Below are 71634 nucleotides of genomic sequence, written 5' to 3' on the forward strand. Positions count from 1 at the left end.
TGTTACTGAGACCGAATGTAGCCGGCACATACATGATTCCAGGCATACTGTAAGATGTGAGATAAAAAGACAAGAGTGATGACATCTCATGCCAGAACCAGATGGCGGTGAGTTTGAGGGTTGCAATCCAGCTCTCGTGACCTTGTTGCTGATATCTGAAAAGAGCATAATCAGTTCTGTTAATCCATATACATAGTTAAACCAGAATGTATGCTAGCATTTTATGCATTGCATTAGGTCCAAAATTGAATTCTGTGCAGACAATGTTGATTAAAGTTGCATGTAATCATAGCCAACATTGATTTATAGCCAATTAATTTGTTATTATTCTAAAAATAATAATAATTATTATTATTTTAAAGGAGTACTGTAGTACATATCTGGAGAAATTTAGCATTAGTTCACTCACCAGTGGATCCTCTGCAGTGAATGGGTGCCGTCAGAATGAGTAAAAATCAAGAATCATCTGAATCAAGAGAAAAACATGAACAGATCGAATAGTTTACAAGCAGAAACAGTCCAAAAACGTTCTAAACAAATACGACAGTGGATTATAGCATAAGAGGTTGTCAATATTGGAAGGAGGGCAGGAATAACTGTATATCCGCAGGAACTGCATCTATTTTGCCTGATGTCCCCAAATCTTCAATGACCCAATATCCAGGTCAGATTGAATCACCAATAAATCAACCAAACAAAGCTAAATGTGAGCAAAGCAGGACCATATATGACTGGCCTCGGGGGCCGTAGCTGGTCTTGGGAAAAATCTTCAAGACCACTCAAGAAAAATACACAAAATAATAACCGTGACAAATGCAACGTGCAATATTCCAGGCTCAGTTGGTTATCCTGAAAAGATCTATCTATTTTCACAAGCAGTCTGGGACATGTTTGTTTGTTTGGCAGTGTGGTAGACACAGGCACAGACACAGTGAGGGCTAAACACTTACTTCTGATGATTTTCCCCCTCCACACAGTGAGACTGCAGCACAGATTCCTTTAATGGTAAAGAGATGCAGACCTCAGATGACAGTGAAGATATGAAACAATCTGTAATGAAGTGCAAACACATATTTTGTGGCTGTGGTGACGAAGGAAGAGTTTAACCAGTGAAGCTAATTACAGCATGTAGTAAAAGAAAGTCAGTGCAAACATCAAACTGCATGAATCAAATATCAAATGTGCTGCCTTGTTCGTGTGCTAGATCCCACTGCTTTTTTTATTTGATTTTATTTTTACTGATAGCTATTCTTATATCTACTTCCATCATTATCATTGTCAGGAAGGGTGTTTCCGTGATGAATGAATAAATCAGAATCAGAAAGAGCTTTATTGCCAAGTATGCTTAAGGATTGTTTTAGTAACATAAGCTTCCAGTGCACAGAAACAACAACACACAGACAAAAAAATATCTATATAATAAAATAAATAAATCATCTATATAGCAGATCTGAAAAATTTAAATATGGCACTAAAAGGGGACTGTAAAAGAAACTATGCTGTGATTAAGACACTTTTTATGTGTTATATTTACATTTGTCAGATATGGCCTATAGCTAAAACTCTTTATTTATGTCCCATATAGATTTATCTTGGAAATGTCCTTCTTTTAGCATATCATTTAAGTTGAACGTACAACAGACTAACAAAGCATACTTTCTTTCACATTAATGCTTTAACAGAACAGTTGATTAACCATTTGAATGTGTTTCAGTCCATTGAGAATGTAGTTAGTGCCACCTAGTGGTCGGATGTGAAACCTGCACTGCATCTCCCCCTAGCAAGCCTCAGGCAAACTGCCATTCAAACTCAAGAGACAAAAGATGATAAAACTATGGTAAAAAACAATCATTTCTCCTGAAGCAATCAATGATAAATGTCTTATTTTCGCCCACTCATTTGTGTACCTTTGGAGTGTGCTGAAATAAAGACATACAACAATGCACCGACAATAATCAACGAGTTAGGCCTAGAGAATGTGCATAATTTTTTTGTTGTTGTTGGCTTATGTTAGGCGTTATGTTGTAATGGCAACAAAGGTGTGCAAGCGATTTGTCCACATTAAAATGTGGTTTACATTATGTGGCAATACAGTATTTTAACATTAACAGCTTGACTTCATTGAATTCCATTGTAAATGCCTGACTGTTCCCTAATCAAACAGAAGTCCATATCTATTTTTGTGGTAGCCTAATCAACATTATGCCCCATGTTGTAGATTGATCCGGACTTGAACTGAACCCGGAATATTCATTTAATGTTCCATGTATTTGGCATATCTACAGCAGGTCTCAAAGTAATGTGACATATTTGAATGTAAGCAAATTGGCATTGTGAGAATAATCCAAGTATGACTAGACTGTAGAAACAAGGTTTTGTGTGCATATCCACATGGCATGTGTGTGTTTAACAGAAGGCCTTAAATCCCATCTGGCAGTATCCTGCTAATGCCTCTTGACTGTAGCTGTTGCCGATAGTCTAGGTCATGCCAAAGCTTGCAGGGCAGTAATTAAAACGAGGCAGATAATTGGAGTTTTTTGTTACAGATAATAACAGAACCCATCTGCTGTTCTAGAAATCCTCAGCGACTCTTTTCTTTCTGTACGCCCACATGCATGCACTCTTGTACTGGTTTGTTTTCCATGGGAAGATTCAAATCAACAGTTTTGAGACCGTTTTGGCATTAGCTGATGAATCTGAGGAGTCAGATGAAAAGACAAATGCAGCTACATGATGAATAAACAAAACACAGCCAACGGCAACAGAGTTTTATCCGTCACGCTCACAGAATATTTCTTTCTGTGCGCTGAATTATAAAAGCCTCATCATTGATTGTTGGGACTTCATGTCTGTGCCACAAGAGTTGAGGATCACAATTTAAAATGCAGGTCAGCCGCTACCATCGTTTTACGATTCCTGAGGATGTTTATAGCCCAAGGATTCTGGGAAACTCAGCCCAGCTCAGCCTGGAAAATATATCACCATATAAATGAGTGCAGTTATAAGAAAAGAGATTTACAATAGCTAATCATTTCAAGTTTGTATTAAATATGGATATCACATTTAAAAATACAAGAGAGACGTATTAAATGAGAAAGTAAATAAATAATAAATTAAATTATTCTAAATGTATTACGTCTTCAGCATACAAATCCAGCATGTAACATGAAAATAGGTTTACCATAATTGTCCCATTCATATAGTAAAGTTTAAGGTTAAATATTATAGAAGATATTTAAATGTAAATGTATTAAATTTATTTAAATATAATGAACATAATTGATATAAAATAAATACACCTGCGTGTAAAAGTGGTGAATCTATTAAAAGATTTACAACAATTACCAATCTGTCACATTCAAAATTAAACACATCAAATATTAATTTAAAAATATGTGATATAATACATCAAATATAGTGAAGTGCAAATGTAATGTAACAATACATAAAATATTAATTGTAATATTTTGCTGTATAAATGACACTCCTGTGCGATGTTAGGTTTACCATAATTTGACAATGAAATAATGATAATTTACAATAATGATCAATTAATGTCAACATATTAACATATTCATACTAATGTAAAACAAGAAATAATATTTTGCTATAGAAATTTGATGTTCCTGTGTGCGGTTACAAAAAAAAAAAAGAAAGAATTACAATAATAATCAATTCATAATTTTATTTTCTATGATCTCTTTTTTTAATAATTCTGGAAAAGGAAAAAGACATAATTAAAACTAAAAATAACATAGGACAGAAGGACAGAACAGTAACACCCCAATGACTCCTTGCTCCCGATCCATTAAGATAAAAAAAAAAAAAAAACTGATTCTCAAACAATGTTATACAGTACATACATCGGATAGTTTTAAAAAGACATTTCTATAACTTTATTTAAAGTTATGCTTAATAAAAAGTTGAATCTGAACGTTACCAACGTCCTCCCCTCTTGTATGCGCACACAGAGCATCCTCACATCCAGCCTGCTGGTTCCAAGTCGATATTGCTTCTGCCCTCCAAACACTTGTGTCTTACAGGAGGTAAACACGCACCAACAGTCCACACAAAAACTTCCCCTCGGCAGCATCAACAGCAGCCTGTATTGTGTGTCTAAAAAGCCTAAGTCTGCCACCTCCTCCTTCACTCAACATCTGAGCGCTGACAAATGGCAGTGGGCGGCCATTGCAACTCCAACACCGGTCATCTTTGGTTAGAATGGAGAAAGAACAAGCCCCTTGTGTAAAACCTCTACATATTTAAATGCATGATGCAACATGTAACCAGTGTTTTCGGAATACAGAATGACTGTGCTTTGTGCATTAATGGGAGTCAGTTTAACCAGAGCACATACTAACAGACCATGTGAAGTGGATGGAAAAAAGACAATGAACAGGATATCTAGAGATGAAATGAGATGTCTAATCAACTCGGGTGCCATAAAATCAGAATACTCATCTAGCAAAAACCTTCCCTGACAAAGATACTGAAATTAATGAATCTAATTAAACAAATGTTGTATAGTATCCAGAATGGCTGGGCAGCCCACGGTGTTAAAAGGGCAAAATGGATTCACTCCAGAAAGAGGAAGCGATGTCTTATCTCACTGAAAAGACTTGGTAGTCTTTGATGCAATGGAAAACAACAAAAGACTGTAGGTTCGGCCCTTTTAATTTCACTGAGAGCGTTCAATTGAGATCTATAGCAGCAAGTTCCCTTGATAATTCACAGTTGAAAAACTTAGACTGAGAGAAAGACACCTCTGAATGATTTTGAGTCCACCGCTAGTGTTTTTCAAAGCTAACTTTAAGAGTCATAGTTTCATCCAGATCATATCAGACAAACTCCGTTTCAAGGCAAGCAGGTTAAAAATAGGGGTTACATGACCTCATTGTTGTGCCTTTATTGCTAGTTATAATCTTTAAACCCAGCACAGCTCAGAACATTACTTAGATGGATTAAACAATGTGCCACTAACTAGCAATCTGACATTGAATGAAAAAGGGGAAATCCTTTATTATCATTAAGAAAAGGCTTTAAAATTATGTGCTCTGCTTTGAAATGATTTGCTAAAACAATAAACAAAAAGGCAAGAGTAAATATGCACAATTATACTTGAGCTCTGATTTGAATGCCAACAAGAGGAGTAACATTTCCATGATTCCATGAAACATCCTTGACGTCAGACTAAAAACAAGATAAACTGGTTGCGAGGTGTGTGTCATCGCCTTTGTTCAGAAGTAACTTCTGTTTTTTTTACCTCTGACTGCTACCCGTGTTGTGTGCATTAATCATTCTTACACAATTAAAACATTTATTAACCCAAAACCCGTTTAAAATATTTAACTACTTGAGAATGCGGGTGGAAATGCTACGCCGAAGATCTGGCTTTAGAAAAGTCCCGAAATGATAATGAAACCTTGATCTTTCTACTGGCCCAACAGTCAAGAACATGACGTATGGATCTGGAAATGAATATATTCTGTATCATGTCATCCCAAGTGTGATGTTTTCATTGAAATATGATGATGAGGAAGCAGCCCTCCCAATTTCTTTCACCTCAGGGTGCTATGGACACCCTCACATTCTGAGAAGAAAGGAAAGAGACAGTAAAGAAAAAAAAAAAAGACTGATAAAGATGGAAACAAAAGCCAGTGTCCCAAGATTGAAGCTTTCCCTGCCTGGAGCTGTGTAGATGATCAAGTGTCATCTCATTCCAAGCTCAGCTTTCACATAAAGGCAAAAACTCATTGGAAGGGAACGTCAGTGCATAGAGGTCAGCATCCTGCAGGGTATATGAGAGAAGAGACCCACGCACCTGGAAACAACAGCCTACCAGAGGAAGCCAGAGGGTTAGAAGCTGCAGAGCTGGGCATCATTGCACCAGTGTAGGATGCTTTAAAACTCAATCCTGAAATTCTTCACCAAACCCAACCGGTTTATTCCATCCTACAGGGTCAGCAAGGCAAGCAAATTTGCCAGGCTCTGACGTCGAACTATTTTAGGTTGTCTGACAACAAGTGGGAAGCCAAGATCTTTCAGGCTGAGGCATAACGTGAGCAGGTCGGAGAAGTGAACCACTCAACTGACAAATGAATGCTCAGATGTTGAGAAACACCATCAGGTTGGAGGTACAGAACATCGTCTGACTCTGGCTTATTTCCATTGGACTGAAACTGGCAGAGGGATTCATCCATCCATCCATTCTTGCTCCATAGTAATTCCACTTCCATCTCCCAGAGTTCCCATGCACACACATACATACACGCTCACATGTACAAGGAGATGACAAACGGGGGGAAAAAAAAGAAAACACTTAAGAAAACAAATCTGAGCAGAGGAGCATGTGTCAAGCTGCCCCAACAGTAACATTGTCTATACAAAATGGCAGGCTTCAATAAGTTACACATAAGAGACGCATCCGTCTCACTGTCGCTCGGACTGGGAGATGGTGGGATGACAAGAGGGAGACGGAGGAGAGCTTAGGCGTGTTGTGCGGCCAATTCCTGTCCGATGAAACGACGCAGCCGTTCCAGGTATTGGCTGTACAGTTCGATGTCGTTGTGTCCAGCCCCCTCCACCCACAGCGGCTCTACAGCTTTGGGGCAGCGCTCGTACAGGGCCAGCCCGTGGGAAAAATCGATCACCTCGTCCTCCGTCCCATGGATGATCAACACTGGAGACGTGATTTTAGAAACTTTCTCAATGCTGAAATAAGGACACACAAATGGGCACAGGGTGTTAGAAGAAAAACAACTTCCCCAATACACAGAGAAAAACTATTTCTTCATTAATAGACTCGAAAGCTCATTTCACTTTTGACATATGATCAATGAAACACAATGGATTTATTTCAGCGGCAACTTAATTTTCGGTATCGTGATAGCTCAAACTAGATTTTAATCTAATCTAATCTATTAAGTCTAATCTAATTTAATAGTTTATTTTTTTATTTTTATGATGTCACTCAAATTGTGATGTTGACTTTTTCATGCAAGATATTTTTTATTTACTCTATAATTTAATAGTACACTACCTTTAAAGGGGGGGGTGAAATGCTATTTCAGGCATACTGAGTTTTTTACACTGTTAAAGAGTTGGATTCCCATGCTAAACATGGACAAAGTTTAAAAAATTAAGTTGTACGTTTGAAGGAGTATTTTTGTTCCCAAAATACTCCTTCCGGTTTGTCACAAGTTTCGGAAAGTTTTTTTCGAGTATGGGTCTGTGTGACGTTAGATGGAGCGGAATTTCCTTACATGGGTGCTAAGGGCACTTCTGCCGGAAGAGCGCGCGCTCCCGTATAGCGAGGCTGAGCAGCACAGACATTTCACTGATCAGAGCGATTCACTGAGCAGAGCGAGAGCGTCGCGAAATGTCACAGAAGTGTGTTTTTGGTTGCCAGGGCAAGACAACCCTGCACAGATTACCAAAAAAAAAACAGCATTAAGGGACCAGTGGATGGAGTTTATTTTTACAGAGCATCAACGGAGTTGTGCAAGTGTTTTTGTTTGTTCCCTGCATTTCGAAGATGCTTGTTTTACAAACAAGGCCCAGTTTGACGACGGATTTGCGTATCGTTTATTTCTTAAGGATGATGCAATCCCAAGGAAAAAGGGTCACGATCGTGTGTTGGAACTGCAGGCGGTGAGTAAAACTGCTTCAAATATCTCTGCCTCCTTGTTAGTGCGTCCCCTCCCATGCCAGAGACCCGGGTTCGAGCCCCGCTCGGAGCGAGTCGTTGCTGCTGCTGCTCTCGTTCAGTTTCAGCCTCTGGATCTGATTCTGGATCATAAATAAACGGCTGAATCTGACTGTAAGCCATGGTTTGTTTTGGATGATGGGTTTTCCCTCACGGTAATGTCACAGCTTCCACATGCTCTTAACGCAAAAGCCTATTCGCGCTCGTGATTCTTTAGCTCCGCCCACACGTCACGCCTCCAGCCGGTCGTGTTTTTCAGGGAAAAATCGGTACAGACTATCTTTCTCTTATGAATATAATAAAACTAAAGACTTTTTGGATTTATGAAGGATGCAGTACTACTCTATATGTACTCAAGATTAACAGGATATTGAGTGAAAACTAGCATTTCACCCCCCCTTTAAAATCTTTGGGTCAGCATTTTTTTTCCCTGTAAGAAATTGCTGTTATTTAGCAATGACCCAAATGACATTTATAATGATTAAAGGTTTTTTACATAAATGCTGTTATATTCAAATAAGGGTGAAAAATCTATCAGTGTCCACAAAAATAAGTAGCACAGCGGTTTTCAGCATTGATAATTCTTGAGCATTTTAAAAATACATGGAAAATGTAATATTTCCCAATATTACAGTTTTTACTTACATTTTAGTCAGCAGCAAAAAAAAATATTACATACTACAAACTTCTGATACAAATACTTATGAATAATAACAACAATTTCAAATTGTTATGTAGCTAACTACATTTTGTAAATCCAAGTGGTGCATGTGTTTATGCATGGGTGTATCTGTGGGTGCCAGCAAACTAAACAGCTGCCAGCCAACTACGCAGCAGATGTGCGAGAACAGTGGTGGTTTTGACTGAAGCTGTATGGCGACCATGTGTCCCGCTACACTGGCACGGAGTGACACCGCCTACCGAGTGTAGAGCCAACCTCCCTGACAGCCGACATGGAACAATGAAAATGATTGTAATGAAACTTAAAGAAAAAAAATAGCCTTATATCCTTTAATCAAGGGCTGAAGGTCTAATTCGAAGACTAAATTATTACTATTTTTGCATCTATATATTTCAGTGTGTGATAGTCAGGCGCATTTTGTGTCTAAACAAGAAGCGCAGAAAAATATCCGCCAGCAAACCACATCACAACACACTCTGTTTGCTCTTGCCAAAACCCAGTGGATTGCTCATAAATAGCAGCAATCTGTGCTGGCCATGACAAGGCAAATCATCAGCTCATAAACAAACTGCAATGATGATGCCATGTCAAACCTCCAACAGAATGGTAATGGCACACAAATAATTGAGGACAAATCAGAACCCAATGTTGTTTGGTACTCACTTGGGAAATGCGTCAAAGCAGTAAGTCTTCTTAGTGTCAGGGAAGGCCACCCTCATGCCGGAGGTGAGAGGGGAGTGGAGAATCACAGCCGCACACTCGTATCGTGATGCCAGGTCCACCGTGGGCACCGTGCCAATGCTCTGTCCATAAAGGATAATATTCTCTGGGCTGATGCCATATCTGTTTCAAATAGAGGAATCAAAAGCTAATTATTAATACTGAACAAATAAATGCCCCGTGCCATTGTGATTAACAGACTATTCAGACCAAGAGCAGTATAAATTGCAGATTGCTGGCACAACATTGTGAATACAGTGTGAATTTTCATCAGCTTTTTTTTTGCATTCCTGAATTAAAGCAAACTGTGCTCTTTTCATTAAGTTTAAAGATTCTGGTTCATATTCTACTGTTTTACATTTAAGAAACATTCTAAATAACTTTACTGTCACTTTTGATAAATTCAATGCGTTCATGCGGAATAAAACTCTCTTTAAAAAATATTTTACTGACTTTTTAACAGTGGTCTAGATTAGATATTAAGATGCAGCATTGTAATATAACTCGACAACAGTCATGCAGTTGTTTTGGTTGAGCCCTGGTATTGATTTTGTGTCTCACCGTGAGCGTAGAGCCTGCCACGCTGCGTCTATGTCTGCATACAAATTCTTTTCTGAGGGCTTCCCCGTACTGACCCCATAGCCGGAGTAATCATAGGAGAATATGTTACAATTGATGCGAGTGCCCAGGCCAATATAGAAGCTGCTCATCTGGCCTAGATCCACTGCATTACCATGAGAGAACAAGACGGTGAACCTGCGGAGAGAGACAGACAAAAGGGGTGATGGGATTTGTGGTACAAAGTCACTCTCTAGTATGCTCATTACACTATTTCAAGGTCTGACTCAACATCCAAGTCAAGATGGATCCACAAAGAGACTTAATAACCTATCATTTTACTCACTGAATCACTGGGCATGTGGGTGCGATTGCAGTGAGCCTGAGCCTGATATGCTGCAGGGAATGATTTCATAACTAACACGAGAGAGAGAATGTGTGTGTGTGTGTGTGTGTTTGTGTAGAATCATAATACCAGAGTATCCAAAAATCCAAAAAAAACTTGCAGTGTTATTTTAGAATTACTTGTATAGTATTTATTTTAAAATTGTATTTATTTTAATGTTCATATTTTAATTTTATTTTTTGTTTTAGTATTTTACTAGGTGATTTTGTCTTTTTTATTAGATTTTGTCTTGACGTTATTTTTTTCAGCTTTATTGCAATTCAAGAACAAAATGTTTTAATAGTTTTAGTGTACAACTATAAAATATTACATCAAAGCCAGACTTTCAAAAAACTATTTAACAGGTGCTTTGAGTAGTAAAGTGAAGACATCCACAATATTGACCACAAAAAAGAAAACACAACAACTGTACTCTTCCTAAGAAAATCACCTTTAGAAAGGAAATAAAGCGACAAAGGAACAAGTAACAACAGTGGGAATTAAGTGGTGCGTGATAAAGAAAGAATGTGTCCAGGAAGGAGTGGCTTCTGGGTAAAGATAGCAGACAAACTCAGAGAGGGAAGCAGGAAATAGGACAAAGGAAAATGGAAAAAGAATTAAGGAATGTAAATAACCCATGTGAGGAAAAGGGGGTCCATCAGAGGAAACGTGACATTTTGAACATATAATATTGTAAAAAAAAAAAAATTATATATATGGCTCCTCCAATTGTAACTAAAATGCACCCATCCTACCTGGCAGAGGGGGCACAGCGAATATACATGCAGCCCACTCTGTTCCCCCTACTAGATCGAGTCAGGAACACTTCCGTAACATCCAGCTCCCGTTGGGAATACTGGAATTCTGCCCGCTCTGTGAGGTGGAGCTTCCAGCGCCCCTCGCCTGTGGCATTCCCTCCCCCAACCGAACTGCCACCACCACCACCTCCTCCCCGGGACCGGAGGCTTGACGTCCCCGTGGGTCCGGCAGGTACCGGCCCGGCCTCCGGATCAGGCAGGAGGGCATAGGTAGGTTCAGGAGGCAGGAAGGCAAGCTTGGCAGCAATACGGCTGGGGCAGGGGGGGCAACAGAACAGGCAGCACAGCTCACTCACAGAAAGCCCATTCATTGTTAGCTGCAAAAGAGATGACAGGAGATTGTAGTCAATACACATCAACAAAAATATTAATTAAGTTTCAACTGGGCTCTGTAGTATGTACATTATATTTGGAGAAACAATAGTAAATTGTATAATATATTATTACTGTGTATAGACACTGCTGGGTCATGTGATCTCATCATGGCATCCCCCATGAGAGGAAACCATCTCAACATGCAAAAAAAATAATTTTCTAGTCTTGAAGACTTATATGATCTTATATGATGTAAATCTACAACTGTTGATTTTTTGTTTGTTTAAAACGTTTTTGAAATAAAATACTTAACTACTTTAACATCTAATTTCTTTAGGAATTATTTCAAAAACAATACTGCATTCAAGCTCCTTTTGAAAAACAAAAATAATACTTTTTCTTTTCTTTAGATTATTCCTATGCAGCATTTTCTACCATTTCTTAAAAAGGTCCAAAGCTCCAACAGTAAACAAATGGTTAATAAGTAATACCTAGGTAGAATTAACTCAGACATGCAGTAAACCTATCCCACAGCTATACTGCCCTCCCAGCTTAAAACTGATAGTCTAGCTGTTATTTGACACCTATAGACTACAAATATAAATAATATATATTGTATGATATCGCCGGTTTAATATCCACCAGTGTTCACATCAGTCTCAACAGACCCGCTCATCCATAACTCAACATTTACACATCTTTTCAGCTGCAAACGAACATTATATTGTTAACAAACACATTAATGTATATAATTGTCCACATACGTGTCGTTTTCTTCACCACAGCCTGCCAAAGCCGAAAATCTTTATATTTTCACACCTCTTTCGCTAAGTAGCTAGCTCGTAGTGAAGGGGTAGGGGGGAGTTAGCCAGCTAGCCAGTCAGCTACGACTCCTCTCAGATAACAAATAAAGGCCTGAACGCCGCCGAGGACATTTCTCATCCGAAAATTAAAAGCTGAACCCTCCAGGAATAAAACTTGATTTCCGGTTTGTCGTTCCGAGTTGATTCCCGACTACCGTCCTGCCATGTAATAATCTGCTGGTATAGGCTAATAGAGCTGTGTGTTTTCCACTCCAGTCAAAGATGTTTGTTAGCCTTCCCACTCTTCATTGCGTGCTTGAAGTAGGAGGAGCTATACAGAGAGAGTAGTGAGTAAACTTGAATTAAAAACCTGTTGGATTGAAGGCTTAAATTATTAATAAATGACATTTTCTAACATGATATTGTATAATAACGCAGTAGGCTTAAATTACAAACAATAAAATATAAACGGTTTAAAAACGTACAATATTTTTTGATTTGAGATCATGAGAATTATATCATAAAATGTAATATATATATATATATATTTGTGATTATAGAAATAATTAAAATGTTGCCGTTTAACATTCTGTCAGTACTCTTTAGACAATGTGTGTACACATTTACGATCATAAAACCTGTTCTGTTCTGTATTTTTTTTTTTTTTTTTAAGAATCTTTGAACTAAGTAAGCAAAATGTTTATGGGGAGATATTGCGTAAAAAACGTTCAAACTTCCTGCTTTATTTGAAATGCTAAATTTGTATTGGCATTATCCAGACTTCGTATGTATATAACATATATAATAATAACTTTGACATGTTTGTCTGTTGACATGACAGTATCAAATTGTCTGATATGTTTATTATTAATACTCTTGTGGGAAAACATATCTTTGCTAAAAAAAAAAAAAAAATTATGCCTTTGTTTTTATTTTAATATTATAAAAGGAATCGCTCTGTCGGGTTGCATGTAACCAATCAGAGGGTCCGCTGAGTCGCACGTGACTCGAAGAGTCCACAGTGCGGAAAACATGCAGAGTGGATGATATTCCTGCTTTTATCTGCTCTTCACTGTACCGCATCCGGAAATTACGCTTACGGGACATCGAGGGAGGAGCATCCCATTAACTTCTGTCAGACCTGCTGAAAGCTGATGGACACAGTCATGCAAGAGACATCGACTAAATGCTTAAATTAAAAAATAAATAAATAAATAAAGGTTTTATAAGTGCATTGTACACCTAACTATTTAATTCCAAATCATTATTAGCCTACTGATTCAAGAGTTTTCTCAGCATAGCCTACTTATGAAAACAATCTTTTAATTAATTAAAAGGTTGCCACAAGCCATCAATAAATAGCCTTGAATGTCCTTATATTAAAAAATATATAACATTTATTATTTTTATTTTTTTTGTCTGCTTGTGTGTTCTGTTTTGTCCCAGGTCTTAAAAAAGGGTTAAAGATAATCAATTCAGTTTACATGTATGGCTTTTGAATACCAATGAAAATTTAGTTCACTAGTGAAAAATGGTGGAAATGCTGACACGCCTTTATGATGAAGAGATTATCTTTCCGGCAATTCCAAGCAGAGAGAACATGAACTGTTTTATATGGAACTGAAGAGAAAAACAACAACTTCCCTTTACTTCCTTTAACTCATTTAACAAGCCTACAAAGTGTAAATGAATACAATGGAATCACGTTGTAACAATAAATCTAACAGATAAATGTCAACCCATTTAAATCCATGGACAGTAGCCAGCTTTCTGTGGTGAAACAGGCTGAGGTGGGCAGCTGCTGATGATGGCAAGAATACATGGTGATTCACATACAGACAGGACATTTTCACTGCTTACAGATCTTGTTTTCTCATTGAATATATTACAATCTGACGATCTGCTAGAACAAATGTCAGAGGAGGGATAGGAGATATACAACTAAAGTTAAGTAGGTGATCAGTAATTATTACGCCACTTCCTGAAGTCGACTTGTCTTGTTTCCAACATTAGTATGAGTCATGTGGGCCATTTGTGCATAAGGTTAGACTCAAAACACTTTCAGCAAAAGACGACACACTACACTCTTAAAAACAAAAGTTCCTTATTGGCAACAAAGCATTATTATGGATTATGGACTCTGTAATAACATTATTAAATATAAGCAATTATTTATTTTTTTGGTGAACCATTCCTTTAACATCCATGGAACATTTATTTTATTCTTTATTAATTTGGAACATTTCCATTGTTTTTATGGTGTTTTTTAGTGGGAAAAGGTTCTTCAGATTATTAAATATTATTCAAGCTAAGAAAGAAATTGTTCAAGAACAGTTAACAGAAAGGCTCTTTGGGAACCCAAAATGGTTCCTTTATGGCACTCCCACCAAAACTTTGGAACTTTTACTTTTAGGTGTATATCAGTGGTTATTAACCTTTTTGATGACAAGACCCATTTTTATCCAAGACTATTCACAGTTGTCCTATCCAAGTTGAGATGTACAGCTGGTACTTCTGTTTTATATTTTAAAAAAAAGCTCAGAAGTGTTAGTTTCATGTTGTACATAATTATTTTTAGTGTTCTTCTAACATTTTGTTTATATAACTAAATTGAGATAGTTTTAGGACTTTTGTGCTCCTCTGGTTGAGAACTGCTTTAGATGGTCTGAGCAAATATGTGCACTAATTCAAGAAACGTAAGACATTGTGTAAATTTAAAATAAACTTTGTGATTTTATTGGTTTTATACTTACTCATACACATCATACAGTCCTAAATTTAAAAAGAAAACAAAAAGGTATCTGGTGGTGTCTCTGGGGGACTGGGCACGGTGGTAAATGAATTCATGAATGCTGGTTAACGTACTGCTGAACGGGGCTGAGCTGAAACTCACAACACCCATCCAAATGTTCTTAGTAACTACTGGGAGAAATACAAATCTCAAGACCATCACTAAAATCAAGGCCAATCTTCATCAGTTACATTTAAGGAAGAAATCACTTCTCTATTTTGCTCAATAACATGCAATTTCGACGATTAATCATTGCTAGCATAGAAAAGATACTGAACTGGCATACAGTGCCAGACACTGACTGATAAGACACTGAAGGCAACATTTGAGGTGACCAGCTGGCTTTCAACCCACTAGAGCTTCAGAGTCAAGCAGTTGACTACATTCACAGTTTTGTGCCAACCACACAACAAGAATCTCACCAGGAAGAGGAGTCTAGCACTCCCATACACTGACATGGCCTTCACCCATCTGTATCCCTAACACTCAAACCCTAGAAAAGTAGGATTATCTTCCAGCAAACAGAGCAGACAGAAAGCGTGAGATCCAAACCCTCTTTAAAAAGCTGTCAGGATGCCAGCTCACTGAGCCACTTATACCTGCTTTCACAAAAGCCATCTTGAGCTGGCAGCCCCACTGAGGAGAAGTCATTTCCTTAATAAAGCAGCAAGGTCATTACCAGAACTTCTAATCGGATACATCCACCATGTTGCTTTCGACAAGTCTTGTAAATCAAGGGACTGCATATAAATCATGAAAAAATGTGCACACCAAGAGACATTATGAGGGAAGATGCTGGACAACATTAAGAATAAATACAAAATGGACATTTAAGCCCTTTCAAAAAAAAACAAACAACCAGCACAAAGACACAGGATGCACTCAAAGGATGACAGAGAACACCACATCACACCTTTCTCCTTACATATGGGTACTTAATAAACACTACATAAGCACAAAACAGACGTTTTTTTATTTTCCTGCTGAACCTTTCCTGCTCTAAGTTCTTAATCATTCTATTTTAGAATGGCAGCCATGTAATATTTACATAAGAGAACAGAAGAATCCTGCTGATTTGAAAAGCAGGCTCCATTCGCCCATGCACTGGGACATTGTGTTTCACATTCGTGTTGCAATGTAATATGTGGCTGTAGCAAACTCTGCATTTGGCCTAATGTTTCTGTGAGCATGCAATGCTTCAGTTGGGGAAGCGTGCATCTTCCACTATGACATCCTAAGCACATCGGTATTAATTGTAGGTCCATGTTTTTTGGACCGGAGAGGCATTGCCTAATAAACAAATTAGTAGCCGGTTCCATTAGCATCATTCATTGGTCTGCTGGTGGTTAACGAATACTTTGCTCTCAAAGCTTGGCGACTCTGAGAGCAAAGGTCACAATGGTTCATCGCTGGCGTGCATTAGCAATAATTGGATACATCCAAAAAGTTGCTGGTAGCTTCAATGCAGAACCGAGGATCCTATAGGAACTGCATTTTTTTGTGTGTTTGTGCGAATAAACTAAAGATTGATCTTGTGCTTTGATTTTGAAAAGTCCAATCACGTCTGACTTTCCTCCACGAGGACCTATAATTCTTAAAAATGCATACGCAAATAAGAAAGAAATATTATTAAGGGATTACCTACTGGATTTTTAACAAGATTTTTTTTTGGACACATGCTTCCAATCCTCCAGTACCAACCAACCAAATGATAATACAAAATAAATAGAATGCAATCACACAATTCAAGCTACATACAATATATTAATATAGATCTTCTGATGCCATACACTCATTAAAACAGAAAAAGAAGGGAAAAAAACTCAGTCACTCGCTTATCTCAAGGCTCCTGCTACGCCCCACCCCGCCCCCCTTCAAACCCCATCCGATAACTATTCATGCACCCAACATTAGCATGATAAGTCAATATATAAAAGAGAAAATATTTCTTAAATGCACAGCCTGGGATTTGACATGTCGGGATAATTAATCAGAACAAAGAAAAAAAAAGAATAACAGTAAAATAATTTTACATGGGTAAATGTGAGAGTAGTCATTAAAATCTATATTCTTCAACCTTTTGCAATATCAGAGAAATTCTCTCTCGATGTCCCAGCACTTCCAATTAGACTGCTCAACCCACATTTTAGGGATCCTATAAAACATTATGTTATAATAATATCCTAACAAAAGTCAATGCCAGGGTAAAAACAAAAGAGTCCACTCTCCCCCCGGTGCACATGGATCCCCACCTGACAACCAATCCCTTTTCTCCCTGGCTCTCTAGAAAAAGAAAAGAAAAAAACAAAAACATCTCTCAACATGTCACACATTCATTCTCACACACACACACACACACCTCTACACCGCCCCTTCTGGGAGAGACAGGGAGATGATCATTTAGGGACTGGCCAAGCAGGGGCTCTACCCTACAACCCCACCCACCTTATCCTACAATGAAGAAATGAACCCAGTTTAGAATGGTGTTATTCAGCGCCATGGTTCCAAAACTTGCAGGTCAAACTATTTTTGCTCATTTAAGCTGACAGTCCTCATAACTTCTGAATCTTCTCAGCTACCACGATGGGGTTTTCCTTGCGGATGCGGGCGGCAGCGGCTCCTCTGTAGTCGTAGGGACAGTCATGTTTGTCAGAATAACGGTGGACAGCACAAAACAGGTTACCGCAGCGACAGTCAAAGCCTACAAACACAAAGGAAAGTTTATTCAGTATTTCAATCAGCCATTTATTTCGGATGGGTATACATTTTAAGATTAAGGTCTCTAAAGAATTGGCAGGATACCAGAAGGATCATGTCAAATGCAGCACTAACCTGCAGTATGACAAATTAACTAAGATCTACTGATATATATATATTTTTTTTAATAAAATAAAAATCTATATTTATCCACTGAGTAATAGTGGGAATTTGGTATTTGGTAACATACAAGCATACATTTGCAATCACAGTGTAATAGTATTGGAAGAAGATGGGCTCCTTGGAATTTAAAAGGGAATTCTTGACTTTTGCCTAACAGACATGCTTTTGGTCCTAGCTGTAGAGAGCAGGAGAGCATCTGCAAGTGAGCGCAGAGAGCAGCAGAACTTTCAGTAAAAAATAAAAGAAACATATTCTGTTGCTTCTAATTCTATTTTACAAGCAAGTATAGCCGACATCAGTCACAGCACAACCACTGACTTTATCGTATGTGTATTTGATTTCATTAGTGCAGATTAATGTGTGAGAGCTGGTTATGTAGTCTTAATCGACCGCGTTTCAGTCATTATAATATTCCGTTTTCTGACAACAGAAACATTAAAATATAGTAATAAAAAGTTTTATTGAAAATAAAATTAAATGGCTAAATTAAATTGCAGTATGTGAGCATAGGGAGGCAATAGAATACTACGCACTTGCGTCATAAATATTCTAATTAGCACATGACGTCACCTAGTTCATGTTCTCAATATGTATTTTTATGAAATAAAATGTTTTTTTGTTTTTTTACAAATCGCACCCTGTGTATATATGTATGTGTATATATATATATATATATATTTTTTTTTTTTTTTTTTTTTTTTTAATGTACCATTTCTTTGACTGCTACGCTGAATTTCAGCAACCATTACGCCATTCTTCAATGTGCTGATTTGGTGCTCGAGAAACATTTATTCTTCGTATCAATATGTTCGCATGGATGCAAATTTTTATATGTGTGAACACAGGGAATGGTAATAAGACTGCACAAAAGTGAATATTTGAGCTGGAATACAAAACCTAGAAGGAGACCATCTGCTGACTCTCTCAACTAAAAAGGAAAGCTGTATACTGTAAGATTTGAAGTCTGCTCAAAGTGTGGCCCAGCCCTCATTCAAGAACAATAAGCTCTTTCCTGGTTCTTACCCGTGAGGCCAACTTTTTTCCTACAAATAAAGCATCGATTCTTCTTTTTGTTCTTGTCAGGAGTCTGCTCTCCGTCTGAAGAAGCCTGTGCAGCTTCACCTTCTGGCCCTGTGATTACAGACATGGTCAGCCTTTAACAACTCATTTCTAAAACACAACAAACTTACATGATACTCCGACACTCAGATCAATGATTTAATGAATCACCAGTATTCATGTCTTCCCATAAAGAGAACTGAATGGAGGGCTTTATTTTGGTATTAAGTTTTTTCAAGGTTTGTTACTTCTAATGTTAGTGTGATTTTACATATAAATAAACAAATTTTTTTTAGAATAGGCTATTTTTTTTATCTTGTTTTTGAGCCTCTCTGCAGAAGGCGGGGCATATCAAGACTCGCTAGTGAGTGCCCACCGCTATGAATGAATCACACTTCTTTTTATAGTTTGGCTGGTCCTGCGAGTTATTTATTTAAATTAATTTGACATGAACCAAGAGAAATCATTACTGTCTACAGCCGCGAGAGGGCGCGCTATGCTGCTCAGTGCTCCTGTAACGGTTAAAGTGTTATGTTAACATACCGGGCACCTATTCAGCCTGTTGTTCTGTGTACTATTGTGTACCGTTAGCTGAATAACTTGCCTTTACAGATTACCAATATCTGTTCTTGGTCTTTGTTAAATAAATTAAGTTAATATTTCAGTTATTAACGGTAATGTTTTCTCTTGGTTCTTGGTTCTAAATAAATGCGACTTATATATGTTTATTTTCCTCGTCATGACGTATTTTTGGACTGATGCGACTAATACTTAGGTACGATTCATAGTCCGAAAAATACGGTCACAGTTTCTCTTATTAAAATAACAGACGGGCACTGGTGTTACGCTGTCTGAATGCAACATGGGTCGTCTGAATAAAAACCTTAAATGCTAAAGTATATATCAAACGGTCTGAAACAGGCAATGCAATAGTGGTAAAAACACGTTTACTCACACTTATGTGTTTGGACATTACTGTTGGATCCACTCTAGTCAGACTCAGCATTACTTTCAGTCTCTCTGAAATTCCTGCATCATACTGTCTTGTTTAAAAATGAATCCGTAGCAAATTAAAGCAAACAAACAAAGAGAGTTTCACTGATGCGATCTGGTGTGCTTTGCTATTTTTACTCTGTGTTTACACTGGACGCGAGCAGTGCAATGCGACTATAGACAACTGAACCCCTTATAATCAGCGATTCTGTCTACACTGAATGCTGGATGATAACTGGATGCTTGTTGGATGCAAGCAGCGATGATGGGCCCAAGCCAGCGCAACCGCCACCATGGTGGCATCAGGAAAACAGTGCACAGTGGGCACATGCATTTACAGTAACCCTCTGGCAGTCTGGTTTTAAGGGATACAGCAATAAAAGGGTTAAACTAGAACATCAAGAGGGTGAAACACACACACAGAAAACAAACACTTTATAATAAGGTTTAATTTGTTAACGTTCATTAACTATATTAGTTAACATGAATAATTATTATATAGCATTTATTAATGTTAGTTAATATTAAGTTCAAAACTTACTGATAAATCATGAGTTTAAAGATGTTAATGTACTACAAATAAACATGAACATTTTTATTAAGTAACATTAAAAGAGATTAATAAATGCTGTAAAAAAATATATTGTCTATTTTTAGTTCATGTTAGATAATTAATTGACAAATGTTAACAAATTAGACATTGTAAAGTGTAACCAAAACTTTATGATAAGGATTTTTCACAAAGATTTTAATTATCTATAAGCATTTGTGAAATAATTGTCTAAAACTTTATTACCTGTACAGTACATATTAACTTATTTTATGTATTTGTATGTATGTAATTGTGATTTGAACTATTTGAACTGAGAAGTAAAGGATCAGGCTTAAAAGAGGTCTTATCCAATAACCACAGTATTACGGCCTTTATCTGTCTGTTCAACAAAAAAAAAAGATGGCCCCTGAGCATTATAAATTTATGAAACTGAGCATGTTTCCTAAAAATGACTTGTTCTTCATATGTCTAAAGTTTTGAAGAGTTTGGATAATGCACTTTAAAGAATTATTGTTATATGATTTTACTGTTTATTTACTTTAATAATTCACCATGGAAACACCATTCAAGAAATCCAAAATTTGTTCACAATTCAGCATCTTCAGTGTCTTGGCATCATGTTGACAAAGTTCAGTGTGAATTGCATGATTCTCCTAGGATGAGTATGCATACAATTTCTACTAACAACTGGTTTAATATTAGAATAACCTGCCCGTTTTTCTTTGATTTGTTGGATATTCCATGTGCTAAATGGACTCAATATACTATGTATGCAATGGTTTAACGAGGAAAAATTACAACATAAAGAGATTTGAAATAATAATAAATACAAATAAGTTAATAAAGTAATAAATACAAATAATTTGAAAAGCTTTTTGCAAAATTATTAATTTTGAGTATTTTTTTTTTAAAGCTAAAGGAACAAAACTACTTTATGATTTTAGTTTACTTGACTATAATACCCCTGAAGATTTTGTACAATGTGCATGTTTGAGACTGAACACAGCAGACCTGTGCTTTTAGACGAGCCCTCCTCCTCTTCCTCCTCCACTTCTGCTCTGTCTGAATCAGTGGTTGACATGTCCTGGGAGATGCTCATAGCAGTCATCTGCTGGGTTACTGGGCTGGGCGAACTACTGCATAAACAATACAACCGAATACAGAGTTATTTGTTATAATTCCTTCCTATACCAACATAAGCTGTTTTGCACTTGTAGTTTATACCAATTGAAGAATGAACAGTCTAAGATTTGTAAAGTCCTTCTTACCTAGACGTGCGTTCTTCAGGTGGGGTAACGGCTTCCGTAGTGAGTACAGGGGTGGACTCCACTGTTACCGCACATGCTCCTGGGGAACCTACAGGAGATGTGGCACCTGAAAGAAACCAACAGAAACCTAATCATGAACTCTGCTTAACCTCAAAACTGAGTGAGCACATTTAATTCCTTATTCAACAGGTACATGCGATCTCCTAGAAACCTACCTTTCTCACCTGGGGGACTGTTTCTGCCCCCTCCTTGTTGTCTCTGCAGATGTTCCTTGTAGCAGACAGAGCACATTCCATTGGTGCGAGGGTTACCATAAAAACCGCATCCCATAGTGCAAAGCATTGGCACTTGCGTCTGATTTGTCTCCTGAGCCATGCTGTTTTAGAAGGGGGTAAGGGGGACGGGAGAGGGCGATCCTAGAAACAGGGTTTAAGTATTAGTATTTCAAAAGCATAATTTATCATGAAGTGACAAAAAAGGCCTGATATAAAAGGAAATTATGATGCAGCTAAAAATTATCTAAATCTATCTAAAAATGTTTAATATTTACTCACCGTGATTTCATTCTTGACCCATATTAATTTTTTTCTCTATGAAACAGATAAATTAACTTCACATAGATATCTTCTATAAAACCTTGTGTCCATTGAGAATCAAGCTCCAAAGACAAAAAAGGTCTATAAAAGTACCATTGGAAGTTATACAACTCATGTGCTATATTAGAAGTCTTCTGAAGCCATGTGGTAGCTGTGTGTGAATACAGGATGCAATTCATTCAGACAAAAGATTTTTTTTTTTTGTCCTTTCTGTGGCTTGACAGCCCATGGTCAGGTTTGGAAAGACATTAGGGTGAATAAACAATGAAATTTTTATTGTTGAGAAAACTATTCGGTTACACTTTATGTTGTCTTCGTTGCATTGTTACTACACTAATGAATACTGAGCAATATTAATAAGCAACATTTCATTGCTATGGGTTTGGTTTAGAGTTAGTTTCTTATAATTATGCATAATTTACAGTAACTAAAAACACACGTAGAGTGTAACAAGGACACTTTAAAATTGAGTGTTACCAACTATTTCTTTAAAAGCACATTAAAAACTATAAATGCATAATTGCAATATCATAATACATGCCAGACATCGTTAAAATAAAACTAATTGCATCACATGTAACCTTTTGTGCTCTACCCTGACTTTGCTGAAATGTTTTGAAAATAATACCCATTTCTATGTTGTTAATTTACTCTTAACATGGCTATATAGAATAATAGATTTCTAAACAGGAAGAGAAAAGAAAAGACGCAAAGTTTATCCATGAAACTGGTGAAACTGTTTAATGTTGATAGATTCCCGTTACAGTGAGCAAAAACCCAACTTTAAACCATTTGCATTAATTTTGGTTACCCTGCTAGAGACTGAATATATGCCACACGAACACAAAAGTTCCTTTGTTTATTTGCGTTTTGTTTCTCAAATTCTAACAATGGACCAGGTTACTGAAAACAGCATGCTGATCAAATGACGATTACAATCTGGCAACAAGTTGCGCTTCAATTCGAATAAAATACTGCCAGTAAGTGTTTAATGTTGAAACGGATGTTTATCTGAACTATCTCGACGACAGATTAACAAGAGAGCGGGGAATGAATAAGGTTATTTTGGAGCATGTCCAGGAAAAATCAGATGAGAGCGGCTCCGCATTTAGAAAAACATTTAGTTTTTGACCCGAGTAACGTTACCGCGACAAACAACAAATCGAAAAAGCGACAGCGAAAGTTTTCCTTCCATAGTAGTTAATATTACGTACAGATACTGGTGTCAAAATCGCTGACCAGATTAAAGTAATTTTGTTTGTGATACTCAACTAGCTAGGCTAACACGCTAGCTCTGCTAACGGCTAGCTGACGTGATGGCACGCACACAAAACGGACATCTGGGACCCCAAGACCGTCCAACGAACACTTGCGGTGGCTTAAACCCCACGTTAGCTCGAATATTTACCCGTATTTTCGTGTGATTGCGGAGAAATCGACGACCTTGATCCACAAAAACCTTGACAGGGCAGGTTCCTGCTATGCGCGTGCGGCCTGCTTCTCTCAACGTCATCCGAAACAACAGGCGTGACGTCACCCGTGGTGCAACAATTCATCTTTTGGCCATCATCGAAACTTCATCATCACACTTCCCCCTAGTCAAGTCCAGTTCACAGCAACAACGCTGCTATGTATTTATATAACATGCAGTATATTTGGTTTGAGAAAACATTGGTTTATGTGCCACAGTTGTATTGTTTTCCGAGCAGTTTAGATTAAAAAGATATTTTAGGGAGGGCAATGTGGAATGTGCAAGTTTTTGGAATTATGAATGCTTTTATTTTCATGTTTAGTGTCAAAGAAAGTTTCCTACTTTTTTGTGAATTATTCATTCAACTGCATTCAAATGTTGCTGTTATATAAACATAATGTATGTTATTTTTGTTCCACTCCTGTTGTTAAAAGACAACACAGCTAAATATAGTATAAGTATTAATTAATTGATATCACAGTACTTCCCTGGATGATTCATTACAGTATACTGAGACAAATGTTATGTTGAAATATAAAAAACTAGTCATTATCTAATTAAATATGCACTAATTTGCATACATTTTTTGGAATGTAAGATAAAGTAGAATGAAAAGTCTTGTTTCTGGTTTTTTTAGCACTCCATAAATCATAAAGTACTGCTAGCAGCCAGAAAAAAAGAAGAATTTTATATATATGCATGCATGAGAAAATAAAACTCACTTGTGCAAAAGGAAATGGTCACTTGCTTCTGTGATATTGCGTATGTATAACCTTAAATATGCTGAAATGGTTCATTATTAAATATTACCTCACTTAAAAAAATCCTTAATTTGTGCACAGAAAGCAAAACAAAGAAACTTTTTCTTTTTTTTTAGTAATACATTTATTTAGCATTTCAGATAATCAACCTTTTGCAAGGGTTATGATATGAAAATCATGAAAACCAGTGTCTATGAAGTATGGTTTGTACTTAGTAAAGTACATACATTTTTTGTATTTAAGTACCACAAAGGTTTGAATGCTACAGAGCAGTATATCACCCGCAGAAACCTACATACTCTATCTGGTAGTGGTTTCAAAACTTTTAGAATACTGACATTGGTGAAATGATAATTTGCCATTTTATGTTCATTATGCTGTAATTTCAACAATTTAGAGTGAGTCTGAAGACTCCAGTTAACACTAGTTAAAATTTGAAAATGGAAATAGTTAATACATGCAACAATTTGAACCATATAGTAACCTATTTCTGCAGTTTTACTTAAGTTGTATGGCATTTTCAATCGCCTTTCTCTGTTTTCTGAGGTGCAAAAGGCCCAACCAGCCAATTAAGAGGAGTGTTATTGAGAAGGTACTCCACGACCCCATCCAATGACTGTCGGACCTGTTGAAAGATGAAAATATACACTGAACACTTTTCTAAATTCTACATACATTTTTAAAATAGAGTAAAATAGAATAAAGCACAACAATTGGTTTACAATGTACAAAATAACATAGACTCAAAATGACTATACCTGGCCCATCTGCTGCCGTGTCTGTTCTAAGAGAATGGGTGTGAGTGTGTTGGTGCTGCTCAGAGATGCCTGGAGTTCTCCAGCTGTATGTCGAGCATTCAGAAGCTGTTCCTGCACAGTGCCTGGGAGACCCTGTATACTGGACACAGCCCCTGAACATGCTGCCATCAGCTGATCACTCAAACCTCTTACCATCGACAGAGCTCTCGACTCCAGTTCCTATGAGGAGACATCCACATATACACACTGAGAATGTGTCTGATAGTCTGGAGTAAGATAAATAAATATTCATAGACATATGTTGTATTGCATTTTAAGTAAAACAAACTACCTCTTCCTTGTCTTTTGTTGTATCTACTTGTGTCTCAGCTGTTACTTTCTCCTGCAGTTCTTTGGGCTGCCCTTCCTTCCATTCTTTCCATCGCTGCAGTAACTGCTCCGGAGCGCCCCCTAGCTGCTGGTTGGCACTGGCCAAGGTTACCCGGGCACTTTCCAGTAGGTCCAAAGTGCTGGTCATTTGAGTCACAGCTGCATGTGTAGTGTCTCTGGCCTTGCGTGCCCTAATGAGAGACTGCTCAAGTGCCCTGTCCTGAACTTTGGCAGACAGTTTTCCCAGGCGGACGAAATAGCTGGGTCTAGTAGTTACTATGAATCCTTCCTCCTCACTTGGTCTTGGTTCAGATAGTTCAGCTTTGGGCAGAACACACAACACTGATGTCAACACCTTACATTAATATATACCAAAAGTTTGGGGTCATTAAAAATTTTTATTCTATGTTTTTTAAAAGTCTCTAATGCACGCCAAGACTACATTTATTTTAAAACACAGAAAAAAATGTTAGTGTTGTGAAATAATATTACAATGTAGAATAACAGTTTTCTATTTGATAATGAAATAATGAAAAGTAATTTATTTTTCTGAAATGGCAATGCAGCAGCCATTATTCCAGTCTTCAATGTCACATGACCCTTCAGAAATCATGCTAATATGCTGATTTGATACTCAATAAATATTTTTTTATATTATCACATATTATTAATATTATTAATATTATCAAAGTTGAAAACAGTTATGTTGCTTCATATTGTTGTGGAAACCATGATACAGGTTCAAAAGAAAAACATTCATGTATTTATTTTTTCAGTGTAAAAGTATTTTGTCAAATTTGAACAATTAAATGCAAGCTATCTGGACAAAAGTATTAACTTCTTAAAAAAAAAACCTTACTCCAAACTTTTGAACAGTAGTGTATGTACATATAATATTATAGATTAATATTAATATATGTTATACACAAAATAAAAAGAAACATGTTTTATGGTATTAAACACTTTAAAATTCAGGTCAGTGTGTTATTCATTTTATTTCACGGTAACAAAGCAATGGTGGGACTTGAAAGTGAAAGAATTTTTTTTTTTAAACACTGCATTCTCTATTGCTTCATTTTTGTTCATTAGCTGTGGTGGCCACAACTGAAATACTCACCGAGCTCCTTTTCACTGATTGGAAGGTTCTGATCCACCCAGTCTTCAGAGTGGGTGAGGGCCTTATCCACACTGTTACTGACCATCTGACCCATACGGCTCCCCATGACAGTGTTTATGCCGCCGGCCACAGCCATACGTGTCTTTTCCACACCACCCAGCACAGCCCCCACCACAGCATCCTTTGCTCCTGTTACTGACTGGCACACCATGCCCACTGTATCGGACACCAGCTGCAATGGAGAGACAATGCTTATTCATAGAGCAATTTAAGTACTATAAGTTGCATGCAAAACATGTCTGTCTAGGCTTTACCTTGTCTGCTGGTTGTTGTAAAACTGGAAGGTTTTCTTCTACCTTCTCCAGCCCTTTAATGGCATATTCATTTACCATTGCAACTGCACACAAAAAAGAACACAGGAATAACTTTTGTTACTCAACAACTATGAAGAACAACACCACAAATAAAAGACAAGGCATAATAAGACACCAACATAAATCTATTGAGATCCTTACTCTGAGGCTCCAGTCGGTCTAGTATGGGTTTGGAACCCGTAGAAGCAGCAGCACCCAGCGTGCGCACCCCGCTCTCTGCAACCTCCATTACTCCTTTCAGGAGCGGCACGCTGTCTTTAGTAGAGCTGTAGGCATTATACACCGCACCACATGCTGAACTCACCAGGGGCAGGTTGCTCACTCGGGATACTACACTCTGAAACACAAATATTAAAGTTTGTCTCAGAGTTTTTAATGTACATTGAGCTTTATCACGTTTTCATAAAACCATCTTTACGCAGATTAATGATTTAAATTAAATGGGTTACTTTATGCAAGAATGGTTTCCTCATGAATGACATCATGAATTTCATATTTGTTGGAAATAAAAAGATTTTCTGTTGTTGAATTGTCTGTAGATGAGAGTCATGAAGTGTGTGACAAACCTGTTGTTCCGGAGTAGCCTGTGATGCCTCTGTGTCCTTCTCTGCTGGTTTTCCACTATCTGCCATTCTGTGGAAGATGTAGCAGTATTAATCACAAAATCTAGAAAATCTAAAATCAGTCTGGATCCGTCTTATAAACACTAACTTACAGTCACATTTAAAACTCACAGGCTGGTCAGAAATAAATCAAATGAGTAATGATGAAAGAATTATCCCTTTAACTCCAATCCTAACCTAATCCTACAATCTGATTGGTTGGTTATAATGTTGTTTCATGACTAAGAATGAACATGTCATACTTTGGTAATTTAAATTAAATGATGCATAAACAACATAGCATTGTGCAAATCATGATAACCGTTATAGATACAAAATTATTATCATATATCAGATAAGAGCTTAGAAAGTAAACACACAATTTATTAAGCATAATCATATAATATAATGTACTGTAATATAATATGAAAATGTTTCATAAAAACGAATATATGATAGAAATAATAATAAATATGTTATAACAAGGAAATGTATGTTATATTCATTATATAAAAATGTATATTAATAAAAAGTCTACCTTTAAGCCTTAGAGGATAACATTTACACGTTCTGTGATTTGCTGTAATCTAGTATTGGGAGATGAAGGAACGTAAAGGCAGGTCCTCTCTCAACTCCCTTTAGATTGACAGACACGGAACATCAAATAACATACTATATTATATAGCATATGACAATCGATTTTGTGGCGCTTATAATGTTCAGATAACTTCAAAAAAAAAGTTTAAGTCAAGGTAAAATCAACATTCGCTCACAAATTATATATTTGCTACACTTCAAAGAAGTGGGCGTTAGTATAGAATGCTCGTCGTATTTATTTTACGTAATCATGACAACTCAAGAGCGTTGAACAGAGAATCTAGAGTGTGAACTCTCACCCACTTCCTGAGGAATTTTATTGTTGCGCCATTCAGCATTCGGCATTAACAGTAACCTATAATCTCACAATGGACTTCTTCTCATTCTGTAGTTATCGATAGTGAAAGCGTTTTTGTTTCTGAGGCGCGGCCTGTTTGAGTGAGCTTGAAAAAAACCTTCAGACAAATGGAGACATAACATAATCGTAGACTCGCACTCGACTGACATCACATTCTTTCATTCACCGATGAAAAAGATGTGTTTTGCCATTCCACACACGTTATAATCCCATTTTCAGACAACTGTCATATGAACTGACCTGTTATCGATCCGGTGTCCCTCGCTGTCCCGCGTGCTGTGGATGTGTAATGCTGTCTAATCAAACGCTGTGTCAACTTGACGCAATAAAAGTGCAAAGTTAGGCGGAGTTCTTTGAAACAAACCAATCATCCTTTCTGAAATCAGTTTTTATGAAACTACCCTTAGTTAATGGTGACAACTTTAAATGTTTGAACCCCTTTTTTAGCATATTTTTCAATTTCCTCTTAACTTCGAAAGGTTCCTCAACTTAATTATTGAGCTTGGTAATACTCACAAAGTTGTGCGAAACAAGAAGAGTCTTCATATTTTTAACTTTTTTTAAATAAAATAGGCCTATAATATTACTGTAAAATGCCTCCAGTATATAATTGTCTTTAATGAGAAAACAGCATGATCTAATATACATTATTTTATGTTTATACTGTTAATGAGCTACTTAGTCTCAATATTTTGGACCTTTATACCAGGCTTATCAAGGTTCTGATAAAGACTGTGGCAGTTTACCAGTTATCATTAAAGTATTATCACTTTTTGAGTTCATCTGAGGTGAAAGAAGCAATATGATAGTGGATGTGATCAAGTGTATGGAGTTTTTTGATGTCCAGGCATTTGGTCCATAATCCAGTCCTGTTCCTCCATGTCAATGATGGTTGCAACTCTGATGAAAGCCTAACAAGATAAGATATGGAATCTCATGAAGATATGTCTACACTTCTGCTAATCATGAGATAATGGTGATGTTTGATGCTGTGGTGACGTGTAGCATACATTGGTCAAAGCAGCCACCTCGAGAAGTATTGACTTGAGTAATCTATGCAAAAACACAATATTATTGAAGTATTAATTATATACTACTATTGCACATTTTCTTAGTATTTTTAATTAGCTTTTATTTTTATAATTTTCATTTAAATTTTTATTTTAAGCATTAGTAATTTTCCGATGTTCTTTCGTCATTTTTATTTACATCAAAAAAATGCTCTATTGCTTTAGTTCTCTTTAACTTAGTATATAGGCAACATTTCTACATTTTGTTTCATTTTTTTTCATATTTTACATTTATGTTTTCTCATCTAATATTTATATTTACTTTATTTTAAATAGCAAAAACTATTTTTGGTAACACTTTAAGGTTTCCATTTGTCAACATCAGTTAAACAATTTAAGTTAACGTGACTAACAATGAAAAAAACATTTATTAATCTTAGTTAATGTTCACTTTGATATATAATGTTACCCAATTTTTAGTTTTATGTAACAATAACACTGAAGCAGTTAATTGAAAGACAAGCCTTTGAATGAATAAATCATTCTTGTCATTTGCTTATGTTATTTTAGGTGTGATGCAAGCAAAGTCAATGTCAGTCAACATTCACAGTACTTTCAGAGTCTCCATTTAATTCATGAAAAGCATTATTCAAATTACAAATCATCATCACGATAATAATTTATTCACTGACTGTCCATAAACAGACAATTCTTTGGTAGTGAGGAAATATTCAAAATATATTGAGTAAATTCACAAGTGCTGAATAAATTGGAATTGACAATTTACTGTTAAAACACTACAATTTTACCTTGCTAAAAAACTGACATCAAAGCCTTACGTGTTCATTGTAACAAAAATAAGTGTCTTAATTGTGAGAGAACAAAAGGCAAGAAAGGGCACATTTGGCACATTCTGTAGTACATCTCTTGGCATATTACCAGGAGTCAGGGCTAACTAATGATTATTGAATTACATATTAACAAAATGATGGCAATTAAATAGAGACAAAAATGATTAAGGCAAAAATTCCATAAGCTTTTAGAAACTACTTGGTGTTAAAATGCCTCAGTGTAAAACTATTTGCTTTAGTGTTAAACAAGTTTTTGAGATATTCACCGGCTGCACAAAAGTAACATGTCTCAAATGCTCTAAAAAACATCTTATAGGGTGACGGGGGCACAATGAGTATGAATTATTGTGCTGGTTTATCGAAATGTCTAACTTGTTTAAATGCTCACTTTACTATACACACTCATATTTCACAGCTTTTTATTTTATACATTTTTTATTTTAGTAAACAAAATCTTTTTAAATCTTTTTTTGTCTCTTACAAAAACTTATGTATACAAAAATAAAGAAAAAGTATATTATTAATATAGCATTGCATGAAGACCGAAGAGAGGGAAGCTTCAAAAAGTGGACCAAGTGCTCTTTTTAGTACACACCTATTGACTCCGCCCACTCTATAGCAAGTGCAATATTTCAGTGAGGAAGGCAGCTCAATCCAGGTTTCTGAACAGAAACCCATCATCAGTGCAGTGTGACCACACCTTTAAAGACACAACATGGATCCAATCGTGAAAGGAAACACCACAGACTTGATAAAACCAAGCAGGAACCAATCAGAACGCTTATTTTCTGCATTCGTCACACAGCTCACAATATGAGAAACCCAGAAATAGAGATAAAATGTGTGGAAAAAGCAGAGAAAAGAAAGTCAGCATGAGGAGATACTCATAATTTCTAGAAGAAACAGTTGCTCTTTTCTCAATTTTGCCTTTAAAGATGGAAAGTAAATGCAATTCTATGGATTCTTAGTGAGCCAGTCTCAGCAATTTAAGTCTAGGGATACAGTCCACACTGTCCACACAGTGCACAAGTGGACAGGAGAAAGAAATCACAGCTACTGCAGATCATCTTCAATACTGATGCAAGAGTTCCATCATTACCATTGATAAAGGCAACATGGTTGTCGTTAGTTTGCTCTTCCCACAGCTTATTTCATTTCCCTCTTTCATTGAAGTCGTGTAGGCCTCTTGGCTAGGAAGAGATGTGCTCTTATGCAAATACTGACAAGGAGCAGGAGACTTTCCTGCACATGTGCAAAATATCCAGCAATAGGGAGGTTGGGATGTGACTATGTACATGTGGACTAGATGGGGAGGAGGAGGCACATGCTACTATTTAACATAAGCCTTTCATTTCAAAAGGCAAAATAGAAGAACATGAGATGCCAAAATTAGTCCTGAAATGTATTTGAAGTTAATAAACTCTCCTTGAAATAGTCTATAAGCCCATTTTCTAGTACGCCACCTGCTGTAGTCTTTTTGCAAAGCCCGTTCTGGTCCAACAAAAGGTCAGAGGTCACAGTATGACCTTGCTGAGCCTGACGGACAGACTGGAGCGTTGCTGTGTGCGGGGTAGTGTGGAGCTGCAACGACTGCGCAGCTGAACCGGCCTCCCCTCAGAACCACGCAGACGCAACAGGAAGTCAAAGTTTGCAGATGTGCTCATGGCGTAAAACACGTTGGCGTTGTCAGGGATGACCAATTCTGGAGAAAGAGGAAAAAAAAGATTGCAAATGTGATATTGGCTTTCCACCAAAACAAACCTAAACAGATTATATCTTCCAGCGCCAAGATTTCAAACTGTGCCAGACACACACATTTTTATATCCTACCTCTCTCCTCAGAGATGACCTGCACCAGCTCGTAGTCAGCAGCCTGCTCACCCTCCAGGTTGTGTTTGTCCATGGCTCGAGAGATCACAGCTGGAGTTTTGTCTTGACTGGTCAGCTGCATACAAACAATGATGCAGAAAGTCTTCTATTAATTTAGTGCCTCTAAATATGATGACTCTTTATCATTTTAGATTCTAAAAACATGTTTTCACATTAAAAAGGTTCAATTAAAATGTTGCAATTTTACTAAAGCCAAAATAAATAAATAAAATATTATCTGGAAATATTTTTTATTTTATTTTTTATATAATAACTTTCCCCCTACTGCTGATGTATAAACCTTTTAAAATTCAATTAATTTGAAAAATTTAAAATTCACTATTATTATTATTATTATTATTATTAACAATAATACTAATTAACTATTGAATTTAAATTATTTCTACAACTCTTTGAACTTATGTACATTGCAAGGCATGAGAGATTAACTCCATATGACTGAGATAAACACTTAAACACCGCAAAATTTATAAGTAGATCATTTTTAGTTTTTGTTTTTTTTCTGATCACATCTGTGGCTGCTAAAAGAATACAATAAATCACAATTCACATCATGTTATTTGACCAGTTCCTAGACCAGTTTTAAAACCAGTGTATTTATTATATTTACAGGAGTATCTGCCTGATTCGAAACACATTTATTAATATGTATTTATTTTTTAGTTTTAGTAATGTAAGTGCATCAAGTTAACACTAAAATAAAATGTGAAATGTTGGTTTTGACAAGTATATATTTTTTATTATATCATGTGAAGGAAATGTTTTTTTTTAATGGTTTTAGTTTACTATAAAAACCCTTGGCAATCTATCTGTAACTATTCATACTCTAATGACCAGTATATAAACATTGGATGCATTAAATATGGATGTATAAGCAAGAATAGATTAAACACAATCACAACAGTAGATTAATAATATTAAAGTCCTCACTAACCATGATACTCTTGTAGAGGTTCCCGTTTCCCTGTTCAAGGCTTACTCGGATTATGCATGCATCCTGAGCTTGTGTGTTATAGGCAGGCAGACAACCAGGTGATGTTGGGGACATGGGCAGCAACGAGATCGAGCGCCGATGCATGCAAGGGGGCCCAGGCAAGGTCGGGGAGGCCAGAGATACGGAAGCGCTGGCTGTAGAAGAGGAGGAGGTGTCCATGGAGTGCAAAGAGGTGCAAGAGGAAGACTCGGACAGCTACGGAAACCAAACAGATGTGCATTTAATACATTATTTGAATACAATACTATTTCAATAACTTTGTTAGAATTTCAAATGTTTGTACCTTCTTCAGATGAGTGTCTATAGAGTGTGTGGGTGTCATGCCTTCACTCTCTGAGGGACTAGAGTCACTGGAAGACACACTGACCGAGTCCATGCTCTCCCCAGAGCTGCCAGTAGGAGGCGATCGAGGACTCTCTTTCACAGGAGAGCTTGCGTTCATGGAATCAGATCCTGAGAAGAGTCTAGTGAGGACAAAAAAAAAAAAAAAAAAAAAGAGGGACACATTAAATACATTTGAAGATTTTGTGTTCCTCTTTGAACATGCATTACCGTTCAAAGTTTGGGGTTGGTAAAATTCTGCTCTTATGTTCACCAAGGCTTTCATTCTTTAAATTAAAAATGCAGTAAAACTGCCAAATATTTTTAAAACACATATGTATTTAAAATCTTAATTTAAAATGTAACTTTTTGGAGGATATTAGCATAATTGACCTCATAGCTAACAGCCATGGACTACTGAGTCACAAATTTGTCATTTTAATTTCAAGATGTTTTAACAATAAAACATGATGGAGTCAGATGTCAAGATTTTAAGGTTTAAGGTCACTCACAGGCTTAATCTCTTCACCATACTCTTGCGGGGTTTTGGTGATGTTGGGCTGTTGTCTCCCAATCCTTCAACCACACATGACAGCGCATAGCTGCAGGAAATGTGAGAGAATTATTCTCTTTAAGACTTACACAATTTTAGATGAGAAAAAAAGGGTACAGAGTGGGAAAAATGTGTGTACCTCTCCTCCTCGGAGTACTGAGGCTGACTTTTAAACCAGCGCAGAAATGCGGGATCAGAGGTCAGACAGTAACTATTGCATGCAGACTGCAGGAGCTTAATCTGAGCGATCACTTCAAACTCCTGCAAAGAGAGATTTTGTTCAACATTCCCACAAATCGAAATTCCTATAGCCATGAATAAGAGACTCAACAGATGTTTTGACAATAATAAAGTCCAAAAAATTAAGGAATGTTGTACTTACCCTGCGTCGCTTTTCAAAATTAATCAGTCCTCCCTGTGAAGCACAGAAAGAGACTTTAGCCCAGATTCTCCTAATGATATTACTCATGAAAAAAACTGATTCAAGTTCTTGTGAAACAATCCAAAAGAAGGTCAAATATGTCAGAAGACTGGGAATGTTAGGTTAACAATAACATCAGAGATGATTCTTTATAAGGCTATCTTTTTCGTCTGGAAATGTGTGGTGGGTGTGCAGCTGACTCGCCTCAACATGGTCAGGCAGTGCTGTATCAAGCATGGTCAAATCTGTGAGAAATGTCCCCAGGTATGGGATCGTTCCCTGCATTGCACCCTGGAGACAAAAAAGTTAGATTAAATGTAACATGACTCTCTTCTCTTCTCACTCATTTTCAAATTACATATTGACCCAGGTATTTTTTATTTTTTATTTTTTACTAACTCACCATCTCTTTCTGTAACTGCAGTCTCTTTTGAGATCTTTTCTGGTGATCTTTGGCACAGCTGTCCAGACTGGCAAATTTTGAGGTGCCCTCCTGTTAAGATCAGTGAGATATCATTAGTTTTAATAGGCTCAGGAAGAATTTTCTTCCATTTTTTTGTGTGTTAAATAGAGTTGAGAATAATACACTCTTATTGGTAGCTGAAAGCATCATCAAATAAGCCTAAAATGTAATAAATAAGCTTTATCAAAACACAAACATATGATGCAATAGATAACTTTTTTTTATATTCCACATTGGCCTAGTTATTAGTGAACACTAACTTTAATGACTTTAATGAGAAAACACAACAGAACTGAGAAAAAGAGACGTGTGCGTGAGCTCACCCGCATTAGCAGTTCCCTGCTTGTAAGGTAATTATTCTGGTCGGAGAAAATATCAGAAAGCTCTTCAAACACCTGCATACTATCTCTAATGTAGCAGAGTGGAACAAAAACAACCAAAGAGTATGAACATGTCATTCTTAATACCATACCAAAAAGACACTACAGAATACACAACTGTTCGAAAGTTTGATTCACCTAGATAACATTTACCAAGATTCACCAAGACAGCATTTATTTGATAAAATACAGTAAAAACAGTAAGATAGTGAATTATTACAATTTAAAATGACTCATTACTCCAGTCTTCAGTGTCACATGATCCTTTAGAAATTATTCTCAATATATTTCTTATTATTATCAGTTGAAAATAGTTGTGCAGCTCAATCAAGTGTAGAAACTGTGATATATTGTCTTTTTCTAAACCCTTTGATAGCACAGAACACTTATTTGAAATAAATATTTTCTAAAATTGTAAATGTCTTTACTGTCATTTTTGATCAATTAAGTGTGTCCTTGCTGAACAAAAGTATACATTTCTTACAAAATAAAAAAATAAGTGAGCCCTAACTTCTGATTGCTAGTCTATATCCATCTAGACACTTTACTAGCAACCATGACATAACAGGTAAACAGTCAATATTTCAATATTATTAAAAGGGGTTTGAACAATTTTACCATTCAATATAATTTTTTTTTTTTTTTTTTTTTTAGAAATCAAGAAAAGACTTGACAGGCTTGTTAATTGACTGAACATACTTGGAAACTGAAGCCCACACTCTCTTGAGTCTGTAGATGGGGTTGGACTGCAGCGCTGATAGTATGGCTCTCAGAGACGAGAAGTTCTTACGAATACGGCACTCCTGAGAACATGTTAATCCATGTTTACACATTTTCATTTACAAATGGGTCTAAATGAGATCCTTTGGGAGGTTGAAAGTCATTATTATGTCGACTTTGGTTTATCTAGATCTAATCTTAAACAGGTATGTCAATGACATAGATTTAGATTTGCTGTCACTCTTTACTCAAATGTTCCAAGAAAACTCCAGATCAACACCAGGTTTTATCTTTCCCAGGAAATCTAAAGTATTTCTAGAAAGTCACTCAACACTAAAGTGCTGCAGACTGATTTAGTTCTAATAACAAGTTTAAACGTGAACAAATCATAAGTCATGAGCATGTATTTGTGTATACCTTTGGTTACGCACCTGTGCAATGTCAATCCAGCGCTGGATGATGCGAGCTCGCAAATGCGGGCGCATCTGCCTCTGACGGAGGATGGTGCTGACCACACACGCCGTTACCGCGTTGAACTGAGTGATGGTGGCACGTATAGTGGGCGCAGTCTGTTTGCCATCCTTTTTATCACGCTGTGACCAGATAGCACCCAAACAGTGATGAGGGACCACCTTCTTAAACAACAGCTGTAGAAAGAAGGAAATGTTTCATAGCTTGAACCAAAGAATGTGCAAAATAATATTTCATGTTCCCTTGCACTGATTTAATCTAGGTTTCTCTCTCTCACCGCATCCATATAAGTCAGCTGCTCTGCTACGAGGTCAAGCTCAAAGGAGAAGAAGTCCTCCTGCAAATCGATCTCCACTTCTTCATTTTCCCCAAGGCAGAAAGGGTTGTTGTACTGAAAGCCTCCTGCAACAAATGGACAGCAGGTGTTTTGGTATGCATTGAAGACAGAACAAGCAGGAATATACAAAAAGGCAAGAAGTTAACAGTAACTGGATATGACTTACCTTCAGTCTCATTCTCTAGGCTGGCCTGGACACGCAATTGTTCTAGAAGACTCTGAGCCCGCCGCATTGGCTCTGAGCCTGGCAAGGCCTTCTCCAGGAAACCCAGCACACGATGCAAGCTCGGATATGATGGAGGTTCCTGGAAGTCCTCTGGACACAGATCCAACCAAGCTCTTAGAGTAGAGGCCAAAGCACTGGAAAAAAATTAAAATAACAAATAGATGTTTGTGCAAACCAGAAAAAACCAGATGGCGCAATCTAATGAGGGAATCTCTCATGCTACAATTCAGCTGCAATACTGTGATTCATGCAGCAATCAAACACCATCGTTCATCAGTTCCCTTTCATTTCCAATTGCTTCCAAACTCACACACATGCATGCACAAAATATCACAGAGTTTGTCCTCTATTTTTAAGCTTCCATGGAAATGAAACAACAAACACAAGAGCTGCTCGGAAGTCACTGCTGATACAGTGGCACAGATAAACAAGTTGATGACAGAACTCACGTTCTCACAGCAGCTCTGCTCTCTCCAGTCTGACACTGGTTACGCTCCCCCTCACAATCCTCAAAACTGCCATACCTGAGAAAGAAGAGAGAAACCAACCTGTGAGCATGCTGACCAATAGGAAAGACAGTAACCACTGAACAATTACCCAGAAAAAAAAGAAAAGTGAAAGTGGTCATATTATTTTTAATCTCTATTTTACAATATAGTTCTTTTTTTAATATACAAAACCCTCATAATTAATTTTATTTTTGAAACAATAAAATAATAATTCAAAACAAGCAATTAAAAAAATAAAACATCAGGTATGGAAAAAAACGATAGAATAATACTTAAATGCATTTAAACTGTGAAGTTTATTGCATAGATCTAGGGTTCCCACATTTTCAGATAAATAAATCACCATGATTTTTCCTTTATAAAAAATTCAATCTTTATGAAAATTAAATGTAAAAAAACAATGTATTTAGATGCATTTAAACTTATGCATAGATCTACGGTTCCCACATTTTATGATAAAAACATTGTGATTTTCCATTATAAAAAAAATAAAATATAGGTATTTAGATCAAGGTTTTCCACATTTCCAGACAAATTATTTATAATGATTTTTCCAGTGACTTTTCCAGATTACTAGTTATGGATAAAAAAAAAAAGTTTTATAAAGATAGCTTTTATAAAAACCAATAGTGAAAGAAATTCATTAGAACATAACTAAACATACTGTACCTAGCAAAAATATTATATTGACCATAGAAATGTCCATTAACTTTGATTTATTTTCATGAATTATCCAGCCCTAGAAATCAGACTTTTGAAATTCCCAGGTATTTCCATGTCTTCCAAGACTGTGGGATCCTTGTAGATCTCATATTTACACACACATCCAATGTTTTGCATAACCTGTTTACATTCATGCAACTTAACTGACTGTGTTTACATAAATACCAAGATAGACATTTTCTACTTGTTTAGCTGCATGACCACAAAATCCGACCAAAATCTTCACCAAGCATACACGCAAACATGAACAGTCAAAACAGCCAGTCAAAATGCACGCAGGTTTCACCTGACATTTATGATGTGTCCAACCAAAAACATGCACACAAGTGTACACACCTGTCCAGCAGCAAATCTAGTACAGTCTGTGTAGTAGTAAAGGTCCTGTACGTGGAGAGGAAGATGCTGGTGTAGGTCAGGTCATTATCACCGAACGCTGTGAGGAGTGTCTCTACCAAGCGCTCCAGTGTCCCCGCCCGAATACTCCTAATCTTACATGTCTCCAACTGACTAACTGTGTGACCTGGGGGCAAACGGTCACCCTCCACCTAGGAAAGCAAAGGAAAATACTTTTTATTTATGAGGTACATTTTTTTAAGCACGTATTTAAGTGTAGTGCAGATAAACAGAAGGAGAAAAGCAGAAATAAACAGGGAAGAAAATGGCAAGGGAAGACCTTGGTACTGCAAGCACGCTACAACAGGAAACTCTCCAATCTGTTTTTAATCAGAGCAACCTTCCTCCTCCCTCTCCAAGAAATGCTGGAAAGTCAGCAGACTTCTTAAAAATTCTTCATTATTCGAAAAAATAAATAAATACAGTTCACACACACACAAACGCAAAAAAAGCTATTTAAAAGCAGGCCACAGAAAGGTGTATGTCACTGTAAAAGCAAGAATACTAAAATCTTTTAGTCCAAAAAATAAAGTGACTGAACTGCAGTCGCCAAAACTAGGTCAAACATTCAGCACATGACCTCTCTAAAACAAGGATCTAACTGATGTTGAAACGTAAGAAATGTGCTTTCTTCAAATTTCTGTGTTTACATTTTTATAGCTGCAAAGTCAACTTCCGTTTCAAATCAGCGCTATCATGAATGTCATATTTCTGAAATGATTCCACGTTAAATTGACTGTGTTTTCACTCGATAACCATTTAATGTAAAAAAAATCACATCAGCTCATAGGTGCTTTGTTTTCTGATTTCTGCTGATTCCGAAGGGAGTTGACAATATGGAAATAGTTATTCAAGGTTAAAGCAACAGATTACACCATATCCACCAATGTTATATGGAAGGGAGCCATAACGGCATGCCATCATTAAATATCTTGAAACTCATGCAGCAAATTTTTGGTTGAAAACGTGCAACATTTTTAAAATATCATCTCTTGTGTGTAAGAAAGTAATACAGGTTTGGAATGACATGAATGTGAATAAATGTGACAGCTCTTTTCATTTTTGGGGTGAATTAACCCATTAACCAAACTTTTACCAAACAAACAACTCTATATAAAGTTTTATGTGTTTTCTTGCAGCCATCCATGAAGACTAATGACCAGAACACCACAACTAAATACATCTGTAAACCATAAAAAGCTGTACAAGGTCAAGCTTAATATACCCCACTGTCTGGCCGGCCCAGCATGGGCAGTCAAAGTGTTTCTTTAAATAAGACATGAAGTGCATTCAAAGGCCTCCTCTCACCCCCAGCCATCTTGCGCCTTTGTTAGCCGCCTGCTGGATCTGGACCCTCTTCAGCGTCACGTTGTATATGGCTCCTTCCTCAGCCTCCTCTCCCCAGTCCTGCACAGAGCTCTGCAGAGAGAGAAAACAATCAACTTTACTCCATTTGGAATATCATGGCATAAAACTGGGGAACAATAGGTCTCAGGCGTAAACAGGAACTCTGACTTTAAATTTTAGTATCAAAAGACTGACAGAAATGATTGGGGTGAGTGGAGGAGAAAAAATGATAACTCATTCGGAGGAAGGAGACAGAGAGGGCGAGGGAGGAGAAATGAGATCAGAGCTGGCATGGAGTTAAAAAAAATCAATCTAAGAGCTTTTACAGACTCTTAACAGTGAAGGATTTCTCCATCAAGCCTCAAAATCCAAACATCAAACTTAGAGAAGTGTGTAAACATAAACATAACACACACATAGGCATTCTCAGTCAGACACGCACATACAAATACAAACAGTATAATGGGATGACCAACATTTAGTGTCTGGGCGAGTGGAGCCTTTCAGGCTGTGCACAGCTTAATGTTCATATTAAACTGTCAGAGAGAGAATATTGATAAATTCTGCCCACTTCAGTCAATAAGAATAAAGAAGAGCAGTGATACTCGAAACCCTAGTGTGAAGACTAGTGTTAGTCTGAAAACAACTGTTAGCATGTTATGCTATCTCGTAAGAAATTAAGACGGTTTCATTAAAAAAATTAAATAAAATAAATAAATAAAAAGATTTATTTTATTTATTTGTTTCATTTTAATTAATTGTATTTTATTTATTTATGTATTTTGCAGTGCATATTCAAGAGACTGTGGGAAGACTTGAAATAAACACACATGTTTATATATTTAATAAACTGCTTGCCTTTATGCATACACAACAAAAATGCACCCAAAATGAATTTTGTGAAATATTGCTGTTTTACTAACGATTTCACCAGACTTTTCCCCAAAAAGTCTGGCTGCAGTGTGGCATCATGGACCTGTCCTTGGATTACTGTGAAAGTTTGTTTTTCCATGTGAATTCATCCAAGGCCCTGCTTAATAGGTCCAACAAGTCTATCCAGCTCTCTTGGGTACAAAAGAGTATTTCCGAATATCAGGAAAGCTAAAACAAAACAAAAGATTGGTGTGTATACAAAGGTTTAATCACCACATTGAGGACTCTAAGACTAATGTGGGTTTTTCAATGAAGATTTTATTCGGTCCCCTCCGATCTTAAATATTTAGCTATATGGGTATGTATATGTATTAGTACAGTGCTAAATTGTACATATATATACATTACTTTCAAAGTCATCAACCCTGACATTACAAACATCTCCATACTGAGCCTTTTCAGTATTGCAGCACATCCAAACTATTTCTGCAGTTTAATGCGACTGAAAGAGTAAGTGTCACTGGAATTAAGTGGATCAGTCTGTCTGTAATTCCCGGGCAGTTTTCTGTACAGTGTGTCCAGAGAAATACTCAGCTGGATGAGTCATGCAGTCTGCACTCAAAAACAATGGTAGGAGGTCTGCACAGCCGCTGCCCGGACCCTGCCGAGTCCACAGTCTATGCACTGTACTGGAAGAAATGTTTTCCAAAACCTGCTCTCGGCACAGGCAGATATTATAAAGGGTTTGGCTAGATTTGAGGATACAAAATAGTTCTTCTCTGAAATAAAAAAAAAAGTGTTTAAAGGAGTTCTAGTACTGTGGTCACATGCGGCCAAGATGGGAGCTCTTTCAGGTTAGGTTTATTAGCTTTAATCATCAGGTTTTAGTAGATTACTTTATTCCGTTTAATTCTATTGTATTATAAATTATTATTACTATTTTTATCGCTGGCTTTTTCTTATTTATTACTTATTTTATTAACATTTATTGCTTTTATTATAATTTATTTTAAAGTTGCTGCACAACTATTATTATATTATTAATAAAGACCTATGCCAACTCTATAGAGAACGTAAAAACGAATTAAAATATACTTTGAATGCATATTAAGCATCCGTCTAATGTGTAAATGTAATACATATCTGATAAAATAATAATTATAGTACTTTGTCAATAAAAACATTCTATGAGACTTCATGCGGTCATTTTATTTAAACACTTTATTTTTAACAATAAGGAAAACCCTGAAAAAGGTATTATAACGAATGGATTTAAAATGTGTGGGACAGTTGAGGACTCTGTGTAGGTCCCTAAAATCCTGTAAACAAACAATGAAAGGATGCTGACCATGTTATCATCCCAATCAGAGGCGATTTCTACCCCCTACAGCATGCACTCAAAAACAACACAACCCCAAAGTCACTGAGAAACAATCCCTCACCGCTAACAACAATAACAAGTGGGTTTATTCCCATCTGTCCGCTTTGTTTTCGTCAGCAGCCTGAGGGCTGTTCATCATAAAGTAAAAGTATTTCTAGAGTGAGAAACTAACGGGAACCGCCGCCTACGTGGAGACTTTCAGATCCAAAGTCAGCGTGTGGATCATAAACAGACGAGTGCGATATATTACTGCAGTAAAATGTCATTTAAAAACATTATTGATATTCCCCACGACGCCTTCCCCTCCTAAACTATTCTTTATCATCCACTTCAAGCTCTTTTCCCCCTCCCTCTCCCCTGTCTTTCCCTCTAGAAGCTGAAAGCCAGAAAATCAACAAGTAGTGTGCAGTGATGGGCAAACGAAACGCGACTTCTTACCATTTTAGCTTTCCAAGCGAATTTCATGGTGAGGGCCTCTCTCATCGTCCAGTAGTGGCATTAGAACATAGCCCAAGTCCCGGAAAAAAGGGTACAATGTTTTCAAATACTGTACGCAGAGCTATCCTGTGTGATTTGTCCTCCCACGGCGGGCGCGCGCACACACACACACACACATTCAGTCCGACACGGATCTCTGGAGCCTCCGGCTGCTCCCCCTCGCTCCCTCCCTCTGGCTCTGCAGTCCACCCCCGCTTAGAGAATGACACCCGACAACTCCGCCTACTGCCCTCTCTCTCTCCCTCCCTCTGTAGCAGTTTGCTTTCTATTCCATTTTATTTTGGAATGCTGCGTACATTTTTTAAATAACGTTTGAACACCATCATAGATCAGAACTGAACATCAACGTTAACACTGAAGAAACTTTTAAGAAACGGCAGAGAACGAACGGTGCACGCAAAAATGGACCTATCACCTATTCACCCTCGTGACTCCAGAATAATATGTTATTAAATGTTAAAATGTAATTTTGAAAAGAAGATGTTTATCAAAATGTTGAAGCTGTTTTCTTTTCAATACAGTGTAAGTGCATGGTGAAAGTAGCTGTCAAATATAGTGAGTAGTATTAAAATATTAAGATAAGATTTTAAGTAAACAAGTAATGTAAACACTGATTATCATGGCTTATTGAAAAAAAACACAAATCATGCCATTATTTTTATTTAATTGTATTTTTTTTATGAATGCATGTTATTGATCTTTTCTCCTCCAAGCATGTTTATTTTCATTTCTTCCTCTTCCTTCCTTTCATTTTTCTTGCTTTTTATTTTTTTATATCATAACTTGATCTTTTGGTGAAACTCGAATTCTCCGATCATGCCATTTTTTTTACTTCAAGTTCATATTCTGATCTGCCTCTCCAATCAACAATCAGTGGATTGAACCAAATCATTACATGGAAGTAGCAGAAGTATCAGTGGATTGAACCAAATCATTACATGGAAGTAGCAGAAGTATCAGTGGATTGAACCAAATCATTACATGGAAGTAGCAACGTCATATGGCTCAAGATGGAAAGATTTTGATATGACTGGATGACTGAACTCACATAGACAATATAAGGAAGGCTGACGCTGTAGTGGATTGTCTGGATAAAAGGATTTTCCATTATGTCCCTTATGTGCAGGACGTCTGGCTTTTCAATTGTTTGAACCCAGTGGAGACAAGGTTGAAATTATCAGGTGTCACGTTGCCATTCATTCTCACATTTACACTTAGCCTCTCGTACAGTAGGCCTACATCCAGCTACACATACACTTCCTAGAGAACAATGAAGACTCCATGGAGAATCAATGTGATTGTTCATACAGCCACACTTCTGGGGAGCACAAAAGAAAGCAGTTGAATGCTTTCTGGCCATCACTTCCATCTTAATAAGTCTAGCGGTGAGATCATAAATCTCAAGGGCTAGTTTTATAAAGCAGATTCAAAGAGTACTCCCTCAAACTAAACACATTTTACAAGCAAAGCTGCTCAATCATAAACATTTAAAGTTTATATCATTGCATAGTATGTATAAAATAACCTTCTGCCTGGAGGACTTTTCAAACCCAATTACGGTATTCCTCTAAAGTAGCCTAACCTAATGAAACTTGTAAAACATTAAAAGAAATTTACTTGATTTATCAGTAGTTCAACATTTTTTAATTGATCACAGGTGTTCAGGTTACTTTTTTCTTTAAATACTGCATATTTTATGTAAATGTTAATGGACTAGTTTAATAAAAAAAATTTTTTTTTTTTTTGATCAAGATCTCTTACAAAAAGCTGTTCTGGGGAACATCAGAACTTTTTAGAATATGTTATGTTAGAACCTAATGGAAATGTCAACAATAATAAATAATACTATTTTTTATATATATATAGCACTTAAAGGCTGCTTCTGAAGGCACTTTCCAATATAAAACCAATATGTTGTTGAGTCTATAGTCCAAGAGCAAATAATTTTCAATCTGAAATTTCCACTGACGTGGAATTTAGTCAAGCGCTAAGGTTACTCCTTGTGGTTAATTTCTGAGACTGTGGTTAATATTCTACAAACCATGCAGGACCAAGATTGTATTAGTATACGTGCATGCAAGTAACCACAGGAGAACCCTGACAACTCCCTCAAACCAAACTAAATCATCCTCAGTGTCTTGCTTACAGTCATAACAAATTAAATGAGTGTGTTTAATGAGGGACATACAGAGGAGTGGTCTGATCAGGGAAAGCTGGTCAGCAAGGGCAGCGGGGTTCCAGAGGGGAAACCCTCATTCTCTGGGATCCGCTCCAGTTCTCAGGCTGGTCGGACTGGGTGTCCTCTGCTCGGCTGCTCCTCGGGGGTTCTGGGAAGCATGGAGAAGCAGTGGGAGAGGTCATGACCTCTTGGTCCCCCTCAGGGGACAGCTGTTTGCTTTCAAAAGGGAATGATGTCATTGCAGTGCACGACAACAAGGTCTGACAAATGGCAGGCGCTTGGGCTTGACCCGGCTGACACACACACATACGCACACACACCTCTGATCTCAATCATCTCATACACAGCTATATCCCTTGGGAATAGATAGAGATAGTGTGTGCACAACCACCACTACAGCAGTAGTCATGCCAGTCTCTAAAGGAAACAAACTGTATCCTTTGATTACATTTCTGCTTATTTTTATTATTTCTGCCACAGAATGCTATCAAAAACAGTAAATAATTTGCCCAGCAACATTGCTCAAAAAGTTGCCCTGCATCAGCCTTAGGGTCAGTAATTGTTATTTATTTATTTTACTTTTTTAAGTTCTTTTAAAATGAATACTTTTTAAGCAAGGATGCATTTGGTTGGTCAAAAGTGACAGTAAAGACTCTTTCACATTGTTACAAAAGATTTATGTTTCAGATAAATGGCCTATTTGAATTTTCTGTACAAAAATTCAAATTCTTGTTCAAAGACAAAATAAAAAAATATTAAACTAGTGTCAGAAGAGTGTTTAAAGTGAATTTAAATGCAGCAAAATGTCTCTGTAAATGATGACAGAATTTCCATTTCTGGGTGAAATATCCCTGTAGACAAATACACAGCAAAAAAAAATAAAAGATCTGTTGAGTGTTTTTCTGGTGTCTAGATTCAGATGGGGAGACAGGGGGGGGGGTGGAGTTAAGAAACAGGCTTATAGGAAATCATAGGGAGCATGTTTAGACCCCTGGGGGGCTGAGGATATCTGTCCTGTCAACACCAATAGAGACATACTGACTCTAAACCTCCCTAGAGTACAACTGCAGTCTCCAGTCAGTCTCTCCTCCTGTGGTAGACTCACACACACACAAATACACGTAAACACACACAAGTAAACACACAGGGCCTGTGAGCCTATGGAGCACATCAGCATGAGTAACGAGAGTTCTGTTATTGCACCACTTTGGGGGGAAAACACACATTCCAGGAAATCTCCCACTTCCTGCCTGCAGCCTCCCAACTCTGTGTGCCTGTCGTCATTGTACCTGACAGACGAGACAGCTATCATGTCTTCACTGTCAAACGCACTCACAAAAACTTAAGGGATAAGGAAAATGTGAGTCTAGTCCATTCTGTGTATGTATTGGTAGATTTATGGTCTGATTTTGGCTTGCTGTGCTGCACAAGCGTCACCAGAAGAGTTAGAAGCTGAGCTGACGCAGGCAGAGCGTGCTGGAGCTAGAGGGCGCTGGGAGGGAACCTTCAAATGTAGCGTGTCTTTCCGTGTTATGACGTGCCAGGCAACACAAGTTCTTCCTGGAGGTTGTTATTTGCAGAAGTGCTGTCTGATAAAAAAACTCAATATTGTCTACGTCACAGAGCCATTCTCAAGAATCTATGACCCCTTGTTGCCACGACACTGCATGGTCATTTTCAGTATGCTTTTTACTTTCTTTTTAAAACCAATTTCACAAGAAATCAACACAATCTAACACAACCTGAAAAGTTTGGATCAAATGTTTGGAGTCAGCAAAGTCAGTTCTAGATGTTTTATGCATTCAAAAATAAAGAAAAACTTGTAATATTGTCAAATATTATTGGAGCTTAAAATATCTGTTTTCTATTTAAAAATATTTTGAAATGTACTTTATTTGTCTGCTGGTAGGCTGAATTTTCTAATATGCTGAAGGTGCTCAAGAAACATCTTTTAAAAACACTGATAACATTTTCTTTCAGGGTTCTTAAAAAAATATAAAAGCTTTTCTTTGAAATGTTTTGTAATGTATATTGTCATTTTTTTATCTATTTAATGTGTCCTTTGTTAAATTAAAGTATTAATTAATTTTTTTTAAATGACATTTGAAATGCAGTGTACAACTATACTACACTCCCTGGCATACTAAACTTTCTGCAGTATGTACACTTGAAGTGTGTTGAAGTATAAAGTACTTTTGAAGTATGCAAATTTCCTAAATTACCTATATAATTTTTGAAAACAAACATTTTGTAAAAAAAATTGAAGACATTGTTCAGTGTATGAAATGAAGTATGCTAGTATTCCATTCTGCACAAAACAAACCATCATTTTTTTTCTGTTAATTTCTCCGTTTTCCCTTTATTGAGTGATCTGTTTTGTTTTCTGCCTTATAAATGAATACATCTTAATATCACAATAACAATACTGCAATCAACCGAGAGAGATGAAGAACTGAAAGTAGCTCCTGGGGTTTTCACTGAAAGAAAACTGAAACAAAACAAAGAAGAGAGCTGCATCTTCCCGTTAAGCACCATCAGAAGCACAGGCTAGATATGCCACAGTGGAAACTCTGTCATTGTGAAATACTGATGTGGTCAAAACATCCGTAACCATCATTTAGCTGGAACTTTGAAGGCCTCTCACCGAAACGCACTTCCCAGAATCTCCAGAGAAAGAATGAAGGAAAGAAGGAGAGTAAGTGTGTTTATGGACTTCAATACCTTTTAAAGGATTAGCTTCTTTCAGAAAAAAAAAAAAAATCCTGATAATTTACTCAGCCACATGTCATCCAAGATGTTCATGTCTTCAGTCAAGATTTTTGAGGAAAACATTCCAGGATTTTTCTTCAAATAATGCACTTAAATGTTGGCCAACCAGTTGAAGATTCAAATTGGAGTTTCAAAGGCTTTACACAATCCCAGCCGAGGAATACGTTTTTTATCTAGTGAAACGATAAGCCATTTTCTAAAAAAAAAACCCACAAATGCACATATTTGTATTCTGGATATTTTTATTCTGGAAGTAAACTAATCCTTTAACATGCCGAGTAGAGGGAAGTGTGACAGATTCTGCTCAGAATTTGCCATCAGCACAGTACAGAATTAATAATATTATTTTATAGCTAGGTTTTATTGTTAAGAGTTATGATCTGCTCCAAATGGCAATTTGAGTGCATTACACTGAATCCAATAAACATGCCATCCTCTTTTTTTGTTATGAGTCATTCAGTATGCTGTAGTCTTCTCCCTACTTTCAACCTTAACTTTACTACAATATTTTTTATAGATTGTGTGTGAAAGATCTGGGTCATCTGATTATTAACTTGTAGCCATTCACCAATAAAAAACACAATACAACATATTGTGCATACTTAACCATGCCTGAAATGGAAGTGTAAGAAATAAAAAACAAAATCCGTTCTTCCAGAGGTCTGTCCTGTGTTTAGAGTATCATAATAACAGAACCTGACAGGAACTGTGGCAGACTGATTATACAGTCAGCATTAAGATTATTATAATCATTCAAGTATGTGTTTAACATGCTCAGTGGTTGGTCAAAAACAGGGAAAATCCTGTCCTGGATGGCATCATTTTTTATTACTAATATGATGGCCAGTTGTTTGCAAGGCAGTTATAGGTGTTGTTTATCTTTCCCTCTGACCTGGAACTAATGAGCTTTAATTAGCCAGTGTGTTAAATCTGGTTTGGACCCCAATGTTAGCGAAACCATCTGCCACCATAATTATAAACAGATGGATGGATGGATGGATGGACAGATAGATCACTGTCTAGCTCTCTCAGACAGTCTGTCTGACTGTGATTCTGCTGATTCAGTTTGCTGAGAGTGTTTGCTAATCAGATGAATAACTTCAGACAGTTAAAAAACGTAATCACTGGGCTTTATCCTGTCTGCTGGAGTTTCAACCGCTCCATCCATCCCTTTTTTTCCCTCTTCTTCCTCTCTGTCAGTCAGAGGGGGCAGTAAGCCAGGCCACATGAAAGGGATCAGGCCAGCCATGGGGGGAGAAGGAGGGAATGAATGGGGTGCTGTATGAGGGAGGAGGGAGCTGTTTTTTTTTTTTTTTTGCATTGTGAGGCTAAAGTAGCGTGCGTATTTATGAAACTGCTGCAGTGACCTGAGTGGGTTCACACCTTTCATCTACCACAGCTAAGATGATTCACAGACCTCCCAGAAAAAGTGTTTAACAGCACACACACTCAAACAATCACTTTACAGTACCTCTAACACACACACACACACACACACCATTTATCACACGCTTGTTTTCTCCATTATGCCAGATACACACATACACACTAATTGGTCTACCCTGTATAACCCTTCGTTCTATACATGTGGGGTATACATTTGTTGCTACCGTTTGAGTGATTTGTCATCTCTGGCCGGAGAGACGAGACATAAACATAAAAGCCATTATAAACATGATATAAACATGATTTCTAGTCGTGTCCTCTTTTGAAAGGCCGTGGCCTAGAGTGAGCGATTTTACGAAGGAGCATCTGTTGGGCTTGCGGCAACCACATGTGACGACCCCGGGCTGGACTCCGCTTCGTCCACAGTGCAAAGTTGATATATTTCTTCAGTGACCTGCACGGATCAGCACCAGGCATAAAGAAGCTGTTATCGTCCACTTTTAGAAGGCCAAACAACGTAGTTTTGATTTCACAGTGGAACACACAGCATCAACAACAATACTACAATGAGAATAAAAGGTACACCTTCTTTCTTTGCTAGAACATCTGGGCGGTGTTGTGCAAATCTTCCCACATAATGACGTAGAGATGTGGAGGTGTGTTTGAACAAGCCAGTTTAGGGAGGTGCGGACAAGTCTTATCTTCTATGAAGAATATCACTTTGGATTTGAGATTTTAGTCTTTGCAACTCTACAGATCTTCTTTATGCACCACGAGCTTGTAACAATCCAAAGAGAAAGGAAAATTTAAATTTAAATCGCATCATATGACCCCTTTAATAATATTTTAAAATATTATTGTTTTTAATGTACGTACATATTTCAAAATGTTTCTTACCAATTTTTTTCTTTTAATTTAAACTTATGAACACCAACCTTTTTTTGTGTGTAAATGTATTTACGGGAAACATATTTGCAAGATATTTTAGATAAATGTACATTTTGCAATGTAGAATAAATAACAGAAAACCAAATGTTTTGGGAAGCTGAAAAATCCATGCAAATTAACGTAAAATGATTAAGCAGCACCAGTAAACCATCCTTATCATTATGCCATAATTTATGCATTTTTGGCCACTTTTTTGGCAGAAACCACAGGGAAGGGGCATTAAATTATCAAGATGAGAGAGATAATCAGATTGCAAAATAAGCCAGATTCAAACCTGCATAAGCATCAGGTCTGTCTGAACGTGTACTAACCACTAGGCCACAATCTCTCATTCTCTTTTTGTCCACTTTTACAGTGTTTCATGACTACTTGTGTAAGCTCTAGTGGGCCTCGTGCTTTCTTGTTATCAGTTGCAAAACTGTCACTGAATTAATGAATCAGATTCTCCATCACAACGCGTGACTCACTGAACTCAAGCAAGGAAACACCGGCTAGCAACCAACCATCAGTGTTACTTTTAACAAATATCCACAACAAGCAGTTTATAAAAAAAAAAGCAGAAGTGATGCAGAAACAGAGAACGCTTGGTTTGCGATTCCTATATTCATCATAATTCAATACACGTGCTTGCGGTCTGAGCAAAGCTTCCTTAATGTGTGATGGAACTGACCTATATTGACTTCTTCATGAGTGAATGTCAGCAAGAAGCCTGTGCTATATAGGCTGAAAATACGAGTGCAATGACCCCAGTCCTTGATCACTTGACTACAAAGGTTGTGCTGAGGCTTTGCTGCGTCAAGCAGAAAATCAGCAGCAATATCAGCATTTATGGCTGGTAGAATGTGCAAGAAGGGATCCAGAGAGCGATCTGACCCATCTTACTTGAACTTTGGCCACCATCTTCATCAAGGCCACAAAAACAAAGTAATTAACAACTATGAAGGCCCTATCAAACTTTAACAACCAGTTTTTTTAACTGTAGTGAAATTAAATACAGCACAATTGTAAAAGGCTTTAAGTTATATAAACATGATACCTGAGCTGTGGGACATTTGTGGGAGACAAAGTCATTTTGTGTTGACGAATGCATGTGTGGATAGGTTTATTATTTAAGTCAATGTGTTTGAATGGATTTGAATAAGTGCATGTGTGTGTGAGCTATGTTAAATATGTGTGTGGACTGGACTCTATGGGTGAGCGTAGGGTAAAGTGACGAGGGAGTGCTCTGTGCCCTCACTCTCAGAGGAACAATATGCTGTCAGAGGAACAATACTCGGAAACTCTCCAGTGTGAGAGGAAGAGACTTGAGTCAGGATGTTGGATAAGGATGGATCTCTCTCTCTTTCTCTCTCTCTATCTCTGTTATTATCCCAGAGCATTACATACTACCAACAAAAATTTGGGCCATTTATGTTAAAAACAATATAAATAATGCCAAAGTATACATTTAATTTAAAAAGTATATACCATATAATGTGTGTGTGTATAAATATATATTTAGACCAGTAAAATATCATAAGTTTGTATATTCAATGTAAAGATATTTTTACTGTTAGTATATAATCTAAAGAAAAAACTAAAATAATAAAGATTGCCAAAAAGTAAAATAAATTTGATAAATCTCATGATATCCAACTAGTCTTTAGAAACAAGAAACAACACTATTGTCAAATTATGTAAACTGTAATAAATTATTTTTGATCATTTATCTATCATAAATATATATAAACAACGAAGGGGTCAGAAATGAGGGAGCTCTGTGGTCTCACTGCCAGAGTAACAATTTTACATAATAAAAATAACATTATGTAAATAATAATTTATTTGTATTATCTTTGTATTTAAAATGATTAACATTTTCATAAAAGTAATGACAACTGCTATGTAAGTTGACACATATTTTTGTAAAATAAAACCATACTTAATAATAATAATAATAATGTCAAATTGTGCAAAAAAAAAAATCATATATATTTTATATATAATTATATAAATATAGTATTAAGTCATGAGGGAGTTCTCTATTATCTCACTAAGAGAAGAACATTATTTTCAACATTATATGTCAAATTAAGGAAATTTTAACTTAATTAGTATTTATAGTTTTACTTGTTTTTATACATTAGGGTTAGGATTTTTTAAATTTTTCTACTTACTTTTCCACTGAACCCCTAGTACATAGTGCAATCTGCTATGTAAGTTCACACATATAACTTTGTAAAATAAAGCTATATTTCCACTTTTCTGCCCAAATCTGTGAGCTCCCTCCAGCGAGCATGTTATGATGCTGAATCTCTTTCTGTATAATACAATGACGCTGTTTCCCTGAATTGAAGCACTCTGTTCTGGTCAGTGCTGGTCAGACAGACGGAGTCAACAGCGGTCAGCTCCAGTGTGTGACTACTAAAAAAGTGCTGACAGAGAGAGCTTTTCCTGCTCTGAAACCCCCACACAACATTACCACCACCACATAACCTACACACAAACCCACACATACACACCCCATCCTCTTTACAAATTCTGCTCGTCAATGAATATGTGGTCAGCAAATCAAGCCTTTCTTAAGAAAAACATTCATTATCGTTTTTCCCTTTTCACCTCTGATTCAGCTTCCCTGAATGCATTTACTCACATTCAATAGTGTTATTGTCGGACATTTTAGTTGAAGTAATTTACACAGCATTGCACTGGGTAATAACAATAGGTTTACCTGACTGCCATTAGATATGAACAAGGAGGTTAGTACACACAAACTTGCATTCATGAAACAGGTTCCTCCCATTGAAGTCTATAGGTAGCGATTGGTTGAAAAAGTTTTACTTTGGACTATGTCTGAGGAAATTTCATTCACTACAGGATACATTAAAAAAGTAGATATAAAATTAACGAAAAGAATTACATTCTGTTTGTTTGTGCTATTATGCGGCACTGCCACTATTACTAAATACAGGTGCATCTCAATAAATTAGAATGTCGTGGAAAAGTTCATTTATTTCAGTAATTCAACTCAAAATGTGAAACTCGTATATTAAATAAATTCAGTGCTCACATACTGAAGTAGTTTAAGTCTTTGGTTCTTTTAATTGTGATGATGTTGGCTCAGATTTAACAAAAACTCACCAATTGACTATCTCAACAAATTTGAATACTTCATAAGACCAATAAAAAACATTTTTAGTGAATTGTTGGCCTTCCAGAAAGTATGTTAATTTACTGTACATGTATTCAATACTTGGTAGGGACTGCTTTTGCTTTAATTACTCCCTCAATTCGGCGTGGCATGGAGGTGATCAGTTTGTGGCACTGCTGAGGTGGTTTGGAAGCCCAGGTTTCTTTGACTGTGGCCTTCAGCTCATCTGCATTTTTTGGTCTATTGTTTCTCATTTTCCTCTCGACAATAGCCCATAGATTCTCAATGGGGTTCAGGTCTGGTGAGTTTGCTGGCCAGTTTATATACTATAAATGTATAGTTCAATTCTTCTTCTCCTTAGTCCATTTAAGACACCTCAGGAGGACTTAACAAGAGGAATATGACAAATGTATCCAAATTCCTTGACACGTCTTGACTCCAGCCTCAGTCCATTCCTTGTGAAGTTAATTCAATTCTTGAATCGTTTTTCTCGACAATACTCATAAGGCTGCATTGCGGTTCTCTCGGTTGGATGTGCATCTTTTTCTTCCACTCAACTTTCTGTTAACATGCTTGGATACAGCACTCTGTGAACAGCCAGCTTCTTTGGCAATTAATGTTTGTGGCTTACCCTCCTTGTAAAGGGTTTCAATGATTGTCTTCTGGACAACTGTCAGATCAGCAGTCTTTCCCATTATTGTGTAGCCTAGTGAACCAAACTGAGAGACTATTTTTAAGGGTCAGAAAACTTTTGAAGGAGAAACTTCAGTCTGTGTGCATTGAATTTTTTTAATGCACAAGTTTCACAGTTTGAGTTGAATTACTGAAATAAATGAACTTTTCCATGACATTCTAATTTATTGAGATGCACCTGTATATAGCGCCGAACATACAGCGACCAGTTTAGTCCGTCACTTGAATGAATGCCTCTCTAATGAGTCAGTTCCAGTGAACCAAATCCATAGAGCGCGACAAGTGGCAGTCCACTTCTCAGTGAATGATTCTTAACGGTCGTTTTTTTTAATTGAACAACATCCTTGAGTGCGACCGGTACAGCTCGATTCCCAATCGATCAACTCTTAAAAATCAGTTATTTTCAGTGAATCAAACATACAGTCTCTGCTATGACCATAAACTGTATCAAAACAGGCTATGACGTACCGAACGGCTTGTATCAGTCCGGTTCTTGATTGATTGTCTGATTGACAAGTTTTACATAAGTATTATGTAAATTCCTGCTATTGTTTGAGAAAGCAAGGTATAATTATTGCAATGTGAAATGCAACTTTCATCATGCTGCTTGAGTATAATACATTCCTTCTGCATGTTACAACTTTATGCAGACTAAGAACCAAAACAATATACGTTTAATCCAAATAAATTTACAGGTCACTTAACTTTGGATCTTTCTTCTCATCTCTGAAAGACCCCAAACAACAAAGCATAACTCAGATAAAGGCCGTTAACATGCTGAAGGCAAACTACTAAACAAGCACTAGCTACAATGAAATGCATCACAGTAGTTTTGCAGACAAATGTAAATGACCTACCCAGCAGCGAGCTACCTCTGGCGACCGTGGTTGGTACCTCTGCAGGGACACCCCTCCCTCCCCATCTAGATGCAGACAGTGTGGGATGGGCGGCCAGGGGAGAAGCGATGCCAGTGGATAGTGTGAAATCATGATGCCCGTGCAGGTTGCCAACACATGCTCCAGGCAACCAGGTGCTTCTGTGACAGCAGCCCTGTCTGTCTCAGAAGGGCATTCTCACTTGCGGTCTTCCAGAGTGTGCCCTTTTGTCCGTTCGTGCGAAGTGGAAACAGTCTGTGTTTAGAAGTCCACAACTGCTGTTTCCCAACACAAAGAAACAGTCTCTCTCTCTCTCTCTCTCTCTCTCTCTCTCTCTCAGTCTAATTCGAGAAGAGACTTGCAGCTGTGAGGCTGTGCTGTGACCACATGAGTGATTAAAGTCTATTGTTTTTTCTCTCTCACTGAAGTGAAGGAGGGCTGAGTCATAAGCCCTGCCCCTGTACTAATACTAGTGTGTGCAGAAAGAGGGAGAGAAAGACAAGAAAAGAGAAAAAAGGGGGTTAAATGAGGAGGGAATATGAGAGTATAGGTATATAGTATTTTCTTTTAAACTATAAACAAAAAATGTTATATCTCCTGTATATGAGGGAAATCTTTTTCTTTCTTTTTTTTAAAGCATCTCAAGTAGAAAAATAAATAAAAAGGTGCTGTTCCAGAGTGGCAATAAAACATAGGGGCCCTGGAAAGAGGACCTAATAAAATCTTCTTCTGTATTCTCAGGTAGGCAGTAGCTGTAAGTAATGAAAATTAACTTAACTGTTAACCAATAATTCAGCAGTGTGGCCTTTGTTACCAGGACCAAATACAGGTTTTAACCTGAAGTGTGTTTGTGTGTGTGTGTGTGTGTGAGTGTGATAGCAAGCATAAGACTGAGGTGAAACAAACAGTATGAAAATAGGTAACACTTTAAAATAAGGTTCATTAGTTAATGTTAGTGAACTACTTTAGTTTACATGAACTAAGAATGAACAATTCTTCTTCAGCATTTATTAATCTTAATGTTAATTTCAACCTTTACTAATGCATTATTAAAATCAAAAGTCGTTCTTGTTAACATTAGTTAAGGCACTGTGAATTACCCTGAACTAACACTGAACAACTGTATTCTCATTAACATTAACAAAGATTAATAATTACTGTAATAAATGTATTGTTCATCATTTGTTCATTTTAGTTAATGCATTAACTAACATTAAGTAATTGAACCTTATTGCAAAGTATTACCAAAAAATACTTCTTGACTGATATATAGTACAATGAGATGTGGAGTTTAAAAGCAGAGGACCATGGGTTTGGAACGCAGGCCAGTATTTATGGTGGTAGCTCTGTGGAATAACTGGTAAGCCATGAATGATTTAGTGGCTTACCAATACACACTCATGTATGATGAGACATAGCCTACAGTACTTGGGACAGTTAATAAGACACAGAGTTTATAAGCTGTAACTTCCGATTGTTGCAAAAATTCCTCCAGCAGATATGTGAATCAGTAACAAAATAACAAAACAGCAAGATCCGGAGGAGGTTAAACACTAAGTTTAGAACTTTCCACAGAATAGAGAGTGTGTGCACACACAGTGATCTCACGTCATGCAAAGTTCTGGGTAAAGCATAACTTTAAATCCATGGAAATCTTACATGACATGCTGTAATTTCCATGGACAATCATTCTGACTAGTACCTCAGGGTGTAATTATTATTATTTTTTCATTAAAAAATAAATTAACTTGTGTTTAAAGTAATGTATTTACAATGGATATCTTTGGGCAAGGACATTCAGTGAGATTTTTTTTTTTTAGTACAAAAATTCTGGACTGGAAGTGGTTAGACTGCAGATAAACTAAATTAAATAAAATATTGTCCAATACTGATGAAATTATAAAATATTTATTTATTTTTTGGCTAATAACATTTTGCTGTTAAAATGATAAAAATCTCTCTATATTTTAATAATATTTTATAAAAAAAGTATTACTACTACAATAATTTAGAAATATTATAATATATATTGTGTAAATTGATATAAATTTTTTTAAATTTGAAGTAGAGATTTAAAACAATCTCTAAACCTCTCAGCCGGCAACTGATATGGTTATATATTGTGGATTCCTAGATTTTATTACACTTGTCTCATGTTAACAAATGTCTTAACTCTGTACTTTTTAAAATGTTTTAACATCTGTTCCAGTGCAATGCATTGCAAGCAGACCTTAATATTTTGCACGGCAAAATGAGGTGTTTTGACTCTGGGTGTTTGTGCCCCAAGGTTAAAGGGTTAGCCCCTTTGACTCTGCGGACCCCGGACCCCAAATGGTACCGGGTCCAAAAATAGCATGCAAAATGTTCTGTTTCATTTGCAAAGCCTTCCTTAAATGGTATCAGCCCATATATGGGTTCATTTGAAAGCTTAGAGTGTTTTCTTTACAAAGAATACAAATTAATTGGGGTTTTATGATTTTATTGTGTGACAATTACAGATCGAATGTTCTTCAATAGAATCATGATGTAAAATTTCTCTAAATTATTATTAATCCTCGTAGCACCGCTTCAGTCAGCCGCGAACAGCCACAAATACCTATATGCTCGATATAATCTTTTAGATTAGAATCTCTTCTACGTTTCTGCGTGCTTCCATCGGTGAGATATAAAGCGGTTTGTCCAGGAGCGCATCTTTTGTCAAACAGACGCACTATATATCAAACGATGGGCCTGAGCGGCTGTCTTATAATTTATTGATCAGATCTTGTTTGTGAAGCACTATTTGTCCCTTCAGCGGTGGCCGATGGGATATTGAGTTCTTGGCTGTTTGTAAACACAGATCACACGCGGAAAGGTCTGAGGAGATGCGTCGCGGTGATTTTCAATGTATAATAATCATACTACAAGTTATGGATGACCACCGTCACCGTCGAGAGTACAGGACGCGCATCTGGTGAGGCTATACGCGTGTTAGTTACTTTTATATCTTCGAATCTTTATTTTGAAGTGTGAAAGCTCCGCTAACAATATGGTAAACTGTTTATTGACAGAAAAGTACAGTACATGATGCATCTCAGTGAAAGTACAGTAAATACACATGGATTATTACAGTACTGTGTGGATGAACATATATTTGTCTCGTGGATTTGTGCTGATAATGCATCAAAACACACAGAATGATGCTGGAAGACGAGAGATGCAGATTGATGGAAACACGTCAGATGTCCTAATCAGTATACCAATACAGAATGGACATAAATTAAATGATATGAAGCTGAAGATTATGGATTCTATTTTAGATTGTGATAGACCAGATATATTTAATAATTTAAAGCAGTTTGCTAGTTTGCAGTTTGACTTATCCTCTTTCAAAGACTGTGCAGAAGACACACACACACACACACACACACACACACACACACACACAAAAAGAACATTGTATTGAGGTGGTTCAGCATGTCACAGACAACATATATAATACTATTTGTCACAAACAGCAGCTTTTTATGTAACTCCAAAGTGTTTTCTGTAAAATAATATACAGATATTGCATATTTCCCCTCTGCAGGTATGTATAGTAACATTTCATATTTGGGAAGTTGGAAATTGTATACAAAAAGGGTATTTGTTTCTATCATAATCTATGCAAAAGTTATTCCATTCCAACTGAAGGAAGGAATAACTTTTGCATAGATTATGATAGAAACAAATTTCTCTATTAGCTGACGTGCTGGAAACAAATAAAATAGGTCTGAAGCTGCTAGGTCCTTCATTGCCTGAGCTATACAATTTCAAACTTCAGTTTATAAAAAATTAAATAAAAAAGCGCCTTGTTGTTTCCCTATTTATTATAACACAGACAACAGATAAAATTATTTTTTATCAATTTCAACAGTGTTTTATGTAATTTCAAAGGGTTTCCTTTAAAATGATACCAAACTTTTGTGTGTACGCCTCTGCATGTGGGAATGGGAAGCTTTTGAATTTAGGTAGGAAAATGGCAGGCGGAAATCCCCAAAATAGCATTTGAGCTTAACTGGTTTAAAGATATTTTAGATGTAGTCTTAGAGCTTTCTGTCCCTCCATTGAAAGTGTGTGTACGGTCTACTGTCCCTGTCCAGAAAGGTAAGAAAAACATCAGCAAAGTAGTCCATGTGACATCAGAGGGTCAGTTAGAATTTTTTGAAGCATCGAAAATACATTTTGGTCCAAAAATAGAAAAAACTACGACTTTATTTAGCATTGTCTTCTCTTCCAGGTCTGTTGTGAGCGAATTCAAAACACGGCAGTGTAGTGATATCCGGTTTGCGAATGAATCACTCTATGTAACCGGATCTTCTTGAATCAGTTCACCAAATTGAACAGAATCGTTTGAAATGGTTTGCGTCTCCAATAAGCATTAATCCACAAATGACTTAAGCTGTTAACGTTTTTAATGTGGCTGACACTCCCTCTGAGTTAAAACAAACCAATATCCCAGAGTAATTCATTTACTCACACAGTACACTGACTGAACTGCTGTGAAGAGAGAACTGAAGATGAACACCGAGCCGAGCCAGATAACGAACGAACGATTGACTCATTAATTACATAATTTTCATTTTTCTATTAACTAACCCTTTAATACACAGTCTTTCTCACACATGCTCACACTCAAATACAGAGAATAGAGAATAAATCAACCAATTAAACCAGAATGCCATTGATTTTCTCTCTCATATTTTCAGGCCCCTCACCTAATATTAAATATCCCCTCTCTTTCAACCTTGTGGATTCCTCTCTCTCTCTCTCTCCTACTCTGTTCCTCCTCCCTCCTTGTTTCCTTTCTCTGTTGTTCACTCCAGCTTCTTCTGTCCCCATGGCAGAGCTCAACACTCATCTGAACTGTTCTGAAATTTCTCTGCTTGCCTTTACAGATTCTCTCCACTGGTACATTTTGATCTTCTGACATAGCCTGAGTGTGGACTAACGAAATTTACACAGCTGACACAATCTTTTGGCTTTTTCATGTGCACTCATATGCACACTTAAACAAGTCATATAACCCAAGTTATATTCCTTATTTCATCTCCCAGCAGGCAACACAAGAAACACAAACCACTTCATTAAAGGACATGCTCCTTCCTGAATAAACATCTATGGGCCATGTATTTAAAGTATAGCTGTTTTTTTTTTTTTTTTTACAAAATGTGCTGATGAAGATGTATTAACATTTCTTAATTTAATTTTATTATTATTGTTTATTTAATTTATTTATTCTTTTTTTCTTCTTTTTTTTTTAAGTGGTTGGATGGGTTCTAAATTTGCACAGTTGCTTTTTGTTTTATACTACTGCTCCCAGAAGAAGTTTTCAATAAACAGTTGTTAACAAAAAACAAAATGTGCTGATGAGGGCATTCAGGCGGAACATACCAGGCATCTCGTAAATCATATGATTCTCGGAGGATAAAGTTCACCAGGACTTGAGTTGTCTATATAACTGCTTAGAAATTCCAGGTAAATGTATGTAAAATACCGCTTAAAAGACTTAAAAAGTTAAATAATATGGCATGTATTATGGTATTTCTCTAACAAATTTCTTATGCATAAAAAAAAAAAAAAAAAAAAAAAAATTAGCATGATTGAGACATTCTACAAACAACGGTCAGTGTTCAAACTCGTTGGCATCTACTACAACCTAGTGGACGTTAGAGGAACTGCATACAAATGACAAAATCAATGTGTCGTTATTATATAGTGTAAATGACCAGGGTAAGTGGAGCATTTGTGAGCTTAAATTTTTTTTTTTTTTGTCATCCACTAGGTGTCAGTAGTAAATAGGCTATGATGTCCAAGACAATCATGGACATTAAATAGAATTAGGTTCTGAATCTCCTTCAAAGATTTTAAGCAAATTATCCTCGTGAACGTTTTAAAATCAAGTTAGTTTTTTTTAAGCACTCAAGTGGATATTCAAGTGGAAACTATCTCTCAAGTGGACCACTGACACAGCAATGACTATGAGGCAGGAACAGTATCTTCTGTGCCATTTGTTTGTTTGTTTTTTTTGCTGCCAATCTGGCAACCCTCTTGCAAGGGACCAGTACCTTTGTCCACCTCAGCATAGCCAACATATTGCTGCCATTAGCGATGGCTGTCAGATATTGTAGTGTGTTCAATCAGGTGAGTTTACTGGTGGCCAGTTAAAACCTATTCGCCTCCCATCATTCACAAGACCACCTCTGGTCAACATGATGGCGACAAACACTGTAGCTGTGATGACAGAAGGGGATCGGTTCTGGCTGAGGGTTGGAGAAATGAAAAAATGGAGACTAATCAAGCCTGGCGAAGTTAATCAAATGGCCGGAATGTTTGAGGCATCATCTACCCGGATGTCAGGAGGTTAAAAGCCTGGTGTGGCCTGTGGTGTAATGACTTCTACTGCTGTTCTTGTGGCAGGAATTGTTAATGAAACGGAGAAGGAAATTGTCTCACTTCAGGTCAAGCAGAGGGTATGAAGAGATTCACTTTGAGAGAGCAACAGAATACAAATGAAAATCCCACTCCGCTTTGTAATCATATTTTTAGTATTTGGTGATAGGGAATATATTTAATGCGGTTCTGGGTATAAGGGATGCTATTTACAACTGCTTCACAGCTTGTCTGAATGGTGAACAGTATTTAGTATTTTTATGTATACATCATTCCAAAAGCATTACTGATCCTATGTTTTAGTGAGAATATAGGCCCATCTGTAAATAAAGGTAAACAGTGTGTGTGTTCAGCATTCTGTATGGCTTCTGGCCATACCACCCTGAGCACACCCGATCTTGGAAGCTTTGTCAGCTGGGCCTAATGGTTAGAGACTTGGACTAGTTACCACAAGGTTGGTGGTTCGAGTCTCGGTGCTTGCAGGAGTTGCAGGTGGGAGGGAGTGAATGAACAGTGCTCTCTTCCACCCTCAATACCCATGGCTGAACCCCCACTTGCGCCCCGGGCGCTGGATCTATAGCTGCCCACTGCTCCGGGGGTGTGTTCACTTCTCACTGATGTGTGTGTGTGTGTGTGTATGCACTTGGATGGGTTAAATGCAGAGCACCAGTTCTGAGTATGGGTTACCATACTTGCCAAATGTCATGACTTTCACTTCACTTTTACTGTACATCTTGTTTTGCATTTTTAAACTAGTTTTAAGAGTGTTCTTTTATGACTTTTATGTATGTCAGTCAGTGTGGTTTTATATTTCTTTAATAAAAATCCCTATTTCTATTTTAAGTGGCCATTACTGGTGTTTGTGTGTGTGTGTGTGTGTGTGTGTGTGTGTGTTTTAAAGCTGTTCTGACATTTTTAAAGACAGGTTCAAAACAAACTGGTGAAAAGATTATCTGTATTTAGGCCTAGTGTCTGAAGTCTGTTTCATGTTGTCTTGATGGCAAATAGTGATAACAAATACACACACACACACACACACAATAAAGTATTTCCTTCATTCCTCTAGTAGTAAAAACAGTTGTCTCATCCACTGGATGTATAATGGGAAATTGTTTATTAATTATGTGTTGGGTACTGTATATGTGCGTTATGTTGGAATAATATAGCATGAGATATGAAACTAACAGCTTTGCGGAACATTACAAACTAAAAAAAAAAAAACGTAAAAAAAATAAAATGATATTTCAATCAAGTTAGAATAAGACACATACCGTATAATTACTGTATAAATCCTGTATACATTTCACAGTATAAGTGTGCATGATTCAGCATTTTTGGTTGGTGAATCTGTGTGAAGTTAAAAATGTGCCGTCTAACCTCAATGCTGCTTTAAATTTCTCTAGAGGCCAGAAAACATTACACATTCCAGCATGGCCGGAGATGAGAGTAGTGTTTTTGGTCTTAATTACCCATCATACCTTTGAACGGACGAAATGCAACACCACCATACTCCTGCAGATGGCAGGGTCTCCTAATATTACAACACGAAGTATAGCATTTTTTACCTCTTAAGAAACAGACTGCGTTGAGCATTAACGTAGATTTGAATTTGTACCATATAAATAATATACTTATACATCAACTGTAATATATATTTGTGTCATGCTATGACTTAACGTAGCTCACGTCTCATGAGTTTAGGAAATTCATAGTCACTCTCTCCAGCTCTCCTAAAATTAATAAAACCGTTTGCCAAGAAGTTTAAGGGAAACCATTACTGACTGGAGGACATGCTGCTCTTTTTGTTCTGCCACAACGTCACTAAATTCCTCAGTAAACTGAACTAATGGTTTAATCTACCAACACTGACATGGCAAAGACTTTTAGCACAGGATGCTCAGTGTAAACATTTCTTGTTTACTCACTGGCCATAAACATTAAATTGGCAGCACATTCTGAAACGTTAAGTTATTTATGGTCAATGTTTTTAGATTGTTTGGTGTGCCTCGTTTTCGGTTGATAAATGCAGTAGCTGACCATTTTTAGCCATAACCAAACATATGCACATCTCTTTTGCACCAAATGGAGTTTTCAAACACATCTAGTGAGAGTTTTTTTTTTTTTTTGCACAGAAACAGACAGAGTCAGGACAGTTAACCAACCAAGCCCACAAAGGTAGCTGATACAACAAAATTAATCTGAGGCTATTTTGTTGGCTTGCACAGACATCCTTAGACGCATTATATTATTGATCAGTCAGTTTTATTGAATCAGCCCACCACCAGCACCAAGACATCTTCAGACATCAAAGAAGGAAATGAAAACAAAGGTCAGAGAACAGGAGCCAGCCTGCTGTGAGGAAAAATACGAGCGAGTTTGCATCCAGCCATTTCAAATTATGATAGTTGACATAATACCCAGCAGAATCTTACACTTTTTAAAGATAAATGAGCCTCTTGGAATATTAGGAATTAGTGACAATATGATGTTCACAATAACACAGAAACACCTTTTGTCTCGCAAACACTTTAAACTAGATAGAGTAAAGCTGCTCTTATTCATTTGAAAAAACATACTTAATGACCAGTGAATGTTTGTCAAAAGTCACTTGTTATCCTTTTAAGACAATTTAACACATTTTAGAGTTTTAAATCCAATACAACTGATGTGAAAACGGCAGATTCGAACAAGCTCCCCACAAAAGTATGTAATTAATGCTCTCAATTTATGGCTCTAATATATATTTGACACGTGAACAACATTGAAAAGTGATTTTGTGATGCTATTAAAATATATCAACTTAAAATATATAATTTCCTTCCTGATGATATACAGTAGAAATGTGGACAGGCTGTAGGATTCTTTTATTCAGTACTCTGCGCATAAACCATATCTGTTTTTACATTACAAAATTAAAGAAAACGTTAAAATAAAGATTCGAATGTAATCTGTTCATCCACTAGCAAACCCAAATCTAACTCCCATATGTCTATATTCCTGCATCCAGTCCTTCTGCAGTGACTTCTTCCTTCAAACACTTTGAAGTGTTCACCAGGGACAGTCTGGTCCCTCAATGTCTCTGGAAGACATGATGAAATAAATAAAGTGGAAATAAAAAGAGCTAGCTTGTGTGTCTTTGGTCCAAATCAACCAGCCAGCCAATGGTGTTTGAGCATCCCAGCCAGCTGTCATGCTATTGGCTGAAGTGTGGCAAGGAGGAGGGGATTACTGGACATTGAGGAATGAGCTGTCTGTGTGTTGTCATTCAGTTGTGTAGTTTGAGAACATTTTGAGGTCTCAGAGTTCGTCTCGAGAGGCTCGGGATGCAGGCGGTGGTGTGTCCCCGGTGACACTATTTTGAGCAACGGAGCGAATATGTGCCTGCTGAGCAGTTTTTTTAGCAAACTGTCTGTCCCAGTCTGTACTGATGTCCTCGTCATCCCATATAGTGGAGGTCTCTGTGTCACTAAAGTAACCTGGCTCGCCCGTATAGTGCGTTGGGAACAACAGCAGCGGCTCAACAGAGAAAGCACGCAAATCTCTGGGATCAAAGTGAGACATGTATGCCACACTGAGAGAGAAACAGAGAGAGAGAGAGCAAGAATGAGAGAGGAAAAAAGAAAAGCCATTAGAAAAATTACACAATTACTGTATATAATGTTTTTAATAAAATTAATTAGTGTGATGGCAAAGCTAATTTTCAACTGCCATTACTTAATACATCCTTGCTTAATAAAAGTATAAAATTATATATATATATATATATATATATATATATATATATATATATATATATATATATATGTGTATATGTATGTATAAATATATAAACCTTACTGACCCTAAACCTTTAAAACTTAGTATATATCATCTTAAAATCTGCTTAATTTCAATACTAACGTTTTACATTAATGTCTATTTAGTACTATTTGGGTATTATGGGTATCCCTAGCTAATCGACATGAAAACATTGCATTATTTACTAATATTTATGCTAACTGAACACTAAATTTACACACTTTGGGCCACACAATGACTCTTTCTCTCTCTCTCTCACACACACACACACACACACACACACCCTACAAACACACAGAAAGTTGAGTATATTTATACAGTAATCCATCTGTCTTACACCAATGGCCCTTCCCCCCAACTCAGAGAACCATCAATGGGAATTTTGTCCCTTGAATGCCGGTAACAGGAAGAACTGGTCCTTCCCAAAATTCCTCAAAGTAGAGAGAGAGACCCAGAGAATGCAAGACAACAGACGAGAAGGACCGCAAGGAACTGAGGGTGTTAGGTGAGAGAGAGAAGTGCTGGGGGCACAGCTAGTGCTCTGCAGGCCTCCCAATAGAGGAAACTGGGTAGAAAGGCAGTCATTGTAGGGACACCATGCTTTTTTTCCCACTCTGAACAATCTAGCACTGTCTGTCCCACTCAACAGTACAGCCTCAATGTGTAACTGTGTGTAAAATCTTCTGAAAAACATGTATCCATCCTTACATTAATGTATCTATTCATTGACTGATTGATCCATCCATACCTTCATCCATCCATCCATCCATCCATCTAGCCAGTGATCTATCTATCTATACACTGATCCATCCATGCATTGGTCTATCCATGCATCACACTCACTTTGGGTGTTTGTTGAACATGACTGGCAGGAACTCATCCACAGGGAGCATCTTGCTGAAGGGCTGAGCAGCGAGGAGTTTCTTGGCCCCCTGCTGTGAAAGGGCATAACCTAGAGTCCAATATGAGTAATCAGCTTCCACCAGATTATTAACTCCCTCTACAGACACCTCTGGCTGAGCTACTTGCATCCGCTTACGGCCCACATATCTATTGAGAGAGAAGAAGAAGAAAGAAAGAGATGTAGAAAGAGAGAAATGTAGAAAGAGAAAGATCAATTATGATTTTGTGAGTGGTGAAAACGTCTCATCGTGTGCTTGTTTTCAGCTGGTCTTGTTCTTACATGAGGTCCCAGTTCAGATGAGCTTTTTCAACGTCCTCCATGATGGTTTGTAACCTCCTTTTAAATCGAGGCTCAAACCTCACGTCATCCTCCAACACCAGCACATGCTGCAGACCCCTCTCCACCACCTGTCACACACACAAACACACACAGTAAGCAGAAAATGATTTATCTGTTGAAAAATCTTGTTTCAGAAAATGGAAAAATGTACTGGAGTGTTGCTCGTCTGACTGAGATTAACTGGACAATTATACTTAATTATACGCTTGGCTTATATAAAACACCAATTAACAGTGAAAAGCTTTCAGAGGCCAAAAATAAAGACACAGGGAGTCCAGTGTGCACAGATCTTTCTGCCAACATAGTATTCTTTGTTTTAAAGCATTAGAGGCACAAATTCCATGATTTTGCTTTAGCAATGTGGTCTGAGAAAATCAGCTGATCGTCAATCATAACTCCAAGGCTTCTTAGAAATAAACATTTAAACCAGTAATATTCTTTAATTAATAGGAAGTATACGTTTCCTATTTAAAGTTTTACACACACAATAATCGGAAATTGTATTAAAACACATCATAAATGTTTCAAAAACTGAAAACTTTATGCAAAATTAAAAGAAAATAAATCACTAAAACTTTACCTCCGTTGGTTGACAAGGACATTTTCTTTCATTGATTATTTATTGGAAGAAAAATTAAAATACTTGAGCTGTATTCCGTACCTTATTCACGTGGAGTGGCAAATGTTTATATGTGAGTGTGTCCGTACCTGTTTCCAGGTGAAGTGGTGGCTGAGGAAGCAGCCAATCTCTCCACGCGTCAGCACCCTACCAGAATATGGATCTTTATATCCAGGCATCATTTCTATACCTAGAGCTTGAAGGTGAGATGTATTCAGAGCCCTGACAGGGAATAATCAGTTTGAATTACTTTCACTGAAATTGTTCTGCCACGTTTCAAAATACCCAAACATCACAAATGTGACTCCACAGAACATCCCCCTGATGACTTACTTCCCATCTACAGCATCAACCAGCGTAGCCTCAAGACCCAGCACCGCCATTGTGTTCAACATCCGTTCCCTCCGGTCCAACCTCCGCTTCAGATTAATCAGAAAGATCTGAGCAGAAAAGAGAACGAGAGAGTCTGAGGAATGAAGCAGGGCACAGTAAGAAAATGTCACTTCAAAGAAGCATAAATCAGCTGAGGTTTTTATGCTGCTGAATAACTATCATGAGTGTCCAGTCAAGCAAGACATTCCAGAAGTTTTGCTCTCTTACCTCGTCAAAGCCCATCTTGTCCTGGGGTATTGGTGGAGTGAAGAGAAACTCAGAGGGTTTTATGTTATGATCAACTGCGAGAAAAGGCATTTTAGTCGTATTAAATGCACATCTTGCAATCACACGTTGGAACAGAACGAAATGTAAATAAAACCTCCAATTAATGGAGGTTGAAAATATAAAGTGTAAAAGTAAAAAAAAAGTTAAAGTGCTGGAAAAAGGAGGTTTATTAGGGGCAGTGGCCATGGGTGTGCTTCTTATGGGTGTGTGTGTGTGTGTGTGTGTGTTTGCCGAACATTGTAGGGACCAGGCAACCAGGAGAAAATGGCTTGATAAAAACTCTACTGTTCCAAGGTTTGGTGTCAGTAAGATTTTCTATTCAAAGAATCCTGAAAAAAAATCATGATATCCACACACACACACACACAGAAACACAAATAATAATAAAAATATACAAATATTTTACACAATTCAGCTTTGCATCACAGAAATAAATGAAAATAAAAATTAGAAAAGTTATTTAAAATTGTAATAATATTTCATATAATTACAGTTTTTAATGCGTTTCTGATCAAATAAACTCAGCTTTGCAGAGCATTAAAGCCTTCTTTCAAAAGCATTTAAAAATGTAACCAACCCCAAAATTTTGAACTGTAGTGAACGAATAAATATCTATGCTTTAATGAGTATTTAATGTGTGTGTGTGTGTGTGTGTGTGTGTGTGAGTGAGTGATAATACCCACTCATGGCCTCAGTGACGGTGTGTGTGAAACTCTCCTCCTCTTCTTCAACACTCTGCTGGGCCTTCAGAGGTACAGGCAGAAAACCGTAATGTTCTCTGTTACACACATACATCTGAACACCTACAGAAAAAACAACAGCATGCATTGTTTTCATACATGAAATGCATCTGCATGCAAACACTGTATATCTCACATACTTCTATGCAACCTATGTAGTCCCAGCCAAAACAACAAGAAACATGAGTGTTACATCATTAATGTGTTTGTGTGGTTTTGTGTTGTCAGGGTATATATTTATGGGTGTGTCTGGAGTCATGGTTTGTCAGCTTTGTGTTAGATGTTTGTGTATATGATTTACTATAAATCCACTGCATGCTCTCTTTCTCTCTCACTTTTACATGCATTATTTCCTTAACTGAACATCCACAAAAACCCAAAGAGGTCATAAAAATGCCCAGCTGGAGCTGATTACATTAGCCACAAGATTATCCGACATTAAAGCTGTTACACTACTGAGCTGGACAGTTGGAGGTGCAGTGATTTATGTGTCTAAACCGTGTCTGTTCTGGGGCCCCATAAACCGAAGAACACTACTCTTAACTGCATTCATCTGTTTCTTCAGAAAACATTCTGTGCTTAAAAGCACTCATTTCGAAAACAACTCACGCACTTAAAACAATAAAATACCAACAATTGCAATAATATTCAATGGTTTAGCATTAGTTTAATGCATTAGGTATCATAACCAAACAATGAAAAATACTATAATACCAGATTTGATCTAGCTTAATGTTAAATTAATGTTAAATATAAATTTACACAACAACAAAAAAGGATTTTACATAAATAGAATAAATGACATTTATGTGTAAATTTTAAGAGTGCCTGCTATATGAATAAATGCAATGTAATAGATACTGTCGTTAATTTATAATGCATTAATATTATAATATTAGATTTTATTATTTGATTTTTGCATTTAGGCATTAACTTGAATTATACTTACCGTATTTTCCGAACTATAAGTAGCACTATTTTTCATAGTTTGGCTGGTCCTGCGACTTATAGTCAGGTGCGACTTATTTATCAAAATTAATTTGACATGAACCAAGAGAAATGAACCAAGAGAAAACATTACCGTTACTCTATGCTGTTCATTGCTCCTGTAGTCTACACCTGAGCAGCGTAGAGCACCCTCTCGCGGCTGTAGATGGTAATAGGTTCTGTATACATGTGATTTATAGTCCAGTGCAATTTATATATGTTTTTTCCTCGTCATGACGTATTTTTGGACTGATGCCACTTATACTCAGGTGTGACTTATAGTCCGAAATATACGGCAATGAAACCATACTTTATGTTATCTATAAAACACTATAGTCTAGAAAAAACATATAATTAGATAAATACACATCATTTTTAATGGATCGTCTCTCACCAGCTTGTCGCGCGGAGAACGCAAAGACCATGATGTCATCAAACGCCCAGCTGTAGTCAGGGTGAGGTGGGTGGAAAGCCAAGTCGAGAGTGGCACTACGTCTCAGATCCAACAGGAATGTGGAGTGCACCATGGGAACCGGGAAACAGCCCAAACGCTTCCACTCACGGATAGGCTGGTAGTCTGGGGTGCGCTTGTAATAACCCTGAGAAAATGGTAAAGATAACATGTTATTGAAGCAATGCTCATTAACTTTTTTTATACTCTCTGAGCCTGTTTCTGAGGTGACCAATCTTTACCTGAGGTGTGATGCCACACCAGAAGTTTGAGTAGAGGGATCGGGAATCTAACATGGGCGCCACCAGTGTGAAATTCTCTGCCATCATGAGATCCAGCACCCGTGGGTTGGTCAGAAGGTTATCACTGTCGACATACTGAGAGACAAAGAGAGTGGTAAAGCTGGAGAGCTCTAGTTTTACATAAAAATACCAATTTAGTGTCAACGAGAGTGTCATGAGGAATAAGGGCTGGAGTAATCTTGAGTTACTTGAGGTTTTTATTTAACATGGATGTAACAGTGTGATCTCACCAGTATATAATCAGCCCAGCGCTCTCGTGCAGTCTTCAGTGCCGCCTGCCTGAGCTTCATTACATGATTGAAACGAGATGGAGCCCAGTGTTTCGGCCCCCACTCATCCATGTATGACCTTAAAAAAAAAATGCATACATGCATACTCTTTCTACTCCTATAATAAACCTTATTATCTTCAACATATGTACAACACTACTGTTGTTTTTGGCCATTGTGTTAATTTGACATTTTAATTTTAACACAAATGGGACATTGCTACTTCTCTTATGAGCATGGTAAGGAGAGTTTTCAGTGCAAAAACTGAATCACTCAATGAAACATTTCATTTTAAACATCATATGACATAGCGTATGAATCATATGGAACACTTTTATGATACGTTTATGTTGATATAGTATCATATTTTGTAGATTTGATACATGAAAATGAGTATATTACTACTTATATAAATATAACGAAGAGTTCTACAAAACTATAATTTTTTTGTTCCATGAAAGTTCCAGGTTTGGAACATAACAGGTTTGGATTATTCTTTTAAACCTTGTTCTAGAAATCATTAGATTTGGATGGGAAAGACATTAGTAGACTTTTGCTGATTCCTGACATAAACAGGCATTAATGCTAACTGACTTTGTTCTTGAGCAAGATCTTTTTAACCAACCGTGGCTCATCCATGGGCCTCCACTCCACGTAATGGTATCTGCTCTGGCTGTTCTTCAGCCATTCTCTCAGCATGGCTGTGGTGTTGTCCACATTATGGTCCGTTGCAGCCCTTCAAGAAACGACAAAGGAGGATTTACATCATTTTAACATAAACACCACAAACTCCAAACACACAGCTACTCATTAAGAGCAGTGAAAGTGAGCGTCCCTCAGGCAAGGGTGGAACAGTGCACAATATGTTTAGAGTTAGTATTTCTTTCTCCTACACACGAAGAAGTCAAAAGTACTAGCTGAAAACGCTAGCAAGCAGCTAGTGCTGTATTGCTAGGGCTGATAAATTCCTGAGGCATGGCTATGGGCTTGTTGGGAAGTGAGAGATTTAACAACAGCTTGCCAACAGCAGCTTGTGAAAGGTAAAAGACGTATTGTCTAAGTTTCATTTCAGCATTTCAAGAGCATAGCTTAGCATAATTAAATATCTTACTAGCAGAGGTGAAGTGCAAGTTTCATAAAACAATACTATACTATGCCTTACAAAACATTAAACAAAACACAACTACTCCAGGTTTTGACGTTCAAAGTGATGAACCGACAAACAGTGTGACATAACCGTGAGTTTTCCCAGCATTACTACTCTGTGGCTTGTGGAGATC

At 37.0% G+C, this 71634-nt stretch overlaps 5 protein-coding genes across 9 annotated transcripts in view; all 5 read right to left on the bottom strand.

Annotated features, from left to right (window-relative positions):
- Window positions 1-3665: 3665 nt before the first annotated feature.
- On the bottom strand, window positions 3666-12289 carry LOC113069891 (alpha/beta hydrolase domain-containing protein 17A). Its single transcript, XM_026242996.1, has 5 exons — window positions 11948-12289; window positions 10806-11185; window positions 9669-9863; window positions 9051-9230; window positions 3666-6711 (listed from the first exon to the last, which is right to left on the bottom strand). Exons 2-5 carry the CDS (start codon window positions 11177-11179, stop codon window positions 6486-6488), a joined length of 975 nt encoding a protein of 324 aa, XP_026098781.1. The 5' UTR covers window positions 11180-11185; window positions 11948-12289; the 3' UTR covers window positions 3666-6485.
- A 2406-nt stretch (window positions 12290-14695) lies between these two features.
- Window positions 14696-23685, bottom strand: LOC113069892 (AN1-type zinc finger protein 5-like). Of its 2 annotated transcripts, none has more exons than XM_026242998.1 (6): window positions 23535-23685; window positions 21755-21946; window positions 21531-21636; window positions 21274-21398; window positions 18681-18788; window positions 14696-17478 (listed from the first exon to the last, which is right to left on the bottom strand). In XM_026242998.1, exons 2-6 carry the CDS (start codon window positions 21903-21905, stop codon window positions 17330-17332), a joined length of 639 nt encoding a protein of 212 aa, XP_026098783.1. In that variant the 5' UTR covers window positions 21906-21946; window positions 23535-23685; the 3' UTR covers window positions 14696-17329. The 2 variants fall into 2 exon arrangements, with proteins under 2 accessions (XP_026098783.1, XP_026098782.1); XM_026242997.1 differs by having other exon boundaries at window positions 21746-21946.
- A 778-nt stretch (window positions 23686-24463) lies between these two features.
- Window positions 24464-28921, bottom strand: LOC113069893 (perilipin-3-like). Of its 3 annotated transcripts, none has more exons than XM_026243000.1 (8): window positions 28774-28921; window positions 27543-27609; window positions 27118-27313; window positions 26917-26999; window positions 26603-26834; window positions 25448-25806; window positions 25117-25335; window positions 24464-24983 (listed from the first exon to the last, which is right to left on the bottom strand). In XM_026243000.1, the coding sequence occupies exons 2-8, from the start codon at window positions 27606-27608 to the stop codon at window positions 24879-24881; spliced, it is 1260 nt and encodes a 419-aa protein (XP_026098785.1). In that variant the 5' UTR covers window position 27609; window positions 28774-28921; the 3' UTR covers window positions 24464-24878. The 3 variants fall into 3 exon arrangements, with proteins under 3 accessions (XP_026098785.1, XP_026098787.1, XP_026098786.1); XM_026243002.1 differs by lacking the exon at window positions 28774-28921 and adding an exon at window positions 28475-28499; XM_026243001.1 differs by lacking the exon at window positions 28774-28921 and adding an exon at window positions 28117-28214.
- Window positions 28922-30146: 1225 nt separating this feature from the next.
- On the bottom strand, window positions 30147-55260 carry LOC113069894 (ral guanine nucleotide dissociation stimulator-like 1). Of its 2 annotated transcripts, none has more exons than XM_026243003.1 (18): window positions 54857-55260; window positions 40104-40214; window positions 38739-38947; window positions 37620-37694; window positions 37111-37304; window positions 36885-37009; window positions 36568-36783; window positions 36116-36219; window positions 35360-35444; window positions 34977-35066; window positions 34778-34864; window positions 34535-34567; window positions 34292-34413; window positions 34112-34201; window positions 33562-33742; window positions 33219-33473; window positions 32225-32339; window positions 30147-32096 (listed from the first exon to the last, which is right to left on the bottom strand). In XM_026243003.1, the coding sequence occupies exons 1-18, from the start codon at window positions 54986-54988 to the stop codon at window positions 31909-31911; spliced, it is 2412 nt and encodes an 803-aa protein (XP_026098788.1). In that variant the 5' UTR covers window positions 54989-55260; the 3' UTR covers window positions 30147-31908. The 2 variants fall into 2 exon arrangements, with proteins under 2 accessions (XP_026098788.1, XP_026098790.1); XM_026243005.1 differs by lacking the exon at window positions 54857-55260 and adding an exon at window positions 42835-43091.
- Window positions 55261-63528: 8268 nt separating this feature from the next.
- LOC113069895 (procollagen galactosyltransferase 2-like) overlaps window positions 63529-71634 on the bottom strand; it is a 17307-nt gene continuing 9201 nt past the window's right edge. Inside the window, exons 3-13 of the mRNA XM_026243006.1 lie at window positions 70980-71090; window positions 70316-70433; window positions 70026-70160; window positions 69727-69931; window positions 68289-68408; window positions 67546-67619; window positions 67279-67385; window positions 67035-67167; window positions 66267-66394; window positions 65927-66133; window positions 63529-64856 (exon numbers count right to left, since the gene is read on the bottom strand). Coding sequence (XP_026098791.1) covers window positions 64583-64856; window positions 65927-66133; window positions 66267-66394; window positions 67035-67167; window positions 67279-67385; window positions 67546-67619; window positions 68289-68408; window positions 69727-69931; window positions 70026-70160; window positions 70316-70433; window positions 70980-71090 — 1612 coding nt within the window. The 3' untranslated portion in view covers window positions 63529-64582. The remainder of the gene's footprint in view (window positions 64857-65926; window positions 66134-66266; window positions 66395-67034; window positions 67168-67278; window positions 67386-67545; window positions 67620-68288; window positions 68409-69726; window positions 69932-70025; window positions 70161-70315; window positions 70434-70979; window positions 71091-71634) is intronic.

This window comes from Carassius auratus, unplaced genomic scaffold, assembly GCF_003368295.1.
Source record: "Carassius auratus strain Wakin unplaced genomic scaffold, ASM336829v1 scaf_tig00002576, whole genome shotgun sequence".
Taxonomy (NCBI): domain Eukaryota; kingdom Metazoa; phylum Chordata; class Actinopteri; order Cypriniformes; family Cyprinidae; genus Carassius; species Carassius auratus.

Coding starts and splice junctions, on each gene's coding strand:
- LOC113069891 (XM_026242996.1), bottom strand. CDS start 11,179: ATGAATGGGCTTTCTGTGAGTGAGCTGTGCTGCCTGTTCTGTTGCCCC. Junction 9,864..10,805: donor CGCTGTGCCCCCTCTGCCAG/GTAGGATGGGTG, acceptor CTCTCTCCGCAG/GTTCACCGTCTTGTTCTCTC. Junction 6,712..9,050: donor TGCTTTGACGCATTTCCCAA/GTGAGTACCAAA, acceptor TCCTTATTTCAG/CATTGAGAAAGTTTCTAAAA.
- LOC113069892 (XM_026242997.1), bottom strand. CDS start 21,905: ATGGCTCAGGAGACAAATCAGACGCAAGTGCCAATGCTTTGCACTATG. Junction 21,399..21,530: donor CCTGAAGAACGCACGTCTAG/GTAAGAAGGACT, acceptor TTGTTTATGCAG/TAGTTCGCCCAGCCCAGTAA. Junction 17,479..18,680: donor GAAAAAAGTTGGCCTCACGG/GTAAGAACCAGG, acceptor TTGTGTTTGTAG/GCTTTGACTGTCGCTGCGGT.
- LOC113069893 (XM_026243000.1), bottom strand. CDS start 27,608: ATGGCAGATAGTGGAAAACCAGCAGAGAAGGACACAGAGGCATCACAG. Junction 27,000..27,117: donor AGACCGACTGGAGCCTCAGA/GTAAGGATCTCA, acceptor TTTTGTGTGCAG/TTGCAATGGTAAATGAATAT. Junction 25,336..25,447: donor CAACAAAAGACAAGGAAGAG/GTAGTTTGTTTT, acceptor GTCTCCTCATAG/GAACTGGAGTCGAGAGCTCT.
- LOC113069894 (XM_026243003.1), bottom strand. CDS start 54,988: ATGATTTCACACTATCCACTGGCATCGCTTCTCCCCTGGCCGCCCATC. Junction 37,305..37,619: donor AGCAGAGCTGCTGTGAGAAC/GTGAGTTCTGTC, acceptor ATTTTTTTCCAG/TGCTTTGGCCTCTACTCTAA. Junction 35,067..35,359: donor GCAGGGAACTGCTAATGCGG/GTGAGCTCACGC, acceptor TGATCTTAACAG/GAGGGCACCTCAAAATTTGC.